At 38.4% G+C, this 72,089-nt stretch overlaps 1 protein-coding gene across 1 annotated transcript; it reads right to left on the bottom strand.

The window, feature by feature from the left end:
* Nucleotides 1-49,532: 49,532 nt before the first annotated feature.
* Nucleotides 49,533-62,406, bottom strand: LOC120089072. Its single transcript, XM_039046498.1, has 4 exons — nucleotides 62,263-62,406; nucleotides 50,181-50,327; nucleotides 50,010-50,129; nucleotides 49,533-49,604 (listed from the first exon to the last, which is right to left on the bottom strand). Exons 1-4 carry the CDS (start codon nucleotides 62,404-62,406, stop codon nucleotides 49,533-49,535), a joined length of 483 nt encoding a protein of 160 aa, XP_038902426.1.
* Between the last annotated feature and the right edge of the window lie 9,683 nt (nucleotides 62,407-72,089).

Here is a 72,089-nt window from a genome sequence, read left to right as displayed (position 1 = left end):
AGTGGGGGTGTCTTGTGCAAATGAGTTTTGTGCAAGATCCGACTATGAAACCAGTCACTTTTAATTTATAACGTTGTTTACTATTTAAGACTGACTATTTCAAAGTGATGACCTAGGTAACTTAATCTTAATCCTGAGCTAACTATGAACTCCTGTTTGTTCGGGATTATCCTTTGATCTGCAAAAGTTGAGAGTAGACCAATTTTCTTTGCTCAATAAATAGTCAGGAACATAGGGTGCAAGAGGGATTTCACTCCTACCTGGTTAAGGTTAGTAGAAAGGTTATTCTCTTTAAGTGTTGATTCTGGGTCTTGAACATGAGGCCTCACCCTCTCATTAGCCTGAGAGGGATTCAATTTATTGATTGAATCATAAATCAAATGTTCATTAAGGGATCAGTGGAACTTAAGGAACAAGAGGTAATTTTGAGGGTAAAACAAAGATTCGACCCAACTATTATTACGAGCAACCTGTGAAGGGTTAACTTACTAATCATGGTTATATTGAGTGGACATAATATATCTATAGTGAGGGGAGTTCAGCTATTGGTTTTAGTAGAATCACCCATTAGTTAACGAATGGGGGTTAGATCGGTCTAATGAGTTTAGTCAATTAATCTCGGATCGTTGGAGCCCATGATCTGTAGGTCCGCAAGGTCCCCCTACTAGCTCGTAAATGAATAAGCTCTAGAATGGCCTGATAAGTTAATTTGAAGTATTCAAATTAGAATTAAATGAATTTTGAGAAATAATATTTAAATATGATTTAAATATTTAAAGATGGAATAGTGTAAAAAAATAATTTAATATTTGATATTAAATTAATTAGAATTATTTAAATTATTTAAATAATTATTTATTATTTTTATTAAGAAAAATAATTTATGATATTAATTTTGTAGAATGAACAATATTTTAAGTTTTATTAATTAAAACTGATTTATGAAATCAATTTAGATAAAATTGAAAAAGAAAACAAAAACACAAAAATTGGAAAATAGTTTTTTTCCTTTATCTTCTTCTACTAGCTCACCAAAAACCCACATTAACTCTTTATTAACTCCAAGGATGAGCTGCATCACATGCAACAAATTTCTTTGCATTAATGTCTGCAATATATTGAAGAAAATGGAGTGTTTTGAAGGGATGGCAACCAAACAAATTTTTGGAGAAAAGATTGAGAGAAGAAGGTTGTTCTTCTAATTGGTTGCTGTTGTGAGCTTCTCCAAATTTCCTTAATTTCAGCTTATTTTGAGTCCCACTACTCAACTTTAAGTCCAACTAGCCCAAGAGGATAGTAGGGAAGATCTTGGGGTGGTCTACAACATGATTCTGTGGAGATTTGTAACTAAATCAAAGCTTAGAGGAAGTTCTTCAAATGTATGTCATGAAACCCATTTATTTCTGTTGAAGCATGTTTTCTTTTCTGCCAAAATTAATGAATTAGAGTGCTTATGGATCCTAGTTTCTTCCCTTGCACATTGGTACCTTAAGGAACAAAAGGTAATTTCGGAGGTAAAACAGAGATTTGACCCAGTCGTTATTACGATCAACCTGTAAAGGGTTGACTTACTAATCATGGTTATATCGGGTGGACATAATATATCTACAGTGAGGGGAATTCAACTATGAGCTTTAGTGGATTGACCCATTAGTTAACGAATGGGGGTTATATCGGTCTAATGAGTTTAATCGCTGATCGTTGGAGCCCATGATCTGTAGGTCCACGAGATCCCCCTACTAGCTCGAAAATGGATTAGCTCTAGAGTAGCATAATAAGTTAATTTGAAATGTTCAAATTAGAATCAAATGGAATTAGAGAAAATATATTTAAATATATGAAGATGAATTTGTGTAAAAATTAATTTAATATTGAATATTAAATTATTCATAATTATTCAAATTGTTTAAATAATTATTTATTAATTTTAATAGAAAACTAATTTATGAAACTAATTTTTAAAATTAATAAATTTTGATTTTAGAAATAAAATATGATTTTCAAATTAAAATTTTATTTTTGAAATAGAAAAACACAAAAATGAAAAATGAGATTTTTCATCATCTTCAAAGTTGCTCACAAAGAACCTACTTCTTCGACCTTCATTTACTACACGCATGAATTGCATACCATGCAGGAAATCTCTTTGCATGATATTCTACAATATATTGAGGAGATTGGAGTGAAGTTAAAGGGATGCAATCGATTGAATTTTTCTGAAAAATTGGTGTAGAATAAGATGTTCTTCATATGGGTTGTTGTAGTGAGCTTTCTCAAATTCTCTTTGATTCCAGCTTATTTTGAGTCCCATAACTTAATCTAGAGCACCAAGAGAATAGTAAGGAAAATCTTGTGGTGGTTGTTACGCTAAAAAAATGGATTTCTTTTTATGCGTGCACTGTGCCATAAACTTGACATGATGTTGTCATATCTTAAGTCTTTATCTTTATGCATGTGGACAAATATGAATATTAATGAACAAGTATATGCGTTAAAGAGACTTAACACAATACTACATCTAAATATACGTTGTTAATGCTATGCTCGTAGTATCTGCAATGGAGTAATGCGTGTCACAAGGTTTCTTGCGCTGAAACCAAGTATAATTCCAATGCAAGTTTCTCAAAATAATCCGAGGTCGAACATAGGGATTTTTTTTGTTAATATGTTACTTTTGTGATACATGCGACCAGTTTTTACAATTAATAAAGAATTGAGTTTATGCAAGAATCTAAATTGCGATGAAAATAAATTGTGTTGATAAAATAAAATTGCGTTCAAAAGTAAAATCCTAAACTGATATGATACAAGATACAAGATACATGATACATGATACTGAGGTCGAGACTCAAGATACATGATACATGATACTGAGGTCGAGACTGACTGTGAAGTTATACAAAGGATCGTAGTATGCGATAGCAAGTCTTTATGGATGAATCAGAAAAAGAAAGAGTAAATAGTAAAAACAACACAAGTTTGTTAATTGTGTTAAAGATGTAACTAAGGTTCCGCTTTCCCTTGGCGTACACCTCTCGGTGATCGGCCGCGTTCCCATATCTCTATGGTGAAACAGGGATGAACGTGATGAATGCAAGGTTGCTTCCATCTCTGGAAGTACTTCCCACTTTAGTTAACGCATTCTTCCAACCCTCTCTCGATAGGCGGAATAACATCTTCACTTCTGCTCTCACAGGTGAAGATGCCATCGAGCATGCTTTAGCTAAACATAATTATTTCCTTAACACAAATTAATTTACTTGCTTGATTCTTGCTAATTGCCCAGGGAATTAGGAAAACGTCATGGAGAAAATGGATTATGGATGAACGGAAATAGACAGAGAGATGATAATGGTAATAATAATAACAATTAATATTAACATTAAGCATCTGATACATGGTGTGAATGAAAGATTAGGAAGATGAATACAAGTGATGAAATAGAGATTTAGAGACAAATACAGAAGGAGTGTCAACGTCTTAACACAGATTTGAATGGAGATTATGCTTGCTGGCGTGTGGAAGTAATGGAGAGGAAAGCTTCCCACTCAGACTTGCTCTTGTTGTAGAAATGACCTTCGTACAAAGCTTCAGCTACGAGGATTGGAAGCATTATTTGCTCGGAGACTCACCTCTTAGCCTTGTCTCGTGGTTCTTCCCAGATCTACTTTAGAAATTGCTTCAGACCAGTCTCTCTCTCAAATCAGTATAAACACGTTTCTATGTATTCAAGTATATCTTTCAATGAAATTGCAGAAGCTATTTATAGGCAAAGCTTGACTCTTTGAAATTGTGGTCCCCACTATATGGTTAAGGTACTTCCTGAAATGGCGGAATGAGAAATTCCTTCTGTTAGGCAATCAACCCATCAGAAATGCACAACTGAAAGCTATACATGTAAAACCCGAACCCTAATTACTTTAAGTAAGAGTAAGTAATAAGATTTCTCCTAATGAGTTAAATGAAGCCATGTTTTAGAAGGGTTAGAAGATGGAAGCAAGAAGAAATAAGCTCTTGTGTAGCTAAGTGTAAACCCCGAATTCTAATTTCCTAAATAAGTATGTTTAGCTAAAGGAATGATATATTAAATATCATATAAGTGAAAATCCATGTTATTTAAAAAAGTTCTAGAGAAGAAAAGGAAAAACACAAAATAAGGAAACCCACTTATTGGTTTGGCACGTGGCGGTTAATCTTTGAATTTGGGAGGCGACAGGAAGATTAAAAGGGAAAAGGAACTTCGAAAGTTTGGTTTCGACAATCTACATGAGCAAATTTAGTGAAATCGGTGCCATTTGAAAGCTGGGAGAATCTAGTTTTCAAGGTTGTCATTCCGGAGAAGGATTACAAGAGAAGAAGAATAGAAAATGATGAAAATTATAGAAGAGATAAAATCTCAGGTTAATCAGGGCTCAAGGTGAATATTGAAAGCTCTAAGCCCAATTATAAGGAATATTTGGCTGAAAGTTTTAGGTAAGAAAGCTAACTCAATTCTAAACATGTTTGTAGAAGGAAGTTGCTTTAAAAGAGGTCTGTATTTTAAGGTATGAATTTTTAAATTTGTAACAGAGAATCTGTGCATAAGCAGACAGTTGCTTGGGAAGAACAAGCAAACAGGTCACCATGGAGATTATAGCGAGATTTTGTGATGAGGATCTCGCTAATGAAGGAAATCTCGCTAGAAATTGGGCTGAATCTTCTGGTATCGCTCTAGAGGATCTCGCTGATATTGCTCTAAAGGATCTCGTTGGTATCGATCTAGAGGATCTCATTGGTATCACTCTAGAGGATCTCGCTGATATCGCTCTAGGGGATCTCGCTGACCTCGCTCTAGGGGATCTCGCTGACCTCGCTCATGGGGATCTCGCTAGTAAAGCTATCTTTGTTGATGAAAGTTCCTTTAATAAATGAATTAATTGAGGTATTTTACTAAGAATTCTAAGTAGTTTAACCGAGAATTATGTTCTTTCAGGCCAAAAGGAGCTAGAAGAGACGTATAATTTGTTAAGAGGCCAACGAGTTGTGAGTGACTATATGATGACTTACTATTTTAATGATTTAGAAACTATGATTTATTTGAAGATATTTCTCATGCTAAGTGTTTAAATGAGGTGCCAAGCAACATATTTGTGAAACTGTTTCTCATGCTACATAAAGTATGTTTTTCATGGAATTGACATGATTTAGATATGTTATCTTGTCGGAAAATGTTGTGAAACTGTTTCTCATGCTACATGATTTAACAGGATCGTCAAGAGGTTGGCGGAAAATGTTGAATCCATTCTGGCGAATTCGAAAAGGAAGTATGGTATAGAGAATGACCTAATAGGTATTGATAAAGGACGGAGAGCTACAAGTCAGCATAGGGTAAGAAGGAAGAAGCAAAGACTTGTAATTAGTATGGATGATAGATCAAGGTTTTGGCATCCTACTGAGCTGGTAGCTAGTACGGGTAAGAAACCCTTATACAGGAATTGTGGTAAGCATCATCGAGGAACATGTTATAAAGGGAAAAACGTATGTTTCCGGTATGGACAGGCAGAACATTTCAAGAAGGAATGCTCAGCTAGGTCGAGGAATTCAGATAGAACATAACATGACTTTATAGATGATAGATAAGCCTAGTGGCTCAGGAGCCGAGGAAGGAATTTAAAAAAAGAAAATAAGAAAGGAAGCAGGACGACCTCACCATCAGGGCAGGTTTTACGAAATGTCCTATCGGGAGGCAGAGGAGTTACCTAATGTTGTGAATGGTAAAATAACTTTATGTACCAGTATATTTATGAAATAGTTGCTTATGGTGCTATACCTTTATTGTTATCTAGCATGTTGCACTGCTTGTAGGAAAGATTGTAGAGAGTATGCCCTAAGTAATTATTACGCTGTGGAGAGGTTGTAATAGTATAATAATTTTACAGGCTCTGGAGTAGTGGTTGATAAGTATACTTATGAAGTGATTTCATTAGATTTCATGGAATTGATGTCACTCTAGAGCATGAATTTTTCCGAATAAATGTTACAACCGTATGAATTGTTTTAAGGATGGATAATGTTAAAGAGATTTGGTACGCAAAAGACAGTATTTGTAAGAAGCAAAGGAATACTTTGAGGAAGCCTAATCTCAGTGAAGGCTAGAAAGCTACTAAGTAAAAGATGGGAAGCCTATTTAGCCATATGATGGTTTCAAAGGACGAGAAGATGAAACCTGAGGATGTACCAGTTGTACAAGAGTTCCTGGATGTTTTCCCTAAAAAGTTATCAGATTTTCAATCTGACAAGGATGTTGAAGTTTACTATTGATTTAATTCCAAAAAAACCTATTTTTCAGGTATCATTAAGCATGGTTCTAGAAGAACTTAAGGAGTTGAAAGTTCAATTACAGGAATTAATAAATAAAGGTTAGAACAGATCCAGGGTGTCACCTTGATGACATATTGGTGTATTCAAGAAGTAGGGAAGATCACGGGAATAATTTGAGGATAGTTTTGCAGACGCTGAGAGAGAAGTAGTTGTATGCCACGCTCAGCAAATGTGATTTCTGGTTAGACCAGATTGTATTTCTTGGTTATGTGGTTCCAGCAGTAGAAGTGAGTGAATCTAAATGCTTTAAATGTTTTAAGTAAATTGCTAAAGCTTATGAATGTTTAGCAATGTATGTTTACTGAAAGCTATTTATAACAACTATTCTCAAATAGTTACCAAGCAACGCACCTCACATTAATGTTGTATTTATGCTATGTTTTACAATAACCATGAGGATGCGTTAGTAAGGAATGAGTTTGGGCAAGTAAGTTATTAAGAGATAAGAATATGCAAGCAAGTAAGTATAAATAGCTCAGTACTGAGGTACATGAAGAAGGTACTAGAGCTTAGACTAGAATGTGAATAACTCAATACTGAAGAACATAGAGAAGGTACTAAGGCCTTGCCCTAGAATTTGAGTAGCTCGATACTGAAGTACACGGAGAAGGTATTTGAGCAGTAGTACTATGATGGTACTTGAACTAGAATTGTACAATTATGGGAAAAGCTGTGATTGATAGTGTTGAGAACACTCTATTCTAGCCATGAAATGATGTTGAGGGATTGAGTAAAGATTTTCTCTCAACTAAAGAATGCAAATTATGATTGTAGGAAGAGAACAAGAGGAGTTCCTTCCCAGTTAAGTAGTAACGTGGTAAAGAATGATAAAAAGTGAGTAAAACGGCCACTCTAGACTAATGGACGAAGGCATAGTCTAGGAAAACAAGAAAAGTGCTATGTGATGTTTGTTTTGTCAACAAGTGAAGCCTGGAAGGCAAAGGCTAGCAGGATTACTCATTCCACTACCGGTACTTAAGTGGAAGTCGGTAGTCACATAGGTAAACATAGACTTTTCACTAGAAATAGAATGTGTAGCAGGTTTGCTCAGAGATTGGTGGCAAACATGAAGTCTATTCTAGTGAATTCAGAGGAAAGCGTGTAATCTAGAGGAAGTCCTAGTCAGATTAAACCTAAGAGGAGGAAAACAATGAGCAACAGTGAGCTCAAAATGTACCAAGGGTACATTTAGTATAAAAGTAAGGAACAAATGGTCAACATAAGACAAAAAGGAAAAGGTCCAGATTTGCTGATGTTCCAGGTAATAGCTCGAAGTTTAAATTGTAACTGAGCTAGGGACTGGTACAGTTAAGAAAACATTATGTATACTACATGGTAAGCCATAGTTTAGGAAATGTTATAGTAGAAAGAATGTCTTCTCCCAAGTATGGATAGAAAGGACATCCTATGAAGAGTGCTCTCGGTTAGGTTGAGAAGTCTAGTTGACATAGATATTGATTTCACAACTAGCAAGTAATTCAAAGGTATAACAACTGGAAAAGAATGTTCCAGTGGTATTGCTAGGAAATGGAAAAGGACCACCCTAGTAATAAAAAAATACTATGACTCAATGGAAAATGGAAGAGTCACCAAAGGATGTGACAAATACAGTGAACTATGATGATCAAGTTGTTCATACATACTAGTATTATTTAATATGAACAAAGTTAATATCAAAGTAGCGTAGCGAAAGCGTAGTAAAAAGGGGGAAGAAGAAATAAAAGAAGAAGGTTATAAAGCTTACGACAAAAGGATGTTGTCAAAGTCTTAAGTTATAAGTAGGTTCAAGCAAATTTCAAGGATGAAATTTCTTTTAAGGGGGAAGAATTTGTAAAACCCGAACCCTAATTACTTTAAGTAAGAGTAAGTAATAAGATGTCTCCTAATGAGTTAAATGAAGCCATGTTTTAGGAGGGTTAGAGGATGGAAGCAAGAAGAAATAAGCTCTTGTGTAGCTAAGTGTAAACCCCGAATTCTAAGTTCCTAAACAAGTATGTTTTAGCCAAAGGAATGATATATTAAATATCATATAAGTGAAAATCCATGTTATTTAAAAAAGTTGTAGAGAAGAAAAGTAAAAACACAAAATAAGGAAGCCCACTTATTGGTTTGGCATGTGGTGGTTAATCCTTGAATTTGGGAGGAGACAGGAAGATTAAAAGGGAAAAGGAACTTCGAATGTTTGGTTTTGGCAATCTACATGAGAAAATTTAGTGAAATCGGTGCCATTTGAAAGCTGAGAGAATCTAGTATTCAAGTTGTCTTTCTGGAGAAGGATTGTAGGAGAAGAAGAACAGAAAATGATGAAAATTACAAAAGAGACAAAATCTCGGGTTAATCAGGGCTCGAGGTGAAGATTGGAAGCTCTAGGCCAAACTATAAGGAATTTTTGACTGAAAGTTTAAGGTAAGAAAGTAACTCAATTATAAACATGTTTGTAGAAGGAAGTTTCTTCAAAAGAGGTATGGATTTTGAGTTATGGATTTTTAAATTTGTAACAGAGAATCTGTGCATAAGCAGACAGCTGCTTGGGAAGAACAAGCAAACAACTCACCGTGGAGATTATAGCGAGATTTTGTGATGAGGATCTCGCTAATGAAGGAAATATCACTAATTTTGTGATGAGGATCTTGCTCTAGAAGGGAATCTCACTAGAAATTTGGCTGAATCTCGCTGGTATCGCTCTAGAGGATCTCGTTGATATCGCTCTAGAGGATCTCGCTGGTATCTCTCTAGAGGATCTCGCTGACCTCGCTCATGGAGATCTCGCCAGTAAAGCTGTCTTTGTTGATGAAAGTTCCTTTAATAAATGAATTAATTGGGGTATTTTACTAAGAATTCTAAGTAGTTTAATCGGGAATTATGTCCTTTTAGGCCAAGAGGAGCTAGGAGAGGCGTATAATCCGTTAAGAGGCCAACGAGCTATGAGTGACTATATGATGACATACTGTTTTAATGATTTAGAAACTATGATTTCTTTGAAGATATTTCTCATGCTAAGTGTTTAAATGAGGTGCCAAGCAATATATTTGTGAAACTGTTTGTCATGCTAAGTAAAGCATGTTTTCCATGGAATTTACATGATTTAGATATGTTATCTTGTCCAAATACTATCAGTATGTTTAAGTAACTCCATTTTTATGATGAACCAGTATGATGGATGAACTAGTATGATGATTTGAGCACCAAGCCTTAGTATTCAACTAAAGGTTTATGACTAGTTATATGACGGATACTGAAGGATAATGAGAAGGTATACTNCAAGCCTTAGTATTCAACTAAAGGTTTATGACTAGTTATATGACGGATACTGAAGGATAATGAGAAGGTATACTTTCAACTAAATGTTTATGACTAGTTATATGACGGATACTGAAGGACAATGAGAAGGTATACTTTCAACTAAATGTTTTTGACTAGTTATATGACGGATACTGAAGGACAATGAGAAGGTATCCTAAGGATAATGAAGGACAATGCGAAGGTGTCCTAAGGGTACTAAAGGACAATGAGATGGTATCCTAGTCAAGTACCTAAGGTATAACGATACTCAGTTATAGTCACGTGCACATAGGTAATACGATGTCGAGGGATTAAGCAAAAGAGGTTCTCCCCGACTAAGGTTGGCATTGAGGGTTAGATCTAATAGTTCACTCTCAACTAAGGATAAAGGTAGTCATATCATCTTCTAGGCTAGAAGGATAGTTTGGAATTGCTAATGCTTATGAATGTTTATCAATGCATGATGTACTAATGTATGAGTTTTCCAAGTATGTTTTCCATATCTAATGCATGCTAATAGTTTTACAAGCTAGTTCAACATGATTTAAGCCAACTTATTTTGCAAAGTATGAAGCATGCGTTAGGGTTAAAGCTAAGGTCGTATGAAGCTTGATGTACTATGCTTTAAATACCTAGGATTGTCAAAGTACCTGCATTAGTATTCCTAAATATACTGAAAGGGATACTGAAGGTAGGGAAGGTATCCTAAAGAGTTTCCTATGCTATATCTGAGAACTATTCTTTAAATGCTTTTCGAGAACTTGAAAGCTTGAGTGAGCCGGATACCAAAGGTAAGGAAGGAATCTGAATAAATGTACCTAAGATGTTGATGGTACATAGAAAACTCCATGTGCACGTAGACAAGTCTGAATGAGAGGCCAAGGTATGGGTCTCTTAGTCGATAACAGACGTTGAGAGCTAGAGCGATGCATGCTCGTTCTCAACTGAGGAATAATGATGTTAATGGTGGTTTTAAAGGTTTTATGTACACGTTTGCTTCGTATACTCTAGTTTCAGTATTATGTTTTCAAGCTTTCGGTTTTAAGCATGAGATTTATATTTTTATTAAGTGACTCACTGGGCTTCTATCTCACATTTTTGAATGTTTTTCTTTTTCAGGTAGCGGTCAGTTCCCAAAGGACTATTCTATTGCTGCTCTACCACTCAAAGAAATAGGTTGAAGGAAGCATAATTGAAGACCTGTATTAATTAGTACACATGTGTCTGTCTAGTGACTAGTATTGTTGATGGGACTCACTAAGTTGTAATATCCATGTATAAACAATGCTGCGAAACCCTATAAATGTGTTAAGTTCTGAGTTAATATGTATGTATTCAGGGTTTGAGCAAAATTTAACAGGTTAGATAGGCAGTAAGTGCCAACAAAAGGGTTGGTAACTGCAGTCACCAATCCATCGAGGTTAGAAAGGTAATCTGGAGCGGGGCGTGATAGTACACTTGTTAGAATCCTCCGTAAATGCGTTGCTCTTTACATTTTCGATCCATCGTCGCATGCGGTGTTGTTTTTTATTACCGCATGCGGTTGAGATTGCGTTGATCGCACAACTCTTGATCGATTGTCGCATGCGCCGTCATTGCGTTGATCATCTCTTCGTTCCTAAATGATGGGCACAATGAGACGTAGATGCGTTGTTCATTTTATCTTTGAGCCATGAGCGCATGCGGTGACTAATTTCCTACAAAACAAAAATTGAAACACTCTATTCTACCATCGCAATGGTGTTAGTGGGTGTATTGACAACATTTTATAATTCTCCCATTTCTTAGCCAATTTTTATATTATCAACGCAACTTTTCTTTCTTTTGGCCACAATATCTAAATAAAACAGTATAAATAACTTGTATTTCTATAAGTTATCAATGGTGTACACGAAGATTTGGAGGATTTAGCAGCTGAAAATCAAGACTTCAATGGTTCTTAAAAGGTATGTTCTTGAAACCCATTAAACTCTATTTAAGCATGTTTTCTTTTTTGCCAAAATTAATTAATTAGAGTGCTTATCGATCCTGTTCGCTTTTGCTATTGCTGGTACATGTCCAATAATTGGTATCAGAGCATCAAATAAGCATTCAATTCAGATTAATTTTGGTTTGGTGGGTATTTTTATATGAAAATATGAAACTGCTATACTGATATGGTTTTTTGAGTTTTGGCCTTTAATTTCTCTTTAATTTCCCATTTAAATTTGTAATTGGCTCTTGTTTGATGAGATTTTATGTCTTCCCAAGAGTCTATAATTTATTTGAAGTCATTAGATTTGAAATTGAGCTATAATTCGAAGAAACAAGCAAAGAGGCCGAGTTACAAATTCTAGAAAATCAGCCTCTGTTCATATCGTCGTTGAGATTTAGTAGCTTAGCGATCGTTTAGTTTCATACATTAGATGATGTGAAGAAAAAGCTAAATGATCATGTAGCTTCAGGTGTTGATCGTTTAGGTGTTGTGCGCTAGACGATCGTGTACCTTGATAACGGGCAGAAATGCACGTTATCATAGTGCTAAGTTCTTAAACAATGTCGGATTGCGTTGATGAAATATGATAAATTGCGTCCATTAAGCATAAATTCTATAATATTGCGGTCGCATGCGTCCAACGCATTAGAACAGTTGATCTTTATATTTTCGTGTAGAATATGCATTAACGCAATGAAAAGATGGCGATCATAGGAATTCACTGGTCGAACGTAACTTCACCGCAAGACTTTGCATTGATCGTGCTCGCAAACATTCGCCCAAAAAGAATCACCGCAACTTGGTCAGTGCAACATGGTGGGCGCATCCGGGTGAAAGGATAATTAAGAGCGATGGGACAGAGAGCTAACGACAGTCGGATCCAAATTAAGTTGACAGCTGATAACGGTCACGAAGTATATTTAGCTTTATCGGTGACAATTATTTGGTGCGTCAATCAAGAATTAAAGTTGTCCCATCTGTACAACCAGGAGAGAGAAGCCGCCTTTCACCATTGATGCCCTATAAATACCAAGTGCATTCTTCAGAAAAGGGGTTGATCGGTTGACGAGTTAACTAATTGTTTCTGTTCATAGTTTTCTTTTCCATTTTACGGTGGAGCAAAAGAAAAGTGGTGGCGCTGGGGATCGCCAAGGGCAACTCGAGAAAGAACCTTGGGGCGTAAGAGCATAGAGTGGGCCGACTCTCACGAGAGCGAGAATATCTTTAGAGCATGAGTAGAAACAGTGTAAATGCCTGGAAACAAGAAATTGCTACTGGCTTTTTACTATATTTGCATTGTTATTTTGTACCTCATCTTGATATCTATTCAATGGAAGTTCTATTTCTACATCTGCTCACTCTTTTAATATGCATGAGTAGCTAAACTAGTTGAATGGGTTGAGAAGAACTAAGCTAACATGACCTAGGAAGTTCATTACTTGCTTTTGTCTTGTTTTATGCTGTGCAAAATACCCTTTAAAGTTACTCGAGAGAGAATCTAAAGAAAGAACCTAATGTCTCAAGAGAGCTAGGTTAGAATCTGAACTCAAAAGAGCAAGATTAGGCTTGCATAAACAAGAGATAAAGACTTAGAGATAAGCTCTATTTGTCAACTTGCATCGCATGCATCCTAGGAATGGGAATGATATTATGTGGTCGCATATTTGTGTGAATGTCATGTTTTCATCGCATAAATAGAGATAGAGGTTTATGTGTAAACCCTGTAGACTTATCGCATATTTATCGCATACGTTCTAGCCATAGAAGTCGTAGCATTCATGCCGAGAGGTGGTTTATTATTGTATGCATGTTGCATGATCTCAAAGCATGAACACACTCTATGGAATGTTAGCCGAAACTTTTCTCAACCCGTTCACCGCATATTCATCGTATTTCCCATTTTCCAACTCCTTTCAAACTTCGCCACATTCATTATTTATTTTCATCAATGCAAACAACAACCCAACTATTTATTTATTTAACTGGATACCACAAGTCTTCATAAAAATTACCAATGCAACTATTTTGACAAGTCCCTGTATTCGACCCTAGACTTACCAGGAAACTCAAACGAATTTACTCTTGAATTTCGCTGGGAAAACTTGAGTGCACAACACAATTCCATCAATGTATATCAGCCATATTTCCATTACATAAAATAACGCATCAAGTTTTTGGCGCCGTTGCCAGGGATGATAAAACTTGATGGAATTTCGTGCACAAAGGCGTCAAAAACTTGATGCTTTATTTCATGTAATGGAAATATGGATGATATGCGTTGATGGAATTGCGTTGTGCACTCAAGTTTCCCCAGCGGAATTCAAGTGTAAATTCCTCTGAGTTTCCTGGTAGGTCCAGGGTCGAACACAGGGACTTGTTAAAATAGTTTCGTTGGTAATTTTTATGAAGACTTGTGGTAACCAGTTAAATAAATAAATAGTTGGGTTGTTGTTTGCGTTGATGAAAATAAATAACAAATGCGGCGGAGTTTGAAAAGAGTTGGAAAACGGGAAATACGATGAATATGCGGTGAATAGGTTGAGAAAAGTTTCGACTAACACTCCATAAAATGCATTCATGCTTTGCGATCATGCAACATGCATACAATAATAAACCACCCCTCAGCGAGAATGCTATGGTTTCTAAGGCTAGAACGCATGCGATAAATATGTGATAAGTCTACAGGGTTTACACATAAACCTCTATCTCTATTTATGCGATGACAACATGACATTCGCACAAATATGCGACCACATAATATCATTACCATTCCTAGGATGCATGCGATGCAAGTTAACAAACATAGCTTATCTCTAAGTCCCTATCTCTTGTTTATGCAAGCCTAATCTTGCTCTTTTAAGTCCAGATTCTAACCTAGCTCTCTTTAGACATTAGGTTCTTTCTTTAGATTCTCTCTCGAGTAACTTTAAAGGGTATTTTGCACAGCATAAAACAAGACAATCACAAGCAATGAACTTCCTAGGTCAAGTTAGCTTAGTTCTTCTCAACCCATTCAACTAGTTTAGCTACTCATGCATATTAAGAAAGTGAGCAGATGTAGAAATAGAACTTTCATTGTATAGATATGATGATGAGGTACAAAATAACAATGCAAGTATAGTAAAGAGCCTGGTAGTAATTTCTTGCTGCCAGACATTTACACTGTTTCTACTCGTGCTCTAAAGATATTCTTGCTCTCGCGAGAGTTGGCCCGCTCTCTGCTCTTATGCCCCAAGGTTCTCTCTTGAGTTGCCCTAGGCGATCTTCGGCACCACCACTATTCTCTTGCTCCGCTATAAAATGGAAAAGAAAACTATGAACAGAAGCAATTGGTAACTCGTCAACCGATCAACCCATTTTCTGAATAATACACTTGGTATTTATAAGGCATCAATGGTGAAAGTCGGCTTCTCTCTTCCGGTTGTACAGATTGGACAACTTTAATTCCTGATTGACGTGCCGAATAATTATCACCGATAAAGCTAAATGTACTTCGTGACCGTTATCAGCTATCAACTTAATTTGGATCCGATTGTCGTCAGCTTTCTGTTCCATCGCTCTTAATTATCCTTTTCACCCAGATGCGCCCACCATGTTGTGCTGACCATGTTGCGGTGATTCTTCTCGGGCAAATGTTTGCGAGCATGATCAACACAAAGTCTTGCGGTAAAGTTGCGCTCAACCAGTGAATTCCTATGATCGCCATCTTTGCATTGTGTTAATGCATATTCTGCACGAAAATATAAAGATCAACTTTTCTAATCCGTTGGACGCATGCGACTGTAATATTATAGAATTTATGCTTAATGGATGCGATTTATCATATTTCATCAACGCAATCCGAAATTGTTTAAGAACTTAGCACTATGATAACATGCATTTCTGCCCATTATCACACCCCCAAATTTAAACAATGCTTGTCCTCAAGCATAAGCTAAAGAATCCTTTAGCAAGTCAACCACAAAGTTCTTTTCCTAGATTTCTCAAGAATACTTCGTTCAAATCCTATATGCCAGAATTTACTAAAGTCTTTATTCAAGTCTCTTCCTAAAATATTTCTAAGACTCATGGATTGCAAGCTTAACTTTCAAAAGGTCTTTACTAAATTCCGGAACATCGCATGATTTATTTCAAAAAGAAAATTTTCCAGACGTGTCAAATGATTTATCCTTGGACAAAATTTTCTTTATTGCTATTTTTTTCTGACCATGCGCTGATCCGAGTGCCTTGCCTTCGTTTTGGCTTACCCCACGGGTGTCATGCAGACATCCAACTACGAGCAATGCACTCTTTCTCAGACTAAACTCATACCGATTTGGTAGTGGAGTTGCGGTCATTTATTTATGCATTGATCTTGGTGGCTTACTTTCATTTTGGCTTGCCCCCACGTGTGTCATGCGGACATCCAACTACGGGTAAGTGCCTTTCACAACTTAACTCTTATCAACATGGGTTTCCCATTCCGTTGACAGTGGTGTTTTTTTGAAAAAAAAAAAAATAGCAAGGTAGAAAACAAATACCTCACCCCCAAATTTAAAATGCGGCAATGTCCTCATTGCCAAAAGATTAAAATAAGTCATACAATGTTCATAAAATGTGTTGTAAAGAAAGTTTGAAAGAAAGCTAACAAACTCCAAACTTCGAGAAATATTTCATGAAGTGACTATTTTAAGACTAAGTTGACTCTAGTGTATACGAAAGAAATAGAAGCATATTTTTCATCATTGAAATCATACTTGGATAAGAAACAGAATGTGGTGACTCACTAAATTTATCTATGTCAAATGATTGTGGTGATTAAAGAGGATGCGGTGAAAAAACTTAAAGACTAAAATGCAATGTGATAGCGCAAAATTGGAAAAAAAGATAAGGAAGAGTACACCCCCAAATTTTGTGTTGTCACCCGCATTGTATTGACGCATCCATCTTTGCGGCAATCTCTTTTCTTTGGGTTGCGGTAATGAAATAAGATAAGTGCTTCTTCATGTAACATCTCTGCAATCCAGCGCCTTGATCGTTGTAAGAAAAACAAGGAGAGGGTCAAATTATTTTAAACAAAATAATCGTTATCGCATATCTTTTTTGTAGAAATTAACGATAGTGTTAGTAAAATAAGGATAAATCAGAATTTAAAAGATAGTGAAAATTCCGAGTAGTGGAGAAAAAAGTTGAAGACTTGAGGTTTCTCAAAACTTGCGTCCTTGATAAGTTGTGATCATTTGATAACGTAGGGACCACCTACTTCCTTCGTCATTGAAAGTCTCTTAGTTCCACAGAGTAAACTTGGCGATGCCAGTCTTCTCCATGGTATGCCTTTACTCGCTACCCATTGACTTTGAATATGTTGGTTCCATCGTCATTTGATAATTCCACCGCGCCATGCGAAAGTACTTGTCGAAATATAAACGGTCCAGACCAACGTGACTTTAGCTTTCCTGGGATGAGTTGCAGACGTGAATTGATAAGAAATACTTTTTGCCCGACTTGGAGGTTCTTACCGCATATGCGTTGATCATGCCAGCGCTTGGTGCGCTCTTTATAAATCTTCGCATTTTCATATGCGTTGTTCCTCCATTCTTCTAGCTCGACCAGTTGCATTTTTCGCGCCTCCTTTTCCTTCTTCAAATCAAAATTCAGCTTCTTTACCACGCACAATGCCTTATATTCTAGCTTCAAAGGCAAGTAACATGCCTTACCAAATACCAGCGCAAAGGGGGACATACCTATGGGTGTTTTAAATGCGGTCCGGTATACCCACATCGCATCGTCAAGCTTTGTTGCCTAGTCTTTCTATGAAGACTTTACTACCTTCTCAAGTATCAATTTAATTTCTCGATTGGACATTTTAGCTTGACCATTCGTTTGCGGATGGTATGCGGTGGCCACTTTGTGGAGGATATTGTACTTGCGCAGTAACTTTTTGATATTGTGATTGACAAAGTGCGATCCTTCATCACTTATGATGGCACGGGGAGGGCCAAATGAGTGAAAATATTTTTCTTCAAGAACTAGGAGACTACCGCCGCATCACTTACGGCGCTTACTGTTGCCTCTACCCACTTGGAGACATAGTCGACGGCTAATAAAATATAGTGCTTACCGTTCAAAGGAGGGAATGGTTCCATGAAATCAATCCCCCATATGTCAAATAGTTCCAGCTCCAAGATAGTGTTCATTGGAATTGCGTTCTTCCATGAAATGGTTCCTGTGCGTTGACACTGATCACATTTCATTGCGTAGTCAGCCGCATCCTTGAATAATGAAGGCCAAAAGAATCCACTTTGCAAAACTTTGGCTGCAGTGCATTGCCCTCCAAAGTGCCCACCATATGGTGAGTCGTGGCATTGCGACAATATGCCTTGTTCAGCAGTATTTGGTACGCATAATCGAATGATTTGGTCTGCACCTCTTTTATACAGATTCAACTCATCCCAATAATAGTGTATGCACTCATTCTTGAGCTTCTTTTGTTGATGATAGGTGTAATCTTCAGGAAATTGTTCACAAACCAAATAATTAACGATGTCCGCATACCAGGGAAATTTTTCTATATGGAACAGCTGCTCGTCCGGGAACACAACACTCACCTCAGATTCATTGTGGTCAACATCAGGATTTTCCAATTTGGACAAGTGATCCGCAACTTGATTCTCTGTCCCCTTCCGATCAATTATCTTGATATTAAATTCTTAAAGGAGGAGAACCCATTTGATCAACCTCGACTTTCCGTCTTTTTTTGTCATTAAATATTTGATTACTGAGTGATCAGTGTGAATGAATACCTTGGTTCCCAACAGATATGCCCTAAATTACTCCAATGCCAAAATCACAGCCGGGAGTTCTTTCTCAGTGGTGGTATAATTTATTTGAGCAGGGTTTAGAGTTTTACTCGCATATGTGATGGGGTGGAAAATAGTTTTCTTCTTTCGCGCTAATGCAGCCCCTATCGCATACCTGCTTGCGTCGCACATGATTTCAAATGGCATTGTCCAATCCGTTGCAATTAGTACGGGCACAGTAATCAGCGCATCTTTTAATATTCTGAATGCGTTGAGGCAATTTTTGTCAAACTCAAATTTCCTGTCCGCCTCTAACAACACACTCAGTGGTCGTGCAATCTTGAAAAGTCCTTGACAAATCATCTACAGAATCTAACATGCCCCAAGAAGCTTCGCACAACCTTCACACTGGTTGGAGGTGGGAGTTTTTCAATTGCTTCAATCTTTGCTTTGTCCACCTCCAACCCTTCTCGAGAGACCTTGTGTCCCAACACTATACCCTCTTTCACCATGAAGTGACATTTTTCCCAGTTGAGCACCAGGTTCGTCTCTTCACATCTCTTCAGAATTTTCTCCAAATTGGCTTGGCAGACTTCATACATGTTCCCATAAACGGAAAAGTCATCCATAAATATTTCCACCGAGTCCTCAAGAAAATCTGAAAAGATAGCCATCATACACCTCTAGTTAGTGCCCGATGCATTGCAGAGGCCAAATGGCATGCGACAAAAAGTGAATGTCCCATATGGGCAGGTGAATGTGGTCTTGTCTTGATCTTCAGAAGCTATCATGATTTGATTATATCCGGCATACCCATCCAAAAAGCAGTAGAAATCATTCCCTGCTAGTCTTTCTAGCATTTGATCAATGAATGGCAGAGGGAAGTGATGGTCCTTTGCAGTATTAATTCATTGTTCTCATTTGAGACTATCGTCATTCCGCCCTTCTTCGGCACACATTTCACGGGGCTGACCCACATGCTATCTGCAATGGGATAAATAATGCTCGCAAACAGCCACTTGATAATCTCTTTCTTGGCGACCTTCTTCATCGCAAGGTTAAGTCTGCGTTGATTTTCAATAGTTGCTTTGCGGTCGTCCTCAAGATGAATGTGGTGCATGCAGTACGCGGGGCTAATTCCTCTGATGTCAGCGAGCGTCTAGCCAATTGCTCACACATGTTTCTTGAGAATGCTCATCAACGCATTCTCTTGATCTTTGTTGAGCGCAGAGGAAATTATCACTGGCAGTTTCTCATTCTGCCCCAGAAATGCGTACTTCAAGTGGGTTGGTAGGGTTTTTAGTTCCAGTGTTGGTGGTTCCACGAGGGAAGGTTGCGTTGTTTTTCTTTCTTCTTTTGGCTCTTCTTCTTGCGTTGCGATCATTTCTTCTTCTTTGTTTGTTTTTGCTACGATCGCATTGCAGGCAGGTACAGATGCGTTGGCATCCTCTTCTTCACACTCATTATCAGACTTTCTTCTTCAATCAAATTCAGGTCATCATCAGAATCTTGTAGGTCTTCTTCATCCTGGAATCTCATGGCACGAATTATATTAAATTTGAGCTTCTGTCCGTTTATGCTCAAAGTGATTTCTCCCTTGTGCACATCAATTTGAGCACGACCCGTTGATAGGAAAGGTCACCCCAAAATGATGAGCACATCTTTGTCGGCCTCATAATCTAGGATGATGACGTCAGCTGGCAAAATAAATTTATCAATCGTGATCAGAACATCCTTCACCTTACCTTCTGGATGAACCAGAGATTTGTCAACCAATTGGAGAGTCATGGAGGTGGGCACAAGTTGACCCACATTTAATTGGCGAACGATTGACAACGACATCAAATTTATGTTGGCCCCCAAGTCACACAGGGCTTGCCCAATATAGAATCCTCCTATGGAGTAAGGAATAGTGAAGCTCCCAGGATCGCTCATCTTCGGTAGGATAATGGATTTGGAACTTTGCGTTAATGCCACCGTGGCAAATTTTCTAGCACCTCTCTTCTTAGTTACCATGTCCTTCAGAAACTTGGCATAGGCAGACATTTCCTCAATCGCTTCAATGAAAGGAATGCTAACATGTAATTGCTTTAGCATAGATAAGAAGCGTTGGTATTGTGCCTCTTCATTTTTCTTCTTCCTTAGTCTCCGTGGGAAGGGTGGTAACTAAACCTTCACGGTTCCCGTTTCATTTCACTTTGAGGTTGACGCAACCTCAGTTTCTACTACTTCATTTTCTCTTTCCTCTTCTTGCGTCACCGCAATCTCAGGCTCAGTTCTGATGGAAGTTGTTCTACTTTGATCCTTTTTTTCTCTCTCCACAATCTTTCCACTGTGCAATGTCACAACCTAACATTGCTCCTTACCTGATCCCCCTGAGTTGCGTGGAAGTTCGGTTGAACTTGGCAACGCCTCTTGCAGTCTACTTTTCAACTCACTTACAATCTGGCCCATTTGCAATTCGAGGTTGCGGATGGATGCAGCCTGACTTTGAAGCACTGTCTCGTTTTTCTCTGTATATTGCTTCAATAGGCTCTCTAGAGAATAATATTGTGTTGGTTTTTGTGAGCTACTTGCTTGGTTGCTTTGTTGACCGTTGTTGCATTGGAAGAATCCTGGTGGCCCTTCTTTTTGTACCACAGATTGAAAATTTTGTTATTGATTCTTCTAGGAAAAATTAGGTTGTAAGTGTTTGAAAAGGGATTATTCTTTAGAAAATATACAGATTGTGAATTTTGCGGGCAATCTTCCATCGCATGCCCATCACCACAAGTCGCACACCTTGCGGTGTTTTGACTTATTACGTTGATTTTCCTACCGTGCAGTGTTGGCCTGCTGATCGCCATTACTTGAATCAAATTCATCATTGTGGTCATTTGGTTTTGTAATGATACAATGGCACCGTTATTTGCATCAGAATCTTTAAGTCTTAATCTCTAATCACTCTCCCTTCAGTCTTCATGGTTCTTGGAGATGCGGTCCAGGATATTCTTCGTCTTATCATACGTTTTGTCAAGCAAACCACCAATGGCTGTCGCATTGGCAGTGGTCTACGAAGCGGGATTCAAACCGTGATAGAAAATTTCCATTTGAAGGCAGTCTGGTAGCCCATTATGTGAATAATCTCGAACCAACCTTTTAAACCTCGCCCAAGCATCGCTGAGCGATTCATCCATGTCTTGTTCAAAATTAGTAATAAGCTTCCTTTGTCTTGCGTTCTCGGTAGGTGGGAAGTAATTCTTCATAAACTTCTCCACCACCTGCTCCTAAGAAGTGATCTATCTTAGTTCGAGCAAATAAGCCCATTTCCTAGCCTGATCACAAAGAGAAAATGGGAACAATGTTAGTCGAACTTCTTCAACAGAGATGTTCGAAAACACAAAAGTATTGCAGATTTCAATAAAACTTCGGAGGTGGGCGTGCGAATCCTCGCCACGCCTTCCTCCGAACTGACCTGCAGTCTGGATCATCTGCAGCATCACCGATTTCATCTCGAATCTACTTCCGTCGAAGGCAGGCATCATGATTCCCAGAGAGAAATCATAGAGGTTTGGCGATGCATAGACACTGATGGGCCTATTGCGATCCTTTGCCAATAGAATCGGATTCGCCATGACATTGTTATCATTTGGTGCTCCACCACTAGGCTGCTCCGCCATTTCTTCTTTATCGGATTGTGGTTGCTGCTGGCGGTCTCTTAGTCTCCTTCAAAACGTTCTCCCAATATCCGGGTCGTAGTTCGCCAGAGATTGAGAGATCTGCAAAGAAATCAAAAAAATTACCGTTAACAAACTATTTTGCCGAAGTCCCCGGCAACGGTGCCAAAAACTTGATGCCTTATTTCATGTAATTGAAATATGGATGATATGCATTAATGGAATTGCGTTGTGCACTCATGTTTCCCCAGCGAATTTCAAGTGTAAATTCCTCTGATTTTCTTGGTAAGTCCAGGGTCGAACACAGGGACTTGTCAAAATAGTTGCGTTGGTAATTTTTATGAAGACTTGTGGTAACCAGTTAAATAAACAAATAGTTGGGTTGTTGTTTGTGTTGATGAAAATAAATAACGAATGTGGTGGAGTTTGAAAAGAGTTGGAAAATGAGAAATACGATGAGTATGCGGTGAACGGGTTGAGAAAAGTTTCGACAAACACTCCCTAGAATGCGTTCATGCTTGGCGATCATGCAACATGCATACAATAATAAACCACCTCTCGGCATGAACGCTACAGCTTCTAAGGCTAGAACGCATGCGATAAATATGCAATAAGTCTACAGGGTTTACACATAAACCTCTATCTCTATTTATGCGATAACAACATGAAATTCACACAAATATGCGACCACATAATATAATTCCCATTCCTAGGATGCATGCGATGCAAGTTGAAAAACAGAACTTATCTCTAAGTCTCTATCTCTTCTTTATGCAAGCCTAATCTTGCTCTTTCGAGTCCAGATTCTAACCTAGCTCTCTCGAGACATTAGGTTCTTTCTTTAGATTCTCTCTCGAGTAACTTTAAAGGGTATTTTGCACAGCATAAAACAAGACAATCCCAAGCAATGAACTTCCTAGGTCATGTTAGCTTAGTTCTTCTCAACCCATTCAACTAGTTTAGCTACTCATGCATATTAAGAGAGTGAGCAGATGTAGAAATAGAACTTCCATTGAATAGATATGAAGATGAGGTACAAAATAACAATGCAAGTATAATAGAGAGCCTGGTAGCAATTTCTTGCTGCCAGGCATTTACACTATTGATAACGGGCAAAAATGCACGTTATCATAGTCCTAAGTTCTTAAACAATGTTGGATTGCGTTGATGAAATATGTTAAATGGCGTCCATTAAGCATAAATTCTATATATTGCGATCGCATGCGTCCAACACATTAGAGCAATTGATTTTTATATTTTTGTTTAGAATATGTGTTAACACAATGTAGAGATTGCGATCATAAGAATACATTGGTCGAGCGCAACTTCACCGCAAGACTTTGCGTTGATCGTGCTCGTAAACATTTGCCCAAGAAGAATCACCACAAATTGGTTAGCACAATAAGGTGGGCGCATCCGGGTGAAAGGATAATTAAGATCGATGGGACAAAAAGCTGACGGCAGTTGGATCCAAATTAAATCGACAGCCGATAACGATCACAAAGCACATCCGGCTTTATCGATGACAATTATCCTGCACATCAGTTAGGAATTAAAGTTGTCCCATCTGAACAACCGGGAGAGAGAAACCGCCTTTCACCTTTTATGCCCTATAAATACCAAGTTCATTCTTCAGAGAAGGGGTTAAGCAGTCGATTACTTCATCGCTTTACAAATTCACGTCTCTATCCATAGTCTTCTCTCATTTTAAGGTTGATGCGAGGAAGAAGGTGTGCTGATAGATCGTTCCGGCAAGCTTGGGAAAGAACCGGAAGCTTCAAGGTAGAGAGAGGGTCGATGCCTGCGGAAGCATGAACATTTGTTGATCAGAATAGAGATTCAGTGTAAAAAGCCTCGGTCAGCAAGGAATTACTACCAGACTCTCTACCTTTATTTCCATTATCATTTTGTACTCAACTCAGTTATAAGAATGGAATGCCTTTCTCTATATTTGTTCACTCTCTGTTATTTATGCCTGAGTAGCTAAATTAGTTGAATGGGTTGAGAAGTAGTTAGCTAGCATAACGAGGGAATCTTCATCTTTGTGATTATCTTGTTTATGTATGCTTCATTCGTCTATTAGAGATACTCGGAAGGGTAGTCTAAAGACAGGATCTAGACTTAGGAAGGTCAGGTCAGAATCTAGGTTTAGAAAAACGAGGTTAGAATGCATAAACGGGAGATAGGCGCTTAGGAATGAGCACTATTTGTTATCAACGCATCACATGCATCTTAGCAATAAGGTATGATTGTATGCGGTCACCTTGCTTTCATGCATTTTGCATCAACGCATAGGACAAGAGTAAAGACTTAGGGATAAGCTCTATGGACATTTTGCATTCAACACATGCGTCCTAGGACATTGGGAAATGACTTGCTACGCATGGTTGTAACATGATCGCAAGGTTTGACGCATTCCCGAGTAACGCTAGCTAAAATACCTTATCAACTCGTTCATCGCATACTCATTGCATCTATCAATGCAACTATCTTTCTCAAATCCGCCGCCCTTATTTAATTCTTTTTTCATCAATGCAACAACACACCCACACTTTATTTAATTACTCGGTTACCACATAGTTTTCGAAAAAATCACCAATGCAGCTATTTTCACAAGTCTCTATGTTCGACCCTGGACTTACTACGAAACTCAGAGGAATTTACACTTGAATTCCGCTAGGGAAACTTGAGTGCACAATGCAATCCATCAACACATATCATCCATATTTCCATTCAAAAAAATAAATGCATCAACTGTTTCTACTCGTGCTCTAAAGATATTCTCGCTCTCGCGAGAGTCGGCCCGCTCTCTGCTCTTACGCCTCAAGGTTCTCTCTCGAGTTGCCCTGGGGGATCTCCGGTGCCACCACACTTTTCTTGCTCCATCGTAAAATGGAAAAGAAAACTATGAACAGAAGCAATTGGTTAACTTGTCAACCGATCAACCCCTTTTCTGAAGAATGCACTTGGTATTTATAGGGCATCACTGGTGAAAGGCGGCTTCTCTCTCCTGGTTGTAAAGATGGGACAACTTTAATTCCTGATTGACGCACCAAATAATTATCACCAATAATGATAAATGTACTTCGTGACCGTTATTGGCTGTCAACTTAATTTGGATTCGACTGTCGTCAGGTCTCTATCCCATCGCTCTTAATTATCCTTCCACCCAGATGCACTAACCTAGTTGCGGTGATTCTTCTTGGGAGAATGTTTGCGAGCAAGATCAACGCAAAGTTTTGCGGTGAAGTTGCGCTCGACCAGTGAATTCCTATGATCGCCATCTTTGCATTGTGTAAACACATATTATGCACGAAAATATAAAAATCAACTGTTCTAATGCGTTGGATGCATGCGACCGCAATATTATAGAATTTATACTTAATAAACGCAATTTATCTTATTTCATCAATGCAATCCAACATTGTTTAAGAACTTAACACTATGATAACGTGCATTTCTGCCCGTTATCACACCCCCAAATTTAAACAATGATTGGCCTTAAGCATAAGCTAAAGATTCCTTTAGCAAGTCAACCACAAAGTTCTTTTCCTAGATTTCTTAATAATACTTCGTTCAAATCCTATATGCCAGAATTTCCTTAAGTGTTTATTCAAGTCTCTTCCTAAAATATTTCTAAGACTTAGGGATTGCAAGCTTAACTTTCAAAAGGTCTTTTCTAAATTCTGGAACATCGCATGATTTATTTCAAAAAGAAAATTTTCCACCGGGGTGTCAAATGATTTATCCTTGCACAAAAAATTTCTTTATTGCTATTTTATTTTTCTAACCTGGCACTGATCCGAGTGCCTTGCCTTCGTTTTGACTTGTCCCCACGGGTGTCATGCGGACATCCAACTACGAGCAATACACACTTTCTTAGACTAAACTCATACCGATTTGGCAGTGGAGTTGCGGTCATTTATTTATACGTTGATCCTGGTGACTTACATTCATTTTCGCTTGCCCCCACGTGTTTCATGCGAACAACCCTCGAAAATAAATACCTCACCCCCAAATTTAAAATGTGGCAATGTCCTCATAGCCAAAAGATTAAATTAAGTCATGTGATGGTCATAGAATGTGTTGTAAAGAAAGTTTGAAAGAAAGCTAACAAACCCCTAACTTCGAGAAATATTTCATGAGGTGACTATTTTAAGACTAAGTTGACTCTAGTGTATACGAAAGAAATAGAAGCATATTTTTCATCATTGAAATCATACTTGGATAAGAAACAGAATGCGGTGACTCACTAAATTTATCTATGTCAAATGATTGTGGTGATTAAAGAGGATGCGGTGATAAAACTTAAAGACTAAAATCCAATGTGATAGCATAAAATTGGAAATAAAGATAAGGAAGAGTACACCCCCAAATTTTGCGCTGTCGCCCGCATTGTATTGACGCATCCATCTTTGTGGCGATCTCTCTTCTTTGGGTTGCGGTGATGAAATAAGACAAGTGCTTCTTCACGTAACATCTCTGCAATCCAGCGCCTCGATCGTTGTAAGAAAAACAAGGAGAGGGTTAAATTATTTTAAACAAAATAAAAATCGTTATCGCAGATATATGTATATATTGTAGAAATTAACGATAGTGATAGTAAAATAAGGATAAATCAGAATTTAAAAGATAGTGAAAATTCCTAGTGGAGAAAAGAGTTAAAGACTTGAGGTTTCCTAAAACTTACGTCCTTGATAAGTTGGGATCATTTGATAATGCAAGGACCACCTACTTCCTTCTTCATTCAAAGTCTCTTAGTTCCACAGAGTCATTGGGGATGCCAGTCTTTTCCATGGTATGCCTTTACTCGCTGCCCATTGACTTTGAATATGTTGGTTCTGTAGTCATTTGATAATTCGACCGTGCCATGCGAAAGTACTTGTCGAATTATGAACGGTCTGGACCAACGTGACTTTAGCTTTCCTGGGAAGAGTCGCATACGTGAATTGAAAAGCAAGACTTTTTGCCCAACTTGGAGGTTCTTATCACATATGCGTTCATCATGCCAGTGCTTGGGGCGCTCTTTATAAATCTTCGCATTTTCATATGTGTTATTCCTCTATTCTTCTAGCTCCACCAGTTGCATTTTTTGCACCTCCCTTGCCTTCTTCAAATCAAAATTCAGCTTCTTTACCACCCATAGTGCCTTATATTCCAGCTCCAAAGGCAAGTGACATGCCTTACCAAATACCAGCGCATAAGGGGACATACCTATGGATGTTTTAAATGCGGTCCGGTATGCCCACAATGCATCGTCAAGCTTTATCGCCCAGTCTTTCTGTGAAAACTTTACTACCTTCTCAAGTATCAATTTAATTTCTCGATTGGACATTTTAGCTTGACCATTCGTTTTCGGATGGTATACGGTGGTCACTTTGTGGGGGATATTGTACTTACGCAGCAACTCCTTGATATTGTGATTGAGAAAGTGTGATCCTTCATCAATTATGATGGCACGGGGAGTGCCAAAACGAGTGAAAATATTTTTCTTCAAGAACTGGGAGACTACCGCTGCATCACTTGAGGCGCATACTGTTGCCTCTACCCACTTGGAGACATAGTCGACAACAAATAAAATATAGTGCTTACCGTTCAAAGGAGGGAATGGTCCCATGAAATCAACCCTTATATGTCAAATAGTTCCAGCTCCAAGATATTGTTCATTGGCATTGCGTTCTTCCATGAAATGTTGCTTGTGCATTGACATCGAGCACATTTCATTGCGTAGTCAGCCGCATCCTTGAATAATGAAGGCTAAAAGAATCAACTTTGCAAAACTTTGGCTGCAGTACGTTGCCCTCCAAAGTGCCCACCATATGATGAGTCGTGGCATTGTGACAATATGCGTTGTTGAGTAGCATTTGGTACGCATAATCGAATGATTTGGTTTGCACCTCTATTATAAAGATTCAGCTCATCCCAATAATAGTGTTTGCATTCATTCTTGAGCTTCTTCTATTGATGATAGGTGTAATCTTCAAGAAATTGTTCACAAACCAAATAATTAACGATGTCCGCATACCAGGGAAATTCTTCTATGTGGAATAGTTGCTCGTCTGGGAACACAGCACTCACCTTAGATTCATTGCGGTCATCCTCAGGATTTTCCAATCTGGACAAGTGATCCACAACTTGATTCTCTGTCTCCTTCCGATCAATTATCTCGATATCAAATTCTTGAAGGAGGAGAACCCATCTGATCAACCTCGGCTTTGCATCTTTTTTTTGTCATTAGATATTTGATTGCCGAGTGATCAGTATGAATGAATACCTTGGTTCCCAACAGATATGCCCTGAATTTCTCCAACGCAAAAATCACAGCCAGGAGTTCTTTCTCAGTGGTGGTATAATTTATTTAAGCAGGGTTTAGAGTTTTACTCGCAATGGGAAAACCCAAAAAAAAAAATTACTCCACTGTAAACACAATGGGAAACCCATGTCGATAAGAGTTAAGTTGTGAAAGGCATTTACCCATAGTTGGATGTCCACAGGACACCCGTGGGGGCAAGCCAAAACAAAAGTCACCAAGATCAACGCATAAATAAATGACTGCAGCTCCACTACCAAATCGGTATGAGTTTATTCTGAGAAAGAGTGCATTGCTCATAGTTGGATGTCCGCATGACACCCGTGGAGGCAAGCCAAAATGAAGGCAAGGCACTCGGATCAGCACAAGGTCAGAAAAAAAATAGCAATAAAGAAAATTTTTGTGCAAGGATAAATCATTTGACATCTTGGTGGAAAATTTTATTTTTGAAATAAATCATGCGATGTTCCAGAATTTAGAAAAGACCTTTTTAAAGTTAAGCTTGCAATCCCTAAGTCCTAGAAATATTTTAGGAAGGGGCTTGAATAAAGACTTAAGGAAATTCTAGCATATAGGATTTGAATGAAGTATTCTTGAGAAATCTAGGAAAAGAACTTTACGGTTGACTTGCTAAAGGAATCTTTAGCTTATTCTTGAGGACAAGCATTGTTTAAATTTGGGGGTGTGATAACGGGCAGAAATGCACATTATCATAGTGCTAAGTTCTTAAACAATGTCGGATTGCATTGATGAAATATGATAAATTGTGTCCATTAAGAATAAATTCTATAATATTGCGGTCGCATGCGTCCAACGCACTAGAACAGTTGATCTTTATATTTTCATGCAGAATATGCGTTAACGCAATGCAAAGATGGTGATCCTAGGAATTCACTGGTCGAGCGTGACTTCACCGCAAGTCTTTGCATTGATCATGCTCGCAAACCTTCACCCAAGAAGAATCACCGCAACTTGGTCAGTGCAACATGGTGGGCACATCCAGGTGAAAGGATAATTAAGAGCGATGGGACAGAAAGCTGACGACAGTCAGATCCAAATTAAGTTGACAGCCGATAACGGTCACGAAGTTCATTTAACTTTATCGGTGACAATTATTCAACGCATAAATCAGGAATTAAAGCTGTCCCATCTGTAAAACCGGGAGAGAGAAGCCGCCTTTCACCATTGATACCCTATAAATACTAAGTGCATTCTTCAGAAAAGGGGTTGATCAGTTGATGAGTTAACCAATTGCTTCTGTTCATAGTTTTCTTTTCCATTTTACGGTGGAGCAAGAGAAGAGAGGTGGCGTCGGAGATTGCCCAGGGAAACTTGAGAGAGAAACTTGGGGCATAGAGCAGAGAGTGGGTCGACTATCACTAGAGCGAGAATATCTTTATAGCACGAGTAGAAACAGTGTCAACGCCTGGCAGCAAGAAATTGCCACCAGGCTCTTTACTATACTTGCATTGTTATTTTGTACCTCATATTCATATCTATTCAATGGAAGTTTTATTTCTACATCTGCTCACTCTCTTAATACGCATGAGTAGCTAAACTAGTTGAATGGGTTGAGAAGAACTAAGCTAACATGACCTAGGAATTTCATTGCTTGGGATTGTCTTGTTTTATGCTGTGTAAAATACCCTTTAGAGTTACGGGAAAGAGAATCTAAAGAAAGAACCTAATGTCTCGAGAGAGCTAGGTTAGAATCTGGACTCGAAAGAGCAAGATTAGGCTTGTATAAACAAGAGATAGGGACTTAGAGATAAGCTCTATTTGTCAACTTGAATTGCATGCATTGATAACTTGTAGAAATACATGTTATTTATGCCACCTTATCTAGATATTGCGGCCAAAAGATAGTGAATATGCACTGATTGTATGAAAATTAGTTTAGAATTACAATAATTATAAATTATCGCAATTACACCCAGTTGCATCTTTAAAATGGAAGAAAAAAAGATTTCTACTCTGTTTTACAGGAAACCGAGTCACCACTTGCGCCCAAGGCTCAAGAGAAACTGAGCAACGCATTTCTGTCACTTTGCACCCGTCAATCAATAATGAAGAGACGATTACCGCAATGACGGCACAATGCGACAGTCGATCCAGAGTTGTATTTCAACCGCATGCGGTAATAAAAACAAACACTGCATCCAAACTCACAATCGGAAGATGCAGCTGAGCAACGCAAAAGCGGAGGATTGAGACACGTGTATAACTAACGGTTGTATAGAATTGACAGTCTGATTGCATAACAGAAGGAATAATTATTCCTCCATCTTCGGAATTTCCATAACCACAAGTGGGGACCACAAGGCCGGAGTCAAAGATCCTCACCTATAAATACCCCATAGATTTCAGAGAAAACTTATGCTATGGGATACAGGGCTAATACTTGCTAAAGTGTTTAGAGAAAAGGCTGAGCTAAGTGCTTAATTGAAGAAATCCGGAAAGAAGACGAGACAAGGCCGAGAGGTGAGTCTCAGTTCTATTCTGCCAAATACCTGACGAGAAGCTCTGTGTTTAGAACCCTGCTACCGATTGAGCAAACCTGAGAAGGAAGCTCATCCATCCATCTGATCCATCTAATCCGACAAGCAAATCTCCACCTGAATCGGTGCCAAGACGTTGGCGCTTGTTTGTATCTGTTCTAACTCTTTTCATCATTGAATTTCACTTTCTTTTTCTCTTCATTCACACACCATGTATCAAACGCTTAATAGATATATTAAATGTTTCGATTGCTTTCATATTCCATTTTTTGTCTACTTTCGTTCCTCTGTAATCACTTTCTCCATGATGTCTTCTTAATCTCCTGGTAGTTAATATGAATTAAATGAGTACTTATCTTGTGTTAAAGAGATAACTGCGTTTAGCTAAGGCATGCTAGACGGCATCTTCACCTATGAGAGTAGAAGTGAAGATGCCATTCTGACCTATCGAGTAGTACTTCCAGACATGGAAGCAATCTTACGTTCATTATGTTCGTCTCTGTTTCACCACAGACATGTGGGAGCATGGCCGATCACTGAAAGGTGTACGCCAAGAGAAAAGCGGAACCATACTTATAGCTTCAACACAACTAAGAAACTTGTGTTGTTTATATTAGTTATCTTTCTCTTTCTGTTTTGTACATAAAACTTGCCGCCGCATTCCATGTTCTTTTCATAATTTTTATAGCCAGCCTGGACCCCAACATCTTGTATCATGAAGCCTGTATCTTGTATCATCTAGCTTAGGTTTACTGTACTTATTTTATTATCGCATTTTTACTGCTTTCCCTTACTTTACCGCAATTTTATATACTTGTACAAAACACTCTTTAAAGATTGAAAAATCTAGTCATATATAACACAAACATACCACAATAACCTCAAACAGTCCCTATGTTCGACCTCGGATCACACCGAGAAACTTGCAGTAGAATTACACTTGGTTCCAACGTAAGAAAACTTGTGACAATGCATGGCATACTACAAGAACATTCATAATTAACGCATATCTAGAAGTAGTTTCGCATCATTTCGCGCATAGCATAACATATCTTTTAGCATCAACTCGAGTTGGAATATAAGGCGATGTGGGCATGCAAGAAGCTGAAGTTTGATTTAGCAAGTGCGGGGAAAGTCCGAAAGCTACAATTGAACCAACTGGTCGAATGGCGAAGGGACGCCTACGAGAATGCCAAGATCTATAAGAAGAGAACCAAGAAATGGCATGATGACTGCATAAACGACCGGGCATTCACCGAAGTTCAACAGGTATTACTATTTAATGCACGTTTGCGATTGTTCCCAGGGAAGTTGAAGTCTCGCTGGTTTGGGCCATTCCGAATCAAGACAATCTTTCCTCACGGCGTAGTGGAACTAACAATCTTAGACGGGAACGATGCATTTAAGTTCAATGGTCATCAGATTAAGCCCTACTGTGGAGGTGATTTCGATCGACGCATGGACACAATTGACTTGGGCAAGAAGGATTAAACCGCTTGTATGGGGAGCGATTGCGGTAATTCTAAGAACCTCTTTCAATCAGCTTCCCTATTTATGTTTACTTGCTTTCCTTACAACTTTCTTTTATCGCTTTCTAAATTCCGTATTTACTATCTATTAGGATTATCTTTAATGATTTTTGTATTTCCATCCAATCTAATTTCACATGTATTTCCATACCTTAAATTTAGTAGCGCCAGTCGTAGAATTTTTGTGAATGATTTGATGAATCACTGCAAAGTCTTTTTGACTCATGTTTAGATGAATTAAGCAGAAAATAATATAAACTGGTATGTAACGAAATGACGAGTGTAGTGAGCGATACCAAGAGACACCATGCGTCCAGTACACCCAAATTCATTGCGGTGAGGGGTGTGTTGCACGCGTATATGTCCTTTGCCCGTCCTTAGCTAAATGCACTATGTTGAGGTATCCTCCAGAAATGTGTTCAGTTAAGGGGTGTGTTGTGGGGATGTATGCATGTTGCCCGTCCTCGGCAAAAATGTGTCTGCATTCATTGGAAGCATGGTGTGAATGTCAATCGTGCACCCTTCTCAATCAAATTTGAAAGAAAATATCAAATTCTTTGACTTGTACAGGCAACAAAAAAAAAATTGTATTGCGTTCATTTATAATTAGTTGTATACTTTGTTAATATTCAATACAATTGAGTACATATTCACTATACATTTTGCTTGTGCCTTTTTCTTTTTCATCCTTTGTCAATAATTGAGATATTCTCAATCTTTTACTTTTGTGTTCTTCATTGCGTTGCTATGATGTATCATATGTTTATACTTAGAAACATTTCCCATACTTAGTAAATTCTGACTAACACTTAGTTAATTCTTAGTTTAGCAGTACTTTACCGTTTATCTTTCAAAGTTCTGCTCAAACCTTCTTTTTGAAATTTTCTGCTAAGTGTTTGTCTAGTCTACCTAAACAACGCAATGAGAACCTTGCTCATCTTTAAATTTGGGGGTGGGGAAGGTCTGAGCAGATGAGATCAAGAATATGCAGTATTTAAGAAAACGCATCCATTTTCTATTAAAAAAATTATGCAAAACTCCAATGTCAGCGCAAGGGAAAACATCAAAAAATATTCCCAACCTGATATGAGTTTAGTTGTTAAAGGAACCTGCTCGTAGTTGGATGTTCGTATGACACCCGTAGGAGCAAGCCAAAACGAAGTTAAGTTTCCAAGAACAACGCAGTATGAAAGGAATATAATATATATATATATATATATAAAGAAAGCAAGAGACAACTCTTCTGAATATCATGAGTTAAAGTAGAAATTGGCACACAACCGTAGTTGGATGTTCGCATGACACCCGTGGGGTCAAGACAAAATGAAGAGTGTAACCATGATCAACAGTCTCTAAATAAATGATGCAAAGTTTTGCTCACCGCATATAAATACATCAAGTGGTTTTGATAAAGAAGAGATAAACATTCTATTTTGAAAACTAGAAAAGCATCTTTGAGCAGAATTTTGTTACATAGAAGAATAAAGTAGGCCTTTGTTAAGAATGAGCAAGGATAGAAGGAAATTGCGATGTCAAGTAATGTGCCTAAGTATAACATTCGGAGCAACCAATCGTCGCAAAAATAGAGGATAGGAATTGAGCATGATTGCATTAGTAGAAAAAATGCTTGGGGACAAGCATATATCTAAATTTGGGGGTGTGATAACTTATAGAAATACAAGTAATTTATGCCACCTTATCTAGATATTACGCCCAAAAGATAGTGAATATGCACCGATTGTATGAAAATTAGCTTAGAATTACAATAATTATAAATTATTGCAATTACACCCACTAACATCTTTAACATGGAAGAAAAGGAGATTTCTACTCTGTTTTGCAGGAAACCGAGTCAGCGCTTGCGCTCAAGGCCTAAGAGAAACTGATCAACGCATCTCTGTCACATTGCGCCCGTAAATCAACAATGAAGAGACGATTACCGCAATGACGTCGCAATACGACAGTCGATCCAAAGCTGTATTTCAATCGCATGCAGTAATAAAAACAAACACCGCATGTGAACTCACGATCGAAAGATGCAGCTGAGCAACACAAAAGCAGAGGATTGAGACACGTGTACAACTAACGATTGTGCAGAATTGACAGTCTAATTTCATAATAGAAGGAATAATTATTCCTCCATCTTCGAAATTTCCATAACAACAAGTGGGGACCACAAGGCCAGAGTCAAAGATCCTCACCTATAAATACCCCATAGATTTCAAAGAAAACTTATGTTATGGGATACGGGGTTAATTTCTGCTAAATTGTTGAGAGAAAAGGCTGAGTTGAGTTCTTAACTGAAGAAATCCGGGAAGAAGATGAGACAAGGGCGAGAGGTGAGTTTCAGTTCTATTCTACCAAATACCCGCTAAGAAGCTCTATGTTTAATCACTTTCTCCATGATGTCTTCTTAATCCCCTGGTAGTTAATATGAATTAAACGAGTACTTAAGTTATGTTAAAGAGATAACTGCGTTTAGCTAAGGCATGCTAGACGACATCTTCACCTGTGAGAGCAGAAGTGAAGATGCCATTCTGATTTGTCGAGAAAAGGTTAGAAGAATGCATTACCTAAAGTGAGTAGTACTTCCAGACATGGAAGCATCCCATTCATTACGTTCGTCTCTGTTTCACCACAGACATGTGGGAGCGTGGCTAATCACTGAAAGGTGTATGCCAAGAGAAAAGCGAAACCGTACTTATAGCTTCAATGCAATTAAGAAACTTGTGCTATTTATATTAGTTGTCTTTCTCTTTCTGTTTTGTACGTAAGGCTTGCCGCCGCATTCCATGTTCTTTGCATAACCTTCACAGCCAGCCTGAACCCCAGCATCTTGTATTATAAAGCCTGTATCTTGTATCATCTAGCTTAGGTTTACTGTACTTATTTTATTATCGCATTTTTACTGCTTTCCTTTACTTTACCTCAATTTTATATACTTGTACAAAACAATCTTTAAAGATTAAAAAACCTGGTCGTCTATATCATGAACATACCACAATAACCTCAAATAGTCTCTATGTTCGACCTCGGATCACACCGAGAAACTTGCGGTGGAATTACACTTGGTTCCAACGTAAGGAAACTTGTGACAATGCATGGCATACTACAAGAACATTCATAAGTAATGCAAATCTAGAAGTAGTATCGCATCATCTCGTGCATAGCATAGCATATCTTTTAGTATCAATTCCATTGTCAACAAGTTTATGGTGTCGTTGCTAGGGAACTGGTTACGAGGACATGGACTTGAACATCGCATTACATCATCATTCTATGACTCTATATCTCTAGCATTCAACATGCATCCTAGGAATGAGAATGATATTATGTGGTCGCATATTTGTGTGAATTTCATGTTGTCATTGCATAAATATAGTTAAAGGTTTATGTGTAAACCCTGTAGACTTATCGCATATTTATCGCATGCGTTCTAGCCTTAGAAGCCATAGCATTCACGCCGAGAGGTGGTTTATTATTGTATGCATGTTGCATGATCGCAAAGCATGAACGCATTCTATGGAGTGTTAGCCGAAACTTTTCTCAACCCGTTCACCGCATATTCATTGTATTTCCCATTTTCCAACTCTTTTCAAACTCCGTCGCATTCGTTATTTATTTTCATCAACGCAAACAATAACCCAACTATTTATTTATTTAACTGGTTACCACAAGTCTTCATAAAAATTACCAACGTAACTATTTTCACAAGTCCCTATGTTCGACCCTGGACTTACCAGGAAACTCAGAGGAATTTACACTTGAATTCCGCTGGGGAAACTTGAGTGCACAACGCAATTCCATCAGCGCATATCATCCATATTTCCATTACATAAAATAACGCATCATACCTATTGGAGCTAAGCGATGCGTTGTATTGCTATACGATGGCATTACATGATCGTGTAGCTTCGGGTGGGAGCTAAGCGATAGCACTACATGATTATTTACCTTTTATCGGGAGGTAAATAATGTGTTTAGATGCTAAGCGATGGCACGAAGCGATCATTTACCTCTATGCGATAGCTAAGCGATGCATTGAAATGCTAAGCGATAGCATTAAGTGATCGTTTACCTATGCACGACAGCTGAGCGATGCGTCAGGAGCTATGCGATAGCATTAAGCAATTGCTTACGTTGTGCACGCACTAAACGATAGAGCTTAGTGATCATGTAGTAAATTGTTTGTGCTAAATGATGAAGCTACACGATAGTGTTCGACAATTTTTTGTTTAAATTGATTTTTTTTGTCACTGAGCGATCGTGTAGCGTCCTTCGGCACTAGACGATGACACTATACGATAAAAGGAAAACATTACACGATCATGTAGCTTTGTTAAACGGTATACGTTGGTTGCTAAACGATCAAGCAAAACGCATAACGACGGTTGTCAATGCTAAATGATCAGCCTTAGCGAGATAGTGAGCGAGAGCAAGAGCATCCGGTTTGACCGGTTCTCTTGAGGACTTGTCCGGTTCAGAATCAAATGGTTTGTGGTTCGTCCAATTCAGACTCTGTTGGTCCGATCCAGACGGTTTAGTTTCAGTTCACGCGGTTTTGGAGCGGTTCGAGCGGTTTTGAAGCTATTTTTGTAATAGTTAGGCTTTTGTTTGCTTGGTTTTGCCAAAACTAAAATTATATCAGTCTGTATCTAATTATTTATGCATTAGATGTATGTTATAATTAAATAAATCTTATACGTGCATACAGTATGTCCTTTAGATTTAAAATCCCACCATAGGAAGCATGCAACATACATTGAAAGTATGTTATAATTTGTTATAATATATGATATGCATGTTAGGGTTTCTTGTATTTAATATAAGTGTTATACTAGATATTGAATGTCTGTATGTTGTGGATGTTTAACATGTCTAAAGTTGTTATAAAATTGGGTTAGACATTTAAAATCCATAACTAAGAACAACAGCATGCTCACGAGGTTAACCACTTGTTTGGATTAGTTAAAATAGGTCGTTAAACTTGTAATACTAGGGTTACAAACTCAACCGGGATATAATCCTATCGAAGGCTGGGGGTATTTATGTTGATGGTCTATGGAACACATCCTACCTGGGGATTATGGCCGAATAATTGAGCGTTGGTAACATGTTTTAAGAGTATTCGTGAGCGATGTGAGGTAATAAAAGGGTTTATCACTTAGACATCATAGGTTTAAAGTTCATTTATAAGTGTTATACTTAGATAAACCACATAGACTTAGGGTTTTTTTTTATTAGTAAAAAAAAAACCTAAGTATAAATTTACCCAAAACATTAGAACACTCCAGTGGTAGTTAATAACTTATATATGATAGAGTTATTAGAAAACTTCAACGGGAGATTAATAACATACATGATATGTTATTCTTAGCTCTCGCGTCCCTAAGAGTTCACAGTCCGGATTTAAGCGGTACTTCGTGTCACCATGGAAGTGACCTCCCTATGGAAAGTATTTTTTAGCTTAAATTTAGACTCTAGTGATTAAGGGGAAGTTGTTCGAATAGAAATCAAGTGTACAATTTCAACTGCCACGTCCCCAGATAGTTCACACCGTAAGACTCATAGTAACCTCCTTACGGAAAGCGGATGTATGTGTCAATATGAAGGTAAACGGGGGAAGTAGTTCATAGTAAGTGGGTGAAGGAAATGTGTCAACATATCTTGCAGTCTCTTTCGTTAGTTTGGACTGGAAGATTCCTATGTTGTGCCTGTTGGTTAGCTATAAGCAGCGCTTTTCTTGTCGTTTAATGATGGATATCCCTACGAAGGGTTGTAACATAGGATTCGGAACAACTCAAGCTCCAAAGATGGATAGGATTTATTTGGTCTTAGTGACCTTTGACGTCCAAAAATGGCGGGTCTACACTTATAGAATTATTAAATGTTAATAATTTCTTACCAAAAGCAGTACCTAAATGACTATCGAAATATGAGTTATTCTAGAGGTAGTATTTAGTAAAGAATGTCTTGATGTAGTATCGTTGCAAAAAAATAATATTTGGTACATTATTAAAATTGCTAAAGCTTGGTTGGATTTATAATTTCCGAATGATGAGTTCAATAATACAAGTGTTGGCATCGAATAAGAGGATAATCATGTGAATTGGAAATCAAATTTGAACACGATACTTGTGATAGACGATCTGCAATTTGTCTTACTGAGGATTGTCCTCCCATTCCAAGCTCTAATACAAATAAAAATGTTCGGGATGGATATGACAAATGGGTCAGGGCTAATATATAGCCCGTGCTTATATTATCGTCAGCTTAACTGACGTGTTGGCGAAGAAACATAAGGATACGAGTACTGTTAAAGAGATTATGAAATCTCTACGAGGTATGTTTGGACAACCGTCCTTCACCCTAAGGCATGATGTCGTCAAGTACATTTATATCAGTCGCTTGAAAGAGGGGACCAATGTTCGTAAATATGTCCTAGACATGATGGTCCACTTTAATATGGCAGAAGTAAACAGTGTTTTCATGGAGGAGAGAAGTCAAGTTGGTTTTATTCTAGAATCTCTTCCGAAGAGTTTTCTACATTTTTGTAGGAATGCATTCATGAATAAAATTGAATACAGCTTGACTACTCAGCTGAATGAGCTACAGGCTTACCAAACAATGTTGAGAACAAAGTGTCTAGAGTCAGAAGTAAATGTTACTACTGCCGAGAAGAGAGGAATGTCCTCCAAGTCTGATGTTGCCTCCTCTTAAAAAAGTAAGAGTATTCCTTTGAAGAAAGGCAAAGAAAAAGGGAAGAAGAAACCTGCTGAAAGGAAAGGCAAGGATAACACTACAGAGAAAGGGAAAATGTTTCCACTGCAACAAAGTAGGGCAATGGAGGAGACACTGCCTTTAGTATCTTACCGAAAAGAGAGTAGAGAAAGGTAATCAGTCTAACTAGTCCATGGGACCGTTTGCTCAGCTCGTCCAGTAGGAGATATTGCTGCTTGTAAAGAACAAATTGTATATATTTTTGTGATAAATGAAATGTTCATTTTCAAAAATTATGTTTGTCCTAAGCAACTTCTGTTAAGAATCCAATTGTTAAAAGCCATTTGTAAATATTCAAATATTTAAATGGCTAGATCAAAGTATACAATGTTTAAAAGATTTCTAGATATGACTGTTCACAAAGAGTTGTTGAGACAGGTCAGATGCATCTTACTCAAAGAGTTGAGAGTACCTCAATGTAGTGGCAAGAAAGTGTGCTTCCTAGCCATTATTGAGACTGAGATGCAATCCCTATATAGTTTTATTCAAAAACCTATCGTATACTAAACAATGTTTATAAAGATTCTCTCAGCTGAAGTGTTTGAGAATTACCTTGTAGGACTAAGAATACCAGATAACCTAGGGCAAGTGGGAGAAATATCAGGTATGGGATACCGAATGATAAAATATTGGGTATGGGATCCCCTAGTTTATTGTATTTCTCTATAAAACTCATAAATCCAGTCTTATATATTGGATATATAAGTTACCACTGGAGTTTTAGTCCAAGTGGGAGTTTGTTGGGTTTTATGTCCTAAAACTCGTGGTATGTAAACAATGGAACTTATTCTGAAAATTCAATAAAGTTGTTATTGAATAGATTTATTGCTTATCAGAAATTCAATAAACCTAAAAGTTCTTTGACTCTTGGAGAGTACTTGAACCTTATGTGGAGACATAAAGGTATATCAGGTTCGAGTAAATAGTCAAAATGATCTATAGTATATGAATAAGGTTGGGTACCTTATTCTAGTAACACTATTGGATGTGGCATGCTCTGTAGTTATTACAAGGAGTTGTAAAGTTCTACAAACATAGTGATCCTAATTCGTTCATGTTGGACATAAGAAGTGGGGGTGTCCATGTGCAAAAGGGTTGTACAAGATCGGACCATGAAATGAGTCACTCTTCCTTTAGAATGTTGTTTATAGTTTAAGACTGACTATTTCAAAGCGATGACCTAGGTAACTTGATCTTAATCCTGAGCTAACTATGAACTCCTATTTATTCGAGATTACCCTTAGATTTGCATAGGTGAGGGTTGGCACAATAGCGTCGGCTCAATAAGACTCCCATTTTAAGGGTAAGACTGGACAGATAACTGGGGACATAAGGTACAAGATGGAATTCACTCCTACCTTCTTTATGGATAGTAGAGAGTTGTTCCCTTAAGTGCTGATTTTGAGTCTTCAACAAGGAGCCTTGCCCTCTCATTCGCCCAAGAGGGACTCGATTATGTTGATTGGATCACAAAAAAATTGTTCATTAGGGGATCAATGGGGACTCAAGGAACAAGAGGTAATTTCTGGGGTAAAACAAAGATTTGACCCAACCGTTATTACAAACAACCGGTGAAGGTTTGACTTACTAATAATGGTTATATCGAGTGGACATAATATATCTACAGTGAGGGGAGTTCAACTATGGGCTTCAGTGGAGTGACCCATTAGTTAACGAATGGGGGTTAGATCGATCTAATGAGTTTAGCCGATTAATCGCGGATCTGTCTCTTATACACATCTAGATGTGTATAAGAGACAGTGTCTACAGTGAGGGGAGTTCAACTATGGGCTTCAGTGGAGTGACCCATTAGTTAACGAATGGGGGTTAGATCGATCTAATGAGTTTAGCCGATTAATCCCGGATCGTTGGAGCCCATGATCTGTAGGTCCACGAGGTTCCCCTACTAGCTTGGAAATGGATTAGCTCTAGAGTAACGTGATAAGTTAATTTGAATTGTTCAAATTAGAATCAAATGGAAATAGAAAAAAATATATTTAAATATGATTTAAATATATAAAAATTAATTTGTGTAAAAATTAATTTAATTTTGGATATTAAATTATTTAGAATTATTTAAATTATTTAAATAATTATTTATTAATTTATTAGAAAATTAATTTATGAAATTAATTTGTAAAATTAATAAATTTTGATTTTAGAAATAAAATATGATTTTAAAATCAAAATCGGATTTTGGAAATAGAAAAACACAAAACTGAAAAATGAGATTTTTCATCTTCATCTTCAAAGTTGCTCACAAAGAACCCACATATGCAACCTTCATTTACTCTAAGTATGCACTGCATCCCATGCAGTAAATCTCTTTGCATGACAGTCTGCAATATATTGAAGGGATTGGAGTGAAGTTAAAGGGATGGAACCGATTGAATTTTTCTGAAAAAATCGGGTAGAAGAAGATGTTCTTCATATGGGTTGTTGCAGTCAGCTTTCTCCAAATTCCCTTTGCTTCCAGCTTATTTTGAGTCCAACAACTCAATCTAGAGCACCAAGAGAATAGTAGGGAAGATCTTGTAGTGGTTTGCACAAAGATTTGGAGGATTTAGCTGCTGGAAATCAAGATTTCAACGGTTCTTCAAAGGTATGTTCTTGAAACCCATTAAACTCTGTTTAAGCATGTTTTCTTTTCTGCTAAAATTAATGAATTGGAGTTCTTATCATTCATGTTCGCTTCCACTGCGTTGTGGTACATGTCCAACAGTAAACTTGTTTTAGATGAGATTTCTAATGAGACTGTTAAGGCTTCAACAAGAGTTGTTGAACAGACTGATAGATCAACACGGGTTGTTGATGTCAATTCATCTAGTCATCCATCTCAAGAGTTGAGATTGGCTCGACGTAGTAAGAGGATTATGAAGCCACCTGTATGCTACATGGGTTTAACAGAAGCCCAAAACATCATATCTGATGATGGTGTTGAGAATCAATTGTCTTATAAGAAAGTAATGGAAGATGTTGACAAGGATGAATGGCTTAAAGCCATGAATCGAGAAATGGATTCCATATACTTCAAATCTATCTGGGAGCTTGTAGATCAACTTGATGGGGTAAAACCTTTTCGAGACCAACCCTTAAGTAAGCTTTGCGTTTAGCTTTCCCTTTCGAAGACTTTCACTCAACACACCTTGCTGTAGGTTTTACATTTAGGAATTGCTTTGAGATTTGGCCCATACAAAGCTTACAACCACTCTTCCCAAACGTAACACCACTTATGCAACCAACACTTTTCTCTCTAAGTGTTCTTACAACTACACATGGTCGTCCTCAAGGCTTCTTATGCATCCAAGACTCCACTGCAAGCTCTCCTCAACCTACACAGTAGGTCCAACACATGGAAAAGCTCAGCCCCTATCTGTTCGAGCGTTTCATCTTGAGCTGCCATCTTATTCAACTCAAGCAGCTACCTGCTTGTTCATGAAATTCCAAATTCAATTTTCGAAATTAACAACTCGAATTCTAGAGCTTATCTCAAGAACATTCCTTCTACAAACTTGTTAAGAATTTTCTCAGGAAGCTTATCTCAATATTTCAGCCTCAAACTTCTTGTGGTATGTTCTAGAGACTCAATTCTTTATCAAAGGCCCAGATTCACACGAGAACAAAACCTCTGGTCCTTTTTCTCCTTCTTCAGCCTTAATCCGAGGAAGACTTCTTCCAGTAGTGTTACCTCTGAAAGTAGACTCTCAGAGTTTTCTAACCACACCATGAACTCTAAATTTGCAGGGAGGAAATGATCAAACTGATCGTTTGAAGTTTGGTCACCCTTTTTATACTATTTTCCACCGCTTCTCATTAAAGCATAACATGAAATCTTAATTTTTTATGGAGTTAAATCCGGTGCTAAGGACATTTGGTGTTTTTAATCGGTGATTAATACCGATCAACACCAGTCCAATCATTTAGTCACTGCCCCATCGTTTAGCTTATCGTTTAGTGACCTCACGTTGATGCTTGTCACCCAGCAATCTCGCTCTCGCCCAACGCATAGCACCCAGCCTACCGCACAGCTCTTGCTCATCGTGCAGATCTCGCTAGTGCCCATTGCATAGCGCTGACATCCATTGTCTAGTGCAGCATGGCTATTGTCTTGCACCCACAGCCATCTTGTAGCACCATCGCCCAGTTTCAATGACTTGCGTTGATGTCGATCGTGTAGTGCAAACGGCCCATCACTTAACACTATCATCCATCAAATAGTGCTATCGTTTAGTGCGACACTTCACATCATCTAGCACCGTGCCTTGCCGCACGATCAACTATCGCACGCTGAGCGCCACTCAAATCGCCTACCGCATCGCTTAGCTCCATGCATTTGTTACACGATCATCTAGCGCCCGCTCATTGCTACACTATCATCCAGCGCCTACAACTCCAACACCCAACGCCCATGCTCGTGCACACTTGAGGCTGCCGCATGCGTGCTAACCTCTCAAGACATTGGTTACCGCATGCCTTCCCATGCCTAGCTTTTCTCTTTGCCATACCTTAGCTTCCTTTAATGCCTAAATAACCTCTCAAATAAGCATGGCCAACGAATGGCACTTAGCCAATTTCCTAGCCTCCAATGCATGGGTTACACAACCAATTTTTCTCATGCTTTAACCAAGAGTCAAGCTTTCAAATTCAAACTTTTCTTCTAACTTTTCACCCTTTTCTCTACCATTACACATTAATTCTCACATCAACCTACTCACCACACTGGTTTCAGTGGGGAACATACATAAGTAGAGAAATTAGGGCTCAGGGTTCACATTTACCTCCCCTTATGAAAATTTCATCCTCGAAATTTTGCTACAAGTCCGTCAATTAAACAACTATGGATACTTGTTTCTCATTTGCTCTTCCGCTTCCCATGTAACTTCTTTAGTGTTATGGTTTCTCCATAGTACCTTTACCAATGGTATTGTCTTATTCCTTGAGACTTACTCTTTTTTTTCAAGAATCTCCACTGGTTCCTCTTCGTAAGACAAATTCTTTTTCAACTACAATGGTTGCTCAAGCAACACATGGGTAAGATCTAGCACATACTTTCTTAGCATTGCCAAATGAAACACATCATGGATACGAGATGACTCTGAAGGTAATTCCAACCTGTAAGCCATTGGGCCAACTCTTTCTATTATCTTGTAAGGTCCAATGTATCTTGGGCTTAACTTCCCTTTCCTACCAAACCTGAGTATACCTTTCCATGGAGACAACTTAAGAAATACTTTATCGCCAACTTCACATTCCAATTCTCTTCTTTGCTTATCAGCACAACTCTTTTGTCTGTCTCGAGCTGTTTTAAGATTTTCTCTTATAATATTAACATTGTCTGACGTCTACTAAACAAGTTCTGAGCCTAATAATTTCCTTTCACCCACTTCATTCCAACATACTGGAGTTCTATATGGTCTTTTGTATAAAGCCTCATATGGTGCCATTCCGATACTCGAATGGTAACTGTTGTCATACGCAAATTCGATCAACAATAGAAGTGTATCCCAACTGCCACTGAACTGACATACCCATGCCCTCAGCATGTCCTCTAGTGTTTGAATCATCCTCTTAGACTAACCATCCACCTGTGGATGAAAAGTTGTATTGAAATATAGCTTGGTACCCATAGATTTCTGCAAGCTAGGTCGAAACTTCGATGTAAACCTAGAATCTCGGTTTGATACAATCAAAACTGAAGCCCCAAACTGACTCACAATTTTGTCAACATACATCTTAGCTAACTGGTCTAGGGTAAAAGTAACTTTAACTGGTAAAAACTTAATTGTCTTTGTCAATTTACCCTCAATTACCCATATACCATCACAGCTCCCTAGTGTCCTAGGTAAACCAAACAGGAAATCCATCGTAAGATGATCCGACTTCCACTCTAGTACTACGAGTGAACTAAGCAATCCTATTGGCCTCTATAATTCAGGCTTAACTTGCTGACACCCTAAACATCTGTCAACATACTCTGCTATTTCTTTTTTCATACCAGGCCACCAGTACGACTTCTTTAATGGTCTGTACATCTTCATACTGCCTGGGTGCATAGCATAAGTCGAACCATGTGCCTCTTTCAGAATAGCCTGCTTAAGTGTTAAGGTAATAGGTACACATACCCTACCTTCTCTCAATAGCACTCTGTCTGCTCTTAACTGGTATCCATTCTCAGCCCCTTACTTACTTCTTCAGCTAACTTCTACAGATCGGAATCTCTTAACTATTCACGAAGAATATCATCTACGAGAGTAGGACGTACTTGAAACGAAGCTATCAAACCTCATGTCTGATCAACTGATAATGCCGCTTTAGCACTATACAACTCATGTATCAGTACACCTCTTACTGTACAGATAACAACTCTGGCTAATCTGGTCTTTCGACTTAGAGCATCAGCCACCATATTCACTTTACCTAGGTGGTAATCAATCATATAGTCATAATCTTTGATCAACTCAATCCATCTTCTTTGTCTCATGTTTAGCTCTTTCTGATCTAAGATATACTTTAGACTCTTATGATTAGTGAATATACGATAACGTTCACCAAACAGGTAATGTTTCCACAATTTTAGAGACAACACAACTGCTGCTAACTCTAAATCGTGCGTAGGGTAGTTACATTCATGCTTCTTTAACTGACGAGAAGCATAGGCCACTACCTTTCCTTCCTACATCAGCACACATTCTAATCCTTGTCGGGATGCATCCCAATAAACCTCAAAATCTTTACCTGATATAGGTAAAGTTAACACTGGTTCTGACATTTCAACTCTTGAAAACTATGCTCGCATTTTGGCAACCACTCAAACTTCGCATCTTTTCTGGTTAGGTTTGTCAATGGTAGAGTGATAACTTGTAGAAATACAAGTTATTTATACCATCTTATTTAGAATATGTGGCAAAAAGAAGGAAAAATTTGCATCGAACATATAGAAATTGACTTAGAAACGCAAAAGTTGTAAATCGTCGGAAGCACACCCGCTGACCCCATTGCGATTGCAAAAAGGGATCTCCAAGTCTTTGTTTTGCAGGAAATAGGTATCACCGCATGCGACGATCACTAGAGGACAAAAAGAGCAACGCATTCGCACCACATGCGACGATCGATCATGGACAAAAAGAGCAACTCATTCACACCGAATGCGACAATCGATCGTGGATAAAAAGAGCAACGCATTCACGAGGATTTCTAAAATTGTACAGCTTTTCTGCTATACGATCTGACAAATTGAATGTGAAGTAGAGCAGATGTTTCCACCAAGCCTCAATAGAAAAAGAAACTTTTCAGAGCAGGGCCACTGACGAAGGAGTTTCTAAGGTCTATAAATAGCTATATCAACACCAAAGAATGGAGGCTGGTCTGAAGATACATTTATAGAGGGTCTGTGAGATAGACGAGACAAGTCCGAAAAGAAGTCTCAGGAGCAAGAAATTCATTTACAATCCCGAAGAGAAGCTCTGTGGAAGGATCATTTCTACCTGGGGAACTATCCTGAGAAGGAAGTCTTCCACCTCACTTCTCCTACACGCCAGCAAGCGAAACAACTCTGATCGGGATCCGTGTCAAGATATTGACACGCTATCCTCATTTGTTCTTACTTTCTGTTCATCAACTGTTATTCATTTATGATCTTTCATTCATCTATCTGAAACAAACGCTTTATCTTTATCCNACAAACGCTTTATCTTTATCCGTAATATCATTATCATATTCATCTTCATCTCTTTGTTCACCATCATACATTCATCTTCCATTTCTCTCACCATGTGTAACTAATCCTCCAGGGTAAGAGGGAAGGATTAAGTGAGTAAGTTAATCTATGTTGAAGAAGTCAGCTAAGTTTAGCTAATGCATGCTCAACAACATCTTCTCCTGTGAGAGCAGAAATGAAGATATTAATCCACCTCTCGAAAGAAGGTTGATAGAATGCGTTAACTAAAGCAAGAAGTATTTCCAGAGATGGAAACAACCTTGCATTCGCAACATTCATCCCTATTCACCATAAAGATATGGGAACGCAGCCAATCACTGAGAGGTGTAAGCCAAGGGAATGTAGAACCTTAGTTACGTCCTCAATAGGATTGATAAACTTGCGATATCCTTTCCCCCAATCTGTTCTCATTATGATATCTTTCACAAGACTCGCCATCACATTCCCTCATACACTTGCACAACTTCACATTTATTCATTTATTTGTTTGTTTGTTTGTTTGTCGCCGCATTTTACTTTTTAAACATAACACATTATTATTTTGTTTTCGGTCGCATGTATCATATCAATATTGCATCTAGCATCGCAATCCCTATGTTCGACCTCAGATCTCTCTGAGAAACTTGCGGTGGAATTATACTTGGTTCGAACGCAAGAAAACTTGTGACACGCACATACTACATGAACGCATACTACAAGTGCATCTCAGCAGCCTCGCGTACATTATTTTAAAGCATAGTATCGCATATATTCTAGTAGCATGATTAAGACAAAGCAACGTATATTATACACATCATCAGTCTTTGTGGTGGCATTACATCCGCCGCAATTGACAAAACATCGAACATAGAGCTATCTTAGAAAAGCCCACGAATCTCCTGTAATAACCTACTAAACCCAGAAAACTGTGTACCTCTGTTACGGTCATGGGTCGTTCCTAGTTCACTATCGCTTCTATCTTTTGGGAATCTACACTGACTCCATCAGTTGAAACTATATGCTTAAGAAATACAACTTGGTTTAACCAGAAATCACACTTCCTAAACTTGCCATATAACTTCTTTTCTCTTAGCATTTGCAACACCAACCATAGATGTTCCTTGTGCTTCTCCGCACTACTGGAATTTACTAGTATATCATCTATGAAAACTATCAAAAACTGATCAAGGTAAGAATGAAATATCTTATTCATCGAGTCCATAAATACTGCAGGAGCATTTGTCAAACCAAACGACATTACTAGGAAATCATAATGTACCTAGTCCTGAAAGTAGTCTTTGAAACATTTGTTTCCTTCACCCTCAATTGGTGGTAACTTGATCTCAAATCTATCTTAGAGAACACCGTGGCTCCCTTTAACTAATCGAAGAGATCATCTATACGAGCCAACGAGTACTTATTCTTAATGGTCACCTTATTCAATTTTCTATGGTCTATACATAATCTGAGAGTACCATCTTTCTTCCTTACAAACAAGACTGGCGCTCCCCAAGGCGAGACACTAGGTCTGATGTACCTCTTATCCACAAGTTCATGTAACTAAACTTTTAACTCCTTCAGTTCTGCTTCGTCATCCTATATGGTGCCTGGGATATAGGTGTTGTACCTAGAACTAACTCAATAGTAAACTCAACTTCCCTGTCAGGTGGTAAGCCTGGTAACTCTTCAGAGAACACATCTAAGAATTCTTATACCACAGGTACATCCTCAAGTCTCAACTTCATATTTTGTGAAACTGCCGCATAGGCTAAATAAGCTTTACATCTGTTACTCAACAACTTCCTAGCCTTCATTGCTGATATTAAGCTTCCTAGAAGTATTCTTTTACTTCTTATTTCTTTTTAACATGGTTTCCTAAACACTATCTCTTTCTTAAAACATTCCACAGTAGCATAGTTTTTACTTAGGAAATCCATGCCTAAGATAACATCAAACTCTAGTAATTCTAATGGAATCAAGTCAACCCATAAACTCTGATTCCCAAGAATTACTTCACAATTTCTGTAATACTCATGTACAATTACAATATATGTAATGCAATCATGTTAGATATGAATGAGTGCGTAGCACCAAGATCAAATAACACATAAGCGGACTGATTACATAAAGTTATCGTACCAGTTAGAACATCTGGAGCCTCTTCCGCTTCTTGGTGTGTCACAGCATATACTCTACCTGTTGTTGTTGCTATTGTTGTTGTTGTTGTTGTTGTTGTTGTTGCTGTTGGGGTCGTCCAGCTACCCCTTACTTCTTAGTTGCACGGGATCCCTCCCCTCTGGCTCCAGTCACTCTAGGTTGGTTTACAACCTGGGTAACTCCTCTCTATTCACCCTGTGCTCCATGACCTAGCTAGGGACAATATTTCTTGAAGTGCCCCGCTTGTCCGCACTGGAAACAAACATTCTTGTCTCCATAACATACTTCTGTATGGCGCTTACCACAGTTTACACACAGTGGTTTCCTTCCTGTTCTAGCTACTGACTCGCTAGCATGACCTTTTACCGATCTACCACTCGGTCCAGTTGTAGGTCTTGACCTTCTTCGACTCGAACCCTGTTGGCTCGCGCCTTCATAACTCTTTATACCCGACTATCCAGAGAACAGAGGTCTAAAACTCTTACTTCTCGTCTCTTCTGGTGTCTTGATCTACTTCGCACCTGTCTGGAGTATTTCTACCCTTGCTACACTCCACTCAACTCTGATAACGGTCTCAACTAACTGAGTGAAATTCACCCAATTAGCTGTAGAAGTAATGAGAGTATGTATCTTTCTTCTTAGGCCATTTTCAAATCTCATGCATCTCTCCATCTCTTCCGCAATGATCGGAATGGCATACTGAGATAATTATGTAAATCTTTGCTCATACTTAGCAACCGTCATCGATCCTTGAGTCAGCCTAAGAAACTCTTCCCTCTTTGCTTCTTTAAAAGCACTAGGGTAGTATTTATCCTCAAATAATTGTCTAAACTCAGGCCAAGTCGCTTCTGAACTGCTTCTTCTAGCCTCTATCAATTTCCACTATTTCTCAACCTCTTTCTGAAGCTAGAACGCCGCTAACCCAACCTTACAGTCCTTAGGGCATCTCATAACATTAAAACATTTCTCAATCAAGTCTAGCCATACCTCAGCATCTACTGGATCTGTGGCTCCATCGAACGTCGTAGCCCATAAAGCTTTCAACCTCTCGACGTCGTGTTTCTTCTCTGGATCGGTCTGAATCGATCCTACACTCGACGCCAATCTCTGGGCGATTCAATCAAATATTTGATCCTCCATCTAAGGATCTACATCTACCCGTGGGGTACTCGACTCATTTTTAGAAGTCGTCTCTTTCCCTTTTGGATATGGCTCATATCTAACTTCAGGGCCTCCACTTGTAGGGTCAACATTCCTCTCCTCTACCTGCCAGCTCAGCCTGCCACGTTTCCTCAACATCTTTGCCTAATTAACAAGTACACGTGTTATGGACTTACTAATGTGGCTTAATCTAATGCATGGACTCTCTCTTTCACCCAAAATCTCATGCTTTGATACCAACTGGTATCAACTAACTCTTCACACTTCCTTAGGTTTGATATAAACCTTTGCTCTGATACCAGAACTGTCAGACCCCTTCCTAGACTATTCTCTGAGCCTAGGAAAGGACATTACAGTAGTTATCAACCCTCTTGCTGACACTTACTACCTAATAACTCGAGTGGAAATAACCTTGATACCAATATGCAATCTCATACATAGTGGATGCCACTATGGCTAAAGACATTAAGTTTAAACACAAAACATTTACAGGGATTACACTACTAGTTTCATAACTCCCGATACCCAAAACCTTATGTTCCTACATGAATAACTATAACCTATGTACAATATTTACAATAATCACCTAACAACGGGTTACAATAAATTTTGTCTTTGAGTGGTGTAACGCAAATTTTATATAACAATAGATGGTACAAGCTCATGTCCTCGTTACCAGTTCCCCGGCAACGGCGTCATAAACTTCTTGACAAAATTTTTTATGTTTGTAATGTGCACGCAATGTTCATATCTTACAGCATGTGAACGAATATGGATATGAATGAATGGACAAGTATACGCGTTGAAAGCATAGACTTGGTGACAAAGATGTGCGATACTACATCTCAATATGCGTTGTTAATGACATGCTTGTAGTTTGCAGTGGAGTAATGCGTTGTCACAAGTTTCCTTGCACTGAAACCAAGTATAATTCCAACGCAAGTTTCTTGTTATCATCCGAGGTCGAACACGGGGATTATTTTAGGTTAATGTGTTACGTTCGTGATATATGCGACCGGTTTTACAATTAATAAAGAGTGTTGTGTGTACAAGTATTTAAAATTGCGGTAAAGTAAAATTGTGCAGTAAAGTTAAGATGCGATAATAAAGTAAATGCGATAAAAGTAAAGTGCGACAAAGTAAACCTAAGCTAACATGATACAAGATACAGGTTACATGATCATGATACCGAGTTTGAGACTGACTGTGAAGATTATACAAAGGATCATGGTATGCGGTAGCAAGGCTTTATGTACGAAACAGAAACAGAAAGGATAACTAGTACAAACATCGCAAGTTCACTAATTGCGTTAAAGATATAACTACAGTTCCGCTTTCCCTTAACGTACACCTCTCGGTGATCGGTCGCGTTCCCACATCTCTATGGTGAAACAGGGATGAACGTAATGAACGCAAGGTTGCTTCCATCTCTAGAAGTACTTCTTGCTTTAGTTAACGCATTCTTCCAACCTACTGTCACTAGGCGGAATAGCTTCTTCACTTCTGTCACAGGTGAAGATGCCGACGAGCATGCTTTAGCTAAACTTATTTATTTCTTTAGCACAGATTAATTTACTTGTTTAATTCATTGTAATCACCGAGGGATTAAGAAAACATCATGGAGAAAACAATTCATGGAGGAACGGAAGTAGATAGAAATATGGAGATGAAAATGATCATGACATTTAATTGTAGAATCAAGCGTCTAATACATGGTGTGAATGATAGAGATTAAGAAGATGAATACAATTGATGAATAAGAGATAGAAACAAATACAGAAGAGTTCCAATGTCTTAACACAGATCTAGATGAAGAAAACGCTTGCCGGCGGATGGAATGAATGGTCAGAAGAGCTTCTTTCTCAGGCTTACTCGTTCGGTAGAAGTGACCTTGGTATACAGCTTCACGGCGGGGATTTGAAGGATTTTCCTACAGACTTACCTCTCGGCCTTGTCTCTTAATTCTTCCCGAATCTTCTCCGATCAGCACTCAGACCAGTCTCTCTCTCAATATACAAATATACAAATATTAAAATAGCCTCGTATCAAGTATATTTCTTCAGTGAATTCTTTGATGGTATTTATTGGTGAAGGCTTTGACTCTTCGCCGTGTGGTCCCCACTTTATTGTTATGGAAATCCCGAGAATGGCGGAATAAATATTCCTTTTGTTAGGCAATAAATTCGTAAAAAATGCACAATGGTCAGCTGTACACGTGTCAAAATCCTCCGCTATTGCGTTGCTCATTTGCATCTTTCGATCGTGTGCTTGCATGTGGTGTTGTTTTTATTACCGCATGCGGTTGAAGTTCAGCTCTAAATCAACTATTGCATTGCGCCGTCATTGCGTTGATCGTCTCTTCAGTATTGATTGACGGGCGCAATGCGACAGAGATGCATTGTTCAGTTTCTCTCTAAGCCTTGATCGCAAGCAGTGACTTGTTTTCCTGTAAAACAGATTAGAAATATCTTTTTCTACCATCTTGATGGTGTTAGTGGGTGTATTTGCGATAATTTGTAATTATTGTATTCCTTTGCTAATTTTCATACAATCGACGCATATTTTCTCTCTTTCGGCTGCAATATCTGAATAAGACAGCATAAATAACTTGTATTTCTACAAGTTATCAAGTGATAGAGCAGATGCGGAGCTACCTCCTAAGGATTTGACTGCTACTTAGGGGAAAGAAAAACATTTGAAAACGGGGTGAGCTTGCTAGCCCAGTGAGTGACTTAAGAAAGAAACTGATTCTCATGCAAAAGTCTCAATAAAGAAATTAAACTAAAATATAAATTTCTACAGTAACCTTATACTACAATATAAACATTTTCCAAGCATAAAGCATATAAAGTTATTTTCTTCATAAAACATTAAACTGTTCCTTAGTTGAGAATAATCCTGTTGTCGTTTAAACCAAACGTCAACTCCTTAGTCAAGAGAGAACCCTTTTGCTCAATCTCTGACTTTAACTACCTACATGCACGTGGCCATAACTAAGTACTATCATGCCTTAGGTACTTTTGCTCAGATACCTTCTTAAAATGTCCTTCAGTATCGAGCTCCTCGGATACCTTCTCAAATGTCCCTCGTTATCAACTTTCAAGTAAAACTAGTCATACAATGACTTCCTCTTTAAGGAATTTAAAGCATATAGAAAACATGTCTTTAAAGATGCTAACGCATGCTTTGTGTAATTAAACACACATAAATAGTTTTTCTAAACTTTCATACATGGCATGCGGTTAAAACATAACTCATGGTTTGCTTCGAATTTACTTTGTAAAACTAGCTAACATGAGAATAATCTTTCTTAAAACATGGTTTCGTTAAAACATCATAAATATTTAGTCACTCACAACTTTTAGAACTATTCCTCAAGGGTCGATATGCTTTTATCACTAGTGTCAATCCTGTGGACACAAAAGCATATATTAGCTACTACCATAAGTCTCCCTTTTTTAGACCAACACTTAAGTAAGCTTTGTGTTTAGCCTTCCCTTTTGAAGACTTTCAATCAATGCACCTTGCCGTAGGTTTTACACTTAGGAATTTCTTTGAGATATTTGTACAGTCGTAGATGAAGCTCTAAATAAGCATAAATGTATATGGATATGGACGATGATGAATGAAGATGGAGGTGGAATTTGGATGTTGTGTTATGCTTATTTACACTTTATGCGATACTACTTCTAGATGTATGCGTTATTAATGAAATGCTTGTAGTATGCTATGCGTTGTCACAAGTTTCCTTGTGCTGAAACCAAGTATAATTCCAACGCAAGTTTCTCAGAGTAATTTGAGATCGAACATAGGGTTTGTTGTCGTTAATGCGTTACGTTCGTGATATATGCGACCGATTTTACAATTAATAAAAGAGTTGGTTTGTACATGAATTTAAAATGCGGAAAAATAAAGTTGCGATAATAAAATAAAGTGCGATAAAAGTAAACCTAAGCTATTATGATACAAGGTACAGGATATATGATACACGATACTGAGTTCGAGATTGACTGTGAAGTTTATATAAAGGATCGTGATATGCATTGGCAAGTCTTTATGTATGAATCAGAAATAGGAAGAGTAATTAATATAAACATCGCAAGTTCATTAATTGCGTTAAAGATATAACTAAGGTTCCGCTTTCCCTTGGCGTACACCTCTCGGTGGTCAGCCGCGTCCCCACATCTCTGTGGTGAAACAGGGATGCACGTAATGTGACACAAGGTTGCTTCAATCTCTGGAAGTATTTCTCGCTTTAGTTAACGTATTCTTCTAACATTCTCTCGACAAGAGGAATGGCATCTTCACTTTTGCTCTCAAAGGTGAAGATGTCGTCTAGCATGCTTTAGCTAAACATATTTATTTCTTTAGCACAAATTAATTTACTTGCTTAATTCTTACTAATTACCAAGGGATTAAGAAAACATCATGGAGAAAACGATTCATGGAGGAACGAAAATAAACAGAAAGATGGAGATGAAAATGATCATGACATTCAATACTAATATTTAGCGTCTGATACATGGTGTGAATGATAAAGATTAAGAAGATGAATACAATTGATGATAAAGAAATAAAAAACAAATACAGAAGAGTGCCAACATCTTGACACAATCTAGATGGTGGATTTGTTGCCGCGAATGGAATGGATGAACAGAAAAGCTTCCCTCAAGCTTTTCGTCCGGTAGAAAGTGACCTTGGTACAGAGCTTCCACGGCGGCGATTGAAAGGATTTTCCTTGAGACTCACCTCTCGGTCTTGTCTTAAATCTTCTCGGATCTTCTCGATAAGGCTCTTCAGACCAGTCTCTCTCTCAATATACAAATATCAAAATATGCCCGTATCAAGTATATTTTGCAATGGAATTTCAGAGGCTATTTATAGGCTCAACTTTGACTCTCTACAGTGTGGACCCCACTTGATTGTTAAGAAAAATTCCGAAAATGGTGGAGTGAATATTCCTTCTGTTACGCAATCAATCCGTTAGAAATGCACAACGGTTAGCTGTACATGCGTCAGAATCCTTCGCAATTGTGTTGCTCTTTTGCATCTTCGATCGTGTGCCCGGAAGTTCAGCTCTGGATCGAGTGTCGCATGCACCGTCATTGCATTGATCGTTTCTTTATTATTGATTGACGGGCGCAATGCAACGGAGATGCGTCGTTCATTTTCTCTTTGAGCCATGAACGCATGCGGTGACTTGATTTCCTACAAAACATAATGGAAACATATTTTTCTACCATCACAATGCTGTTAGTGGGTGTATTTACAATAATTTATAATTCTTGCATTTCTTAGCCAATTTTCATACATTGGACGCAACTTTTCTTCCCTTTTAGCCGCAATATCTAAATAACACAGTATAAATAACTTGTATTTCTACAAGTTATCACACCCCCAAATTTAGATATATGCTTGTCCTCGAGCATATCTTCTACTAAGGCAATAATGCTTAATTCCTATCCTAAATTTTGCGTTGATTGGTTGCTTCGAATGCTCCACCTAAGCAACATTACTTGACAATGCAATTTCCTTCTATCCTTGCTAACTCATAACAAAGCCCTACTTTATTCTTCTATACAACAAATTTTTGCTAAAAAAATCATTTCTAGTTTTAAAAAGAATGTGTACCTCTTCTTATAAAAACAACTTGATGCGTCCGGATGCAGTGGTCAAATCTTGCGTCATTTATTAGAGATTGTTGATCATGGTTACACCCTTCGTTTTTGCTTGTCCCCACGGGTGTCATGCGAACATTCAACTACGGTTGTGTGCCAATCTCAACTTTAACTCTTGATTTTTCAGAGGAGTTATCTCTTGTATTCTTTTATTTTTCTTTCTCATTTTTTTCTTATCTTTTTCATATTGCGTCGTTCTTGGAAACCCACCTTCGTTTTGGCTTGTTCCCACGGGTGTCATGCGAACATCCAGCTACGAGCAGGTTCCTTTCACGACTAACTCTTATCAAGTTGGGATTGTTTTTGGAGTTTCCCTTGCCCTGATATTGGAGTTTGTATGATTTTTTTTTAATGGAAATGAATGCATTTTTCTTAATGACTGTGTACTCTTGATCTCATCTGCTCAGACCTTCCCCACCCCTAAATTTAGAGATGCACAAGGTCCTCATTGCGTTATTTGGACAGAATAGACAAACACTTAGACAAAATTTTGAAAAGAAGGTTTGAGCAGAATTTTGAAGGATAAAAGGTAAAGTATTGCTATAGCTACGAATTAACTAAGTGTTAGTAAGAAAGTACAAAGTGTGGGAAATGTTACTAAGTGTATGCATATTATACATCATGGCAACGCAAAGAAGAACGCAAAATAAAAGATCGGGAATATCGCAAAAATTGACAAAGGATGATAAAGAAGAAGCTGAGGCATATGGAGAGAATTGCTACTCAGTTTTATTGAAAATTCACTAAGTATACAAGTAATTATAAATATCGCAATATAAAACTTTTTGCCTGTACAAAGAATCAAAGAATTTAGATAAATAATGAATGAAATAAAAATAACAGAATGGCCGCAATAAAAAAATAATTGTAAAGTTTATTAAGGAGGAAGAGGTTCCGGAGGAGGATTCTGATGGGGTACGGGAGGAGCTTCTTCAAAAATCAGATGTTGTTGGAGATGCGGAGGAACCATGGGACCATGAAGGTACGCTGTCAGGAAGTTGAAGTACTCATGGTTGCACTCCGCGAGTTGCCTCTGATTTAAGTGGATCGTATAGATGTTGCGCTAAATATTTATCATCACCTGTCTGGTCATCGCAACAATGCGTTGTAAATCTTCCACTCGCTTGTTTGTGGCATCTATTCTCTGGTCGAAGAAGGCTTTTTGTTGGGAGAAGAGTTTGTGTTTTTGGCGAAGAGTTCTTGTTGTTGGGCGAGAAGGGATGTTGACTTGAAAATTGAATTTCGTATAGTGTGCATGCTAACGCGCTACAAGTTCATGTTGCCATAAACTTGTAATGGGAAAATGTATGTTCTGCTATGTTATTGCTCATGCACACTTTATGCGATACTACTTCTAGATGTATGTGTTATCAATGAAATGCTTGTAGTATGCTATGCGTTGTCACATGTTTCCTTACGTTGAAACCAAGTATAATTCCAACGCAAGTTTCTCGGGGTGATCCGAGATCGAACATAGGGATTGCTTATTAATGCATTACGTTCGTGATATATGCGACCGATTTTACAAGTAATAAAAGTTTTATGTGTGTATAGGAAATTAAAGTGCGGTAAAGTAAAATTTTGCAGATAAAATAAAGTTGCGATAGAAAAATAAAGTGCATATAAGTAAACCTAAGCTATTATGATACAAGATACAAGATACATGATACATGATACTGAGTTTGAGACTGACTGCGAAGTTTATACAAAGGATCGTGTTATGCGGTGACAAAGCTTTATGTATGAATCAGAAATAGGAAGAGTAATTAATATAAACATCGCAAGTTCATTAATTGCGTTAAAGATATAACTAAGGTTCCGCTTTCCCTTGGCGTACACCTCTCGGTGGTCGGCCGCGTCCCCACATCTCTGTGGTGAAACAGGGATGCACGTAATGTGACACAAGGTTGCTTCAATCTCTGGAAGTATTTCTCGCTTTAGTTAACGTATTCTTCTAACATTCTCTCGACAAGAGGAATGGCATCTTCACTTTTGCTCTCAAAGGTGAAGATGTCGTCTAGCATGCTTTAGCTAAACATATTTATTTCTTTAGCACAAATTAATTTACTTGCTTAATTCTTACTAAATACCAAGGGATTAAGAAAACATCATGGAGAAAACGATTCATGGAGGAACGAAAATAAACAGAAAGATGGAGATGAAAATGATCATGACATTCAATACTAATATTTAGCGTCTGATACATGGTGTGAATGATAAAGATTAAGAAGATGAATACAATTGATGATAAAGAAATACAAACAAATACAGAAGAGTGCCAACATCTTGACACAGATCTAGTTGGTGGATTTGCTTGCCGGCGAATGGAATGGATGAACAGAATAGCTTCCCTCTCAAGCTTGATCGTCCGGTAGAAGTGACCTTGGTACAGAGCTTCCACGGCGTCGATTGAAAGGATTTTCCTTGAGACTCACCTCTCGGTCTTGTCTCTTAAATCTTCGCGGATCTTCTGCGATAAGGCTCTTCAGACCAGTCTCTCTCTCAATATACAAATATCAAAATATGCCCGTATCAAGTATATTTTGCAATGGAATTTCAGAGGCTATTTATAGGGTCAACTTTGACTCTCTACAGTGTGGACCCCACTTTATTGTTAAGGAAATTCCAAAAATGGTGGAGTGAATATTCCTTCTGTTACGCAATCAATCCCGTTAGAAATGCACAACGGTTAGCTATACACATGTTTGAATCCTCCGAATTTGCGTTGCTCTTTTGCATCTTTCGATCGTTTGCCTGCATGCGGTGTTTTTTTTATTACCGCATGTGGTTGAAGTTAAGCTCTGGATTGGCTGTTGCATACGTCATCATTGCGTTGATTGTCTCTTCATTATTGATTAATGAATGCAATGCAACAGAGATGTGTTGTTCATTTTATCTTGAGCCATGAATGCATGCGGTTACTTGATTTCCTGCAAAACAAAATGGAAACATCCTTTTCTACCATCACAATGGTATCAGTGGTGTATTTACGATAATTCATAATTCTTGCATTTCTTAGCTAATTTCTATACAATTGACGCAACTTTTCTCTCTTTTGGCCGTAATATCTAAATAAAACAGTATAAATAACTTGTATTTCTACAAATTATCACACCCCCAAATTTTGATATATGCTTGTCCTCAAGCATATCTTCTACTAAGGCAATAATGCTCAATTCCTATCCTAAATTTTGTGTCGATTGGTTGCTCTGAATGCTCCATTTAGGCACATTACTTGACAACAAAATTTCCTTCTATCCTTGTTAATTCATGACAAAGCCCTACTTTATTCTTCTATACAACAAATTTCTGCTAAAAAATACTTTTCTAGTTTTCAAAAGAATGTTTACCTCTTCTTGTCAAAACAACTTGATGCGTCTGGATGCGGTGGTCAAATCTTGAGTCATTTATTAGAAACTATTGATCACGGTTACACCCTTCGTATTGGCTTGTTCCCATGGGTGACATGCAAACATCCAACCATGGTTGTGTGCAATCTCAACTTTACTCATGAATTTCAGAGGAGTTTTCTCTTGCATTCTTTTATTTTTCTTTTTCTCGTTTTTCTCTTTTCATATTGCGTCGTTCTTGGAAACCCACCTTCGTTTTGGCTTTCTCCCACGGTTGTCATGCGAACATCCAACTACGAGCAGGTTCCTTTCACAATTAACTCTTATCAGGTTGGGAATGTTTTTTAGTTTTTCCTTTGTGTTGACATTGGAGTTTTGTATGATTTTTTTTCCCGATAATTAATGCATTTTTCTTAATGACCGCATACTCTTGATCTCATCTGCTCAGACCTTCCCCACCCCTAAATTTAGAGATGTGCAAGGTCCTCATTGCATTGTTTTGACAGGCTAGACAAACGCTTAGAAAAAATTTCAAAAAGAAGGTTTGAGTAGAATTTTGAAAGATAAAAGGTAAAGCATTGCTACGAATTAACTAATTGTTAGTCAGAAAAGACAAAGTTTGGGAAATGTTACGAAGTGTATGCATATTTACATCATGGCAACGCAACGAATAATGCAAAGATAAAAGATAAAGAATATCGCAAAGTTGACAAAGGATGATAAAGAAGAGGCACAGGCATATAGAGAGAATATATACTGAATTGTATTGAATATTAACTAAGTATACAAATATTTACAAATATCGCAAGACAAAAATTTTGCCTGTACAAAGAATCAAAGAATTTAGCTAAACATAGAAAAATAATAAGTGAATTTATCTTTTGAATTTGATTCAGACGGGTGCACGATTAAAAATTAACACTGCGCTTCCATTAACGCAAATGCATATTTGTAGAGGACGGGCAACAATGCATGTATTCCCGCAACACACCCCTTAACTCAACACATTTCTGGAGGATGGGCACATGGTATTTCTACCAGCGGAACACTACCTCAACATAGTGAACTTTTGCTAAGGATAGGAAAAGAACACACACGCGCGCAACACACCCCTCAGTGCAATGCATTTGGGTGTAATGGACGCAAGGTGTATCTTGTTATAACAAAATGCACCCATCATTTCATTACATACCAATTTTTATTTTTCTTTTTTTCTTTAACTCATCAATAACGCAAGTCGAAAAGACTTTGCGTTGTTCAATGTTTCATCCAGTCATTCACAAAAAATTTTAAGAACACCGCTACTAATGCCTACAAGTTAAAGGCATTACACTAATGAACTAAATTGAAGGGAAATACAGAAAGCATTAAAGGCTACTTCTAATAAGCAGTAAATAACGCAATTTAAAAAGCAGTAAATGAAAGCTGTAAAGAAAGCGATTAAACATAGATATAGGGATGTTAGTTGGAAGAAGTTTTTAGAATTACCATAATAGCATCCCCCGCAAGCGGTTAATCCTACTTTCCCAAGTCAATGGTGTCCATGTGTCGATCCACATCGCCTCCATAGTAAAGCTTAATCCGTTGACCATTGACCATTGACTTTAAATGCGATGTCCCCGTCTTCAGTTGTCAGTTCCACCTCGCCATGGGGAAAGATAGTCTTGATTCAGAATGGCCCAGACCAGCGAGACTTCAACTTCCCTAGAAACAATCACAAACGTGCGTTAAACATTCAGAATGGCCCACTTCTTAGTTCTCTCCTTATAGATCTTGGCATATTCGTAGGCGTCCCTTCGCCATTCGACCAACTGGTTTAATTGCAGCTTCCGGACTCTCCCCGCACTTGCTAAATCAAAGTTCAACTTCTTGCATGCCCACATCGCCTTGTGTTCCAACTCAAGAGGCAGATGACAAGCTTTTCCAAAGACCAGGGCATATGGAGACATGCCAATTGGAGTTTTATAGGCAGTCCTGTATGCCCACAGTGCTTCATCAAGCTTGGGTGACCAATCCTTCCTGGAGGTACTAACTACCTTCTCCAAGATAGTTTTGATCTCTCGGTTAGAAATCTCTGCCTGCCTGTTAGTTTGTGGGTGATAAGCGGTTGCAACTCTATGGCTGACGTTAAATTTAGTCAACAGGTTGGTGATTATGCGGTTGATGAAGTGAGAGCCTTCATCGCTGATTAAGGCTCGTGGCGTTCCATATCGGGCAAAGATATTCTTCTTGAGAAACTTCGCCACTGTAGCCGCATCATTCTTGGCACATGCGATGGCCTCAACCCATTTTGATATGTAATCAACCGCGACCAGGATGTAGTGATGACCTTTTGATGGTGGAAATGGGCCCATAAAGTCGATTCCCCATACATCAAGTAATTCGACCTCCAAGATTGACGTCAAATGCATTTCATTTCTTTTAGACATATTCCCCGTTCTCTGGCATCTATCACCCTGAACAACGTGGGCATGGGCATCCTTAAACAGTGTTGGCCAGAAATAGCCACTTTGTAAGACCTTTGCGGCGGTCCACTACCCCCCAAAGTGTCCTTCATAAGGGGACTCATGAAAAAGCTCCAGAATGTGCTTGACTTCATGCTAAAAAATGCATCGACGTAAAATGTGATCAGGTCCAAGTCGATATAGGAATGGGTCGTCCCAGAAATAAAATTTGACGTTATGTCTCAGCTTTTTCTTCTGCTGGTAAGTATAGTCCTCTGGTACTTGGCTGCAAACGATGACGTTCACAATGTCCACATACCAGGGAACATTAATGCCTACAGACATCAGCAGCTCATCGAGGAATCTTTCTTCAATATCTCTCCTAAACCTCACAATTTTCCAATCTTGACAGATGATCAGCGACTTGGTTCTCGGTGCCCTTCCGGTCCTTGATTTCTAGGTCAAACTCTTGCAGGAGCAACACCCATCGTATCAGTCTAGGTTTCGCATCCTTCTTTGTCATCAGATATTTGATCGCAGAATGATCGGTATACACCACAACGTTTGTTCCGATTAAGTACTGTCAGAATTTCTCTAGTGCAAATACCACTGCGAGCATTTCCTTATCTGTTGTTGTATAATTCTCCTGCACATCATTCAACGTTTTACTCGCATAGTAGATAGGATGCAAAACCTTGTCCTTGCGCTGACTCAAAACTGCGCCCACAACATAGCTGCTAGCATCACACATCAACGCAAATGGTTGCATCTAATCAGGCGCAATCAAAATGGGTGCGGTGATGAGTGCATTCTTCAGTGTTTGGAATGCTTCAGTGCACGCATCATCAAAATCATACTCACGGTCAGCTTCAAGGAGCGCACTTAGGGGCCTTGCGATCTGGGAAAAGTTGGGAATAAATCTACAATAGAACCCAGCATGTCCTAGAAAGCTCCTAAGTGTTTTCACGTTTACTGGTGGAGGTAGCTTGGAAATTGCATCGATTTTTGCCTGATCAACTTCCAATCCTACCTTCGATATTTTATGACCCAGTACAATTCCTTCTTTAACCATAAAGTGGCATTTTCTCCAATTCAAAAAAAGATTAGTTTCCACACATCTCTTCAAGACTTTCTCAAGGTTAGATAAACAGGAGTCATAATTATTGTCGAAAACTAAAAAATCATCCATGAATACCTTGACCGACTCCTCCAAGTAATCTGAAAAATATCGCCATCATAAATCGTTTGAAAGTGCCTGGTGCATTGCAGAGTCCAAACGACATGCGACGGAATGCAAATGAACCAAATGGGCACGTGAAGGTTGTCTTATCCTGATCCTCCGGTGCAATTGCAATTTGGTTGTACCTTGAATAGTCGTCAAGAAAACATAAGAATTCATTCACAGCAAGTCTGTCTAACATCTGATTAATAAACGGGAGTGGGAAGTGGTCCTTTTTAGTGGCAAAATTTAACTTGCAATAATCCATACAGATTCTCCACCCCGTAGTTTTCCTTGTGGGAATTAATTCATTCTTGTCATTGGTGACGACTGTCATCCCCCCTTTCTTCAGAACACACTGCACTAGGCTCACCCAGCTACTATATGATATAGGGTAAATGACACCTGCATCCAGCCACTTCACTATTTCCTTCTTCACAACCTCTCTCATGGCAGGGTTCAAGCAACTTGCCTTTCTATCGATCCCATTTTTCCTTATTCCAGACGAATCTTGTGCATGCAATACGAGGGATTGATTCCTCGAATGTCTGCCAAGGTCCATCCTAAAGCCTTTGTGTTGTTCTTCAGGATCTGGATGAGTGCATCTTCCTTCTCCTTACTCAGCGAGGCAAATATGATAACAGGTAATGTGTTATTACCTCCTAAGTAAGCATACTTGAGGTACACAGGCAACGACTTCAACTCTAACACGGATGGTTCTTCCAAGGATGGCTTAGTGCGTTGCGATAATCGTTCAGATAACTTGAGTGGTTCAAAATTTGATTCACTTGTATTATAGTGCAATTCTCCTCCTACATTGCGCCGATTCCAAAATCTTCTTCCTCCAACTCCTCTAGGGGCTCATGCCTAGGTTCTTCCCGTAATTCCTCAACATATTGGCAATTCTTCATATCACTTGGTTAACTGGAGGTCCTGTGCTTACTATGTTATAGTAACTGGAGGTTGCATTGATGTAGAATTCAAGTCTTGCTGAGATTCATCTCTTGTAGACGTACTTACTTCTGAACTTGTAATTTTGCCATTACTGGTTGATTGGTCATCTTCAACGGTTAAATCTACTGGTCTTATTATTGAATCTGGTACTGGTGGCACAAGGGCTGTTGTCTTACCACTTCTCAATGTCACTGCTTGACATTGCTCTTTACGTCGTGGCCCCGATGCTCCAGAACTGGTACCAGGCACTTTATTCTTCAACTCAATCGCAAGCTGTTCAATCTACTCTTCCAAATCTCTAAGGGAGGCAGCTTGCGATTATCTAATTGCCTCGCTCTTCTCGATACAATGCTTCAATGACGTCTCCAGAGACGAGGTACTGCAAGAGGTATCAGATAAGAACGATTGGTCATATGGTGGTATACTTTGAGAATTACCTGGGCTATGGTCCGAATTAATGAAGGTCGAAGGGTTGCCTCGATTCCCTTGATAACTGTTCTGATGAAAACTGTGGCTCCCCTGGTTTTGATTCCCGTCCCAACTTAAAGTTGGGTGATTATGCCAACCAGGGTTGTAGGTGTTGCCAAACGGTTCATTGTAGACAGAGTATATGAGCTGTTGATTCCATGGGCAGACTTCCACTGAATGTCCCTCTCCACATTGAACTCAATTCATTGCAGCCACGTTTGTCAACGCATTAACTTGTGTTCAACCTTGAGAGAGATGTCTTCGTTGATTAGCCATAGTCTGAAGAAGTGAGGTCATTGTGGTCATCTATTCTAACAGTGTGCTCATTGTATCATCTGGTACAATGGCATCTTCTTCTCTTTCTTGCTCCAGACCTCTTTCCTCAAACCCGCTATCCAACCATTCATCTGAATGTCGCGAGATGCGATCTAAGATGCTTTTGGCTTCCATATACGATCTGTCCATTAATCCTCCTACTGCGGAGGCATCAACAACTGCTTGCATTGGTTGATCTAAGCCATTGTGAAAAGTCTCCATCAGAATGTAATTGGGAATCCCGATATACAGATAGCTCTTCACTAATTGCCTGAAATGCACCCAGGTGGTGCTCAAAGTTTCGTAACCCTTTTCTTCGAAGTTCAACACATCCCTCCATCTCCTTTCGTTGACGGCTGAAAGGAAGAACCTATTCATGAATCTTTCAACCAACTGATCCCATGCGTTACTCTGGCTCTAACGGCTGAGCCCACCTTTTTGCTTCATCCCGTGGTGTATACGGGAAAAGATAGAATCTAAGTCCTTATTGAGTTACACCTGGCATGGAGAATGCGCTGCACATGTCTATAAACCTCGTCAAATGAGCATGCGGGTCTTCTCCTTTTAATCCTTCGAATTGCCCCGCATTCTGAATCATCTGCAGCATAATCAATCTTAACTCAAACCTCACATTCTCCTCAACCATGGGTTTGGAAATTCTGGGCGAGAAGTTATAAAGTCCAGCGCTGCATAGTTCCTCATAGGGATGTTGCGGTCAACAGCAAGAAATATGGAGTCTTGTGCTGGCCAATTTTCCCTTTGATTCGCGGGTTCCTCATTATTATTAGCCATGCTTCTTCACCACTTAATTCGACCCTGATGTGCACTTGCGCGAAAAATATGCTCGATCTCTGGGTCAGCTTAAAATTTCTAGATCACTCCAGTACCCATAAGCTGTCAGACTGCTCTTCGCAATAAACAGCCAGTACAAAGAGATCTGTCCTACAAAATATCACAGACGTATTCAACATTAACCGTTACCAATCCCCAACAACGGCGCCATAAACTTGTTGACTTGAAAATTGAATTGTGTATAATGTGCATGCTAATGCACTACAAGCTCATGTTGTCATAAACTTGTAACGGGAAAATGTATGTTTTGCTATGTTATTGCTCATGCACACTTTATGCGATACAACTTCTAGATGTATGCGTTATTAATGAAATGCTTGTAGTATGCTATGCGTTGTCACAAGTTTCCTTACGTTGAAACCAAGTATAATTCCAACGCAAGTTTCTCGAGGTGATCCGAGGTCGAACACATGGATTGCTTAGTTAATGCATTACGTTCATGATATATACGACCGGTTTTACAATTAATAAAAGTTGTACGTGTGTACAGGAAATTAAAGTGCGGTAAAGTAAAATTGGTCAAACTTTGCGTCATTTATTAAAGACTGTTGATCATGGTTACACCCTTCGTTTTGGCTTGTTCCCATGGGTGTCATGCGAACATCCAACTACGATTGTATGCCAATCTCAACTTTAACTCTTGCATTTCAGAGGAGTTGTCTCTTGTTTCTTTTATTTTTTCCGTTTTCTCATTTTTCTCTTTTCATATTGCGTTGTTCTGAGAAACCCACCTTTGTTTTGGCTTGCTCCCATGGGTGTCATGCGAACATCTAACTACGAGCAGGTTCCTTTCACAACTAACTCTTATCAGGTTGGGAATGTTTTTTAGGGTTTTCCCTTGCGCTGACATTGGAGTTTATATGAAATTTGTTTTTTTTGTTTTTTTTTTAATGGTAATGGAAATGTAATACCCTAAACCTAATTTGGAAGGTATGAGGAAATAGGATATTAAAAACAAAAACAAGAAATGTAATTAAATTATGAGGAATTTAGACGCGGGAAAACAAAGATAAATGAATTATGAAATAACGCAATAGTTTAAGTATTGTTTACGTGCTGCGAAGGGCATGCGGTGATGGAAACGTTGGACAAAAAAATTGTCTTACGCGTGATGCCAAGCGAGAGTGAAGAGAAAATGGAAGAGAGCGAGATTGGTTTGAGTGGGAGAATGGGAGAGAGCGAGATTGGTTTGAGTGATAAAATGGGAGAGAACGAGATTGGAGAAGAGTGAGAGTTTGAGCGAGAAAGTAGGAGAGAGCGAGATTTGCCAGCAAGAAAGTGGGAGACAGCGAGAGCCATGAGAGTGAAGCAAGCAAGAAAGTAGGAGAGAGCGAGAGCCATGAGAGCAAAGCCAGCGAGAAAGTGGAAGAGAGCGAGAGCCACGAGAGTGGAGAGAGTGAGATTGAATAGACGGACGCATTTTAAAGGGGCTAGACGAGTTCATTAATAATTTAGATAATTAATTTGAAAATTAAGCGGTTGATGTGACAAAGGGAGACTTCATGCAGGAAGACTTAAGAAAGTAGTGTACGGCTAAGATTACATGCAAATTAAGGTAATTTTGGTTGGCAAACTCAGAATTAGACAACTCAAAGCTCGGTTAGCCTAAGTTAGCGTGGGTAGCTTAAGGAGAAGCCATTTGTATGGTGAGTTGTCACGCAGAAAGGAGCTGGGAACAACTATAAATAGGAGGCCCCAGCTGGAAGTTAAACTCATTCCAAAACAAATTCCAGTAGTAAAAATCCTATAGAAAGAGTGAGTTTTTAGTGAATAGGCTGCCATTGGTCTGGAAGGAAGGAAATTCAAAGGAGGTGCTGCTCAAATTTCAATTTGGTCTGAGTAGGGTAAGCTGATAGTTCTTTAGGAAGTATTCTTAATTATATTTAAGAAGTAATAATAATTGGGAATTTTCCTTGCAAACAATGATAATGGCAGGGAACAAAATATGAAAGGGGAAACTGGCAAAACAGTGAGTGTTATAGTTTCGATATATCGTGAGTGTTATAGCTTTATAGTTTCAATATATCGTGAGTATTACAGCGTTGAAGTATCATGATTGTTATTATAGTTTTGGCATATTGTGAATGTTTATATATATAGATGCATGATAGGAACGTTATTATGGCTTTGACATACTGTGAGGTCTTAGTAATTGAATGCATATTAGGGGGTTATTGTGACTTTGCTACGTGCTGTGAAGTTTAATTAAAGACATGCATAATAGGTACTGCCTATGTGATATAGTTTTAATATTTATAACTTTGGTATGTGTGAAGCATATTGTGAACATTATATTATATAGCCTTGATATAAAAAGAAGATTCTGAGTATATATACAGTGTGCCATATTATGAATATTTATTTAACTCTATACTTTGATATAGAAATATAGGCATAAGTAGATGCAAAATATATGCTTTTGGTGATATGATGATTGCCATGATATTGCTTGTGCGTGACTATGGGAACTGAGATTATGCCCAGGATATAGTTAGCATGCTTAACAAAAAGGTGCTTGGCGGGAAAATATGGTCAGCTTCGGTCGGCCGGAAAATATGGTCGGCTTCGATCGGTGGGAAATAATAGTCGATGACGACCGGCGGGAAATATGGTCAAGTACCTAAGCATGACTAGCGAGATAAATAAAATGGTCGATGTGCACATTGGCGGGAATTGGGGTCATAGGAAGGTTCCCATAGATGATTGTATTGATTGATGATACAATATGCATGCTACGTGTAGCTTTTGGGATTAAGATTACTGGTTGCCTGATTATATCTTTGACTATGCATGACTTATAATGCGAGTGTTGGCATGTGATTGATTTCCCAAAAATGATGATTTTCAAAGTGAATTTCATCTTAAAAGAACTACTCACTGGGCTTAGTAGCTCACACTCTTCGAAATGTTTTCTTAATCCCCCCCCCAGGTAGCAAAGCGGAGCGTTCAAGGAAGAGTCCATCACCCACCACCACCAGCTAAGAATTCGGTAAACTCTCGGGGCACGACTCAGACCATGAATAGAAAGAAAATTTAATTATATGTATAGATAGATAGGGGGAATGTTGTAAACTTATTAAAATTTGTAATAAATATGGGGGGGAAATATTGAACATGAGTACTGTCTTAGGATCCTATTAGTCACCCTCACGCTCCCTCCCCAGTCTTGGGGTTTAAGGCTTGGGAGGGGGTGTGACAACTTGGTATCAGAGCAAAGGTATACGTAATACCTAGGAGGAGATTAAGTATAAAAATTTAAGTTGATACCAACTGGGTATTAGGGCAAAGGTTTACGTAAAACCTGAAGAAAAATTAAGAATAAAAATTGGGTCTAGCCTAGGCATAAATAAATAGGATCTAGGAAAATAAGACAAAAATATAATAAAGGGGATAAGTTTAGAGCCACAACGGTCTTAGGAAAAGGCTTACCTAAGGTAGGAAGAGCCAAGTAATAAAATTTAGGATAGGTAAACACTTGGGTATAATAAACTAAAATCGAAAAGAGGTTAAGGGAAAAGGAAATAATAGATAGACATAGGAAATCCTGGAGAAAAAAGGGAGAAGTGGAAAATGACTAGTAAGTAGTAACCTGGAAAATGTCTACTGTAGGAAATGGATCTGAGTGGAAGAAATTGGTGGGGGAAACGACTCCAGAACGCAAGATGGGATCCACGATGCTGACCCAGAGGATAACCCTGAAAATTTTGAGAATAACATAAATAAAAGTATCTCACTGTAAACAATACAAATCTCGTGGTATCCCGATCTGACATGGGATGTCCATGTTGTGGAAAGAAACATGGGGGAGTATGTTTGAGGGGAACCGGATATTGCTACGGTTGTGGCAAGATAGGCCACATTCGTAAAACTTGTTACACTTTCCAAAGGAGATCGCGAAAAGCGAGATACTAACGGAAGCTAACAGGCGGGTCAGGTTCGGGGAGTAGCCATGTACTGCCTGAACTAACAACAGATCAGGAGTGGGCCCGCGCAGGGAAGCAAGATATTCCGTGGAGGATTGTGATAGAATTTGAGGAACAAAGCCCCTACAACTTGCAGGAAGAAGGAATTTACCAATTCTGCATTTTCTGCAAGTAGATGGGGCATGTTCAGGAAAGGTGTATGTGGAGAAATGAAAGAATCCAACAAACCTTTGACAACCTAGGATTATCTAGAAATCCATAGACCACTGGAGAAAATTTACCGCTGTAAATAGTATGTAAATCCAACCACTATTTATAAATAAAATTGTATGTTAGTAACATGTGTTTAATCTAATATAGGAATAATTGTAGACAAAATGCTGAGAAGTGGGAAACGTAGAACAGGTAAACCTTCCGGAAACGAGAGTGAAAGTGCCTCGAGCCATCCAAAGGAAAATTTTCAAAAAGAAGGTTTGAGCAGAATTTTGAAGGGTAAAAGGTAAAGTATTGCTAAGAATCAAAGAAATTTTTTTGCATGTACAAAGAATCAAAGAAATTTTCTTCTATGCATAGAAAAATAATGAATGAAGTTATCTTTTGAATTTTATTCAGACGGGTGCACGATTAAAAATTAACACCACGTTTCCATTAATGCAAATACATTTTTGTTGAGAACGGGCAACAACGCATGTATTCCCGCAACACACCCCTTAACTCAACGCATTTCTGAAGGATGGGCGCACCGTATTTCTACCAGCGCAACACTACCTCAACATAGTGCATTTTGCTATGGATGGGCAAAGGACACACGCTCGCGCAACACACTCCTCAACGCAATGCAGTTGAGTGTAATGGATGCAAGTGTATCTGTTATCATGAAATGCACCCATCATCGCATTACATACCAATCTTTTTAATTCTTCAATAACGCAAATCAAAAAGACTTTGCAGTATTCAATGTTTCATCCAGTCATTCACAGAAATTTTAAGAACAGTGCTAATAATGCACATTAAACATGACATGGAAATGCACAAATGAATTAAATTGAAGGTAAATACATAAAGCATTAAAGGCTAATTCAAATAAGCAGTAAACAACGTAATTTTAGAAGGCAGTAAATAAAAGCTGTAAAGAAAGAAATTAAACATAGATATAGGGATGCTAATTGAAAGAGTTTTCAAAATTACTGCAATAACATCCCTTCTGTAGAAGATCGAGCTTGCCTGCGAAATGTCATCAAGGACATTGTTCACCTCCTTGCATCATCCTGCAATGTGTACGGGAAGAGATGTAATCTAATTCCTTCGGGAGTCACACCAGGCATGGAGAATGCATTGCACATTGCTCAAACCTTGCATTCTCCTCAATCGTAGGTTTTAAAATTTTGGCGCTTAGTCTAGTTCTGATGTGCTCTTGCACAAAAAATATATCAGATCTCTAGGTCAGCTTAGAATTTCTACATTGCTCCAGTACTCATAAACTGTCAGACTGCTCTCCGTGATAAACAGCCAGTCCAAAGACCTGCAAAATATCACAAACGTACTCAACGGTAACCGTTACCAAGCCCCGGCAACGGCGCCATAAACTTGATACGCAATATTTATACTTTTTCTTTAAAGAAAAATGGAATGGTACAAGCTTATGTCCCGACAACGGCGCCATAAACTTGATGACGAAATTTTGTAATACATGATTGTAATGTGCACGCATGATAATGTGCTACAAGCTCATGTTGCCATGAACTTGTAACGCAATGTTCATATCTTACAGCATGTGAACCAATATGGATATGAATGAATGGACAAGTATACGCGTTGAAAGCATAGACTTGGTGACAAAGATGGAATGTTATGTTGCGTTATTTGCTCATGCACATTTTATGCGATACTACTTCTCAATATGCATTGTTAATGACATGCTTGTAGTATGCAGTGGAGTAATGCGTTGTCACAAGTTTCCTTGTGCTGAAACCAAGTATAATTCCAACGCAAGTTTCTTGGTGTGATCCGAGGTCGAACACATGGATTGTTTTAGGTTAATTTGTTACATTTGTGATACATGCGACCGATTTTACAATTAATAAAAGTGTTGTGTGTACAGGTATTAAAAATTGTGGTAAAGTAAAATTGTGCAGATAAACTAAAGTTGCGTTAATAAAATAAATTGCGATAAAAATAAACCTAATCTAACATGATGCAAGATACAAGATACATGATATACATGATGCTGAGTTCGAGACTGACTGTGAAGTTTATACAAAGGCTCATAGTATGCGATGGTAAGTTTTTATGTATGAATTAGAAAGAAAGAGTAACTAAGGTTGTCAATTGTGTTAAAGATGCAACTAAGGTTCGGCTTTCCCTTGCCGTACACCTCTCGATGATCGGCTGCGTTCGCATATCTCTATGGTGAAATAAAGATGAACGTGATGAACACAAGGTTGCTACTATCTTTGGAAGTACTTCTCACTTTAGATAATGCATTCTTCCAACCTACTGGCACTAGGCGGAATAGCTTCTTCACTTCTGTCACAGGTGAAGGTGCCGCCGAGCATGCTTTAGCTAATCTTAATTATTTCCTTAACAAAAATTGATTTGCTTGCTTAATTCTTGCTAATTACCCATGGGATTAAGAAAACGTCATGGAGAAAATGGATTATGGATGAAGGGAAATAGACAGAGAGATGATGGTGGAAATGATCA

Source organism: Benincasa hispida, chromosome 10, assembly GCF_009727055.1.
Source record: "Benincasa hispida cultivar B227 chromosome 10, ASM972705v1, whole genome shotgun sequence".
Classification (NCBI taxonomy): Eukaryota; Viridiplantae; Streptophyta; class Magnoliopsida; order Cucurbitales; family Cucurbitaceae; genus Benincasa; species Benincasa hispida.
Note: the sequence above shows the minus strand (reverse complement) of the source record. Positions and strands in the feature narration are given on the sequence as shown.

Bases quoted from the DNA above. Each gene is read 5' to 3' on its own strand.
- LOC120089072 (XM_039046498.1), bottom strand. From the start codon at position 62,406: ATGTGTGATGCTAGCAGCTATGTTGTGGGCGCAGTTTTGAGTCAGCGC. The intron at 50,328-62,262 runs GTATTTGCACTA...CTTGTTAATTAG, and splicing joins ATAAGGAAATGCTCGCAGTG to GCAAAGATGTTGAGGAAACG. The intron at 49,605-50,009 runs GTATGGCTAGAC...AATTTCACTCAG, and splicing joins CAGATCCAGTAGATGCTGAG to TTAGTTGAGACCGTTATCAG.